The sequence below is a fragment of the Pongo abelii genome, chromosome 16 (genome assembly GCF_028885655.2).
Source record: "Pongo abelii isolate AG06213 chromosome 16, NHGRI_mPonAbe1-v2.0_pri, whole genome shotgun sequence".
Taxonomy (NCBI): domain Eukaryota; kingdom Metazoa; phylum Chordata; class Mammalia; order Primates; family Hominidae; genus Pongo; species Pongo abelii.
This window is the reverse complement of record NC_072001.2, coordinates 11,576,717-11,648,805: the sequence shown is the minus strand read 5'-3', so window position 1 is coordinate 11,648,805 and position 72,089 is coordinate 11,576,717.

The following is a 72,089-nucleotide window of genomic DNA, read 5'->3' as shown; positions in this document are numbered from 1 at the left end:
ACACTTGCAGATTCTACAAACGTAATGTTTCAAAAGTGTTCTATCAAAAGAAACGTTCAAGTCTGTGAGTTGAATGCACTCAAGACAAAGAAGTTTCTGAGAATGCTTCTGTTCAGTTTTTATGTGAAGATATTTCCTTTTCCAGCATAGGCCTCAAAGGGCTCCAAATATCCACTTGCAGATTCTACAAAAAGAGTGTTTCCAAACTTCTCTATCAATTAGTAGGTTCAACTCTGTGAGTTGAATGAACTCATCGCAAAGAAGTATCTGAGAATCCTTCTCTCTAGTTTTTATGTGAAGATATTTCCTTTTCCAACATAGGCCTCAAGGTGCTCCGAATAAACACTTGCAGATTCTACAAACGTAATGTTTCAAAACTGTTCTATCAAAAGAAACCTTCAAGTCTGTCAGTTGAATGCACTCATCACACAGAAGTTTCTGAGAATGCTTCTGTCTAGTTTTTATGGGAAGATATTTCCTTTTCCAGCATAGGCCTCAAAACGCTCCAAATATCCTCTTGCAGATTCTACAAAAAGAGTGTTTCAAAACTGTTCTATCAAAAGGAAGGTTCAACTCTGTGAGTTGAATGAATGCATCGTGAAGAACTTTCTGAGAATGCTTCTCTGTAGTTTTTAGGTGAAGATATTCCATATCCCAGCACAGGCCTCGAAGTGCTCCAAATAACCACTTGCAGATTTTACCAAAAGAGTGTTTCAAAACTGCTCTTTCTACAGGTAAGTTCAAGTCTGTGAGTTGAATGCACTCAACACAAAGAAGTTTCTGAGAATGCTTCTGTTCAGTTTTTATGTGAAGATATTTCCTTTTCCAGCATAGGCCTCAAACGGCTCCAAATATCCACTTGCAGATTCTACAAAAAGAGTGTTTCCAAACTTCTCTATCAATTGGTAGGTTCAACTCTGTGAGTTGAAAGAACTCATCACAAAGAAGTTTCTGAGAATCCTTCTCTCTAGTTTTTATGTGAAGATATTTCCTTTTCCAACATAGGCCTCAAGGTGCTCCGAATAAACACTTGCAGATTCTACAAACGTAATGTTTCAAAACTGTTCTATCAAAAGAAACGTTCAAGTCTGTGAGTTGAATGCACTCATCACACAGAAGTTTCTGAGAATGCTTCTGTCTAGTTTTTAGGTGAAGATATTTCCTTTTCCAGCATAGGCCTCAAAACGCTCCAAATATCCTCTTGCAGATTCTACAAAAAGAGTGTTTCAAAACTGTTCTATCAAAAGGAAGGTTCAACTCTGTGAGTTGAATGAATGCATCGTGAAGAACTTTCTGAGAATGCTTCTCTGTAGTTTTTAGGTGAAGATATTCCATATCCCAGCACAGGCCTCGAAGTGCTCCAAATAACCACTTGCAGATTTTACCAAAAGAGTGTTTCAAAACTGCTCTTTCTACAGGTAAGTTCAAGTCTGTGAGTTGAATGCACTCAACACAAAGAAGTTTCTGAGAATGCTTCTGTTCAGTTTTTATGTGAAGATATTTCCTTTTCCAGCATAGGCCTCAAACGGCTCCAAATATCCACTTGCAGATTCTACAAAAAGAGTGTTTCCAAACTTCTCTATCAATTGGTAGGTTCAACTCTGTGAGTTGAATGAACTCATCACAAAGAAGTTTCTGAGAATCCTTCTCTCTAGTTTTTATGTGAAGATATTTCCTTTTCCAACATAGGCTTCAAGGTGCTCCGAATAAACACTTGCAGATTCTACAAACGTAATGTTTCAAAACTGTTCTATCAAAAGAAACGTTCAAGTCTGTGAGTTGAATGCACTCAACACAAAGAAGTTTCTGAGAATGCTTCTGTTCAGTTTTTATGTGAAGATATTTCCTTTTCCAGCATAGGCCTCAAACGGCTCCAAATATCCACTTGCAGATTCTACAAAAAGAGTGTTTCCAAACTTCTCTATCAATTAGTAGGTTCAACTCTGTGAGTTGAATGAACTCATCACAAAGAAGTATCTGAGAATCCTTCTCTCTAGTTTTTATGTGAAGATATCTCCTTTTCCAACATAGGCCTCAAGGTGCTCCGAATAAACACTTGCAGATTCTACAAACGTAATGTTTCAAAACTGTTCTATCAAAAGAAACGTTCAAGTCTGTCAGTTGAATGCTCTCATCACACAGAAGTTTCTGAGAATGCTTCTGTCTAGTTTTTAGGTGAAGATATTTCCTTTTCCAGCATAGGCCTCAAACCGCTCCAAATATACTCTTGCAGATTCTACAAAAAGAGTGTTTCAAAAGTGTTCTATCAAAAGGAAGGTTCAACTCTGTGAGTTGAATGAATGCATCGTGAAGAACTTTCTGAGAATGCTTCTCTGTAGTTTTTAGGTGAAGATATTCCATATCCCAGCACAGGCCTCGAAGTGCTCCAAATAACCACTTGCAGATTTTACCAAAAGAGTGTTTCAAACCTGCTCTTTCTACAGGTAAGTTCAAGTCTGTGAGTTGAATGCACTCAACACAAAGAAGTTTCTGAGAATGCTTCTGTTCAGTTTTTATGTGAAGATATTTCCTTTTCCAGCATAGGCCTCAAACGGCTCCAAATATCCACTTGCAGATTCTCCAAAAAGAGTGTTTCCAAACTTCTCTATCAATTGGTAGGTTCAACTCTGTGAGTTGAATGAACTCATCACAAAGAAGTTTCTGAGAATCCTTCTCTCTAGTTTTTATGTGAAGATATTTCCTTTTCCAACATAGGCCTCAAGGTGCTCCGAATAAACACTTGCAGATTCTACAAACGTAATGTTTCAAAAGTGTTCTATCAAAAGAAACGTTCAAGTCTGTGAGTTGAATGCACTCAAGACAAAGAAGTTTCTGAGAATGCTTCTGTTCAGTTTTTATGTGAAGATATTTCCTTTTCCAGCATAGGCCTCAAACGGCTCCAAATATCCACTTGCAGATTCTACAAAAAGAGTGTTTCCAAACTTCTCTATCAATTAGTAGGTTCAACTCTGTGAGTTGAATGAACTCATCACAAAGAAGTATCTGAGAATCCTTCTCTCTAGTTTTTATGTGAAGATATTTCCTTTTCCAACATAGGCCTCAAGGTGCTCCGAATAAACACTTGCAGATTCTACAAACGTAATGTTTCAAAACTGTTCTATCAAAAGAAACGTTCAAGTCTGTCAGTTGAATGCACTCATCACACAGAAGTTTCTGAGAATGCTTCTGTCTAGTTTTTAGGGGAAGATATTTCCTTTTCCAGCATAGGCCTCAAAACGCTCCAAATATCCTCTTGCAGATTCTACAAAAAGAGTGTTTCAAAACTGTTCTATCAAAAGGAAGGTTCAACTCTGTGAGTTGAATGAATGCATCGTGAAGAACTTTCTGAGAATGCTTCTCTGTAGTTTTTAGGTGAAGATATCCCATATCCCAGCACAGGCCTCGAAGTGCTCCAAATAACCACTTGCAGATTTTACCAAAAGAGTGTTTCAAAACTGCTCTTTCTACAGGTAAGTTCAAGTCTGTGAGTTGAATGCACTCAACACAAAGAAGTTTCTGAGAATGCTTCTGTTCAGTTTTTATGTGAAGATATTTCCTTTTCCAGCATAGGCCTCAAACGGCTCCAAATATCCACTTGCAGATTCTACAAAAAGAGTGTTTCCAAACTTCTCTATCAATTGGTAGGTTCAACTCTGTGAGTTGAATGAACTCATCACAAAGAAGTTTCTGAGAATCCTTCTCTCTAGTTTGTATGTGAAGATATTTCCTTTTCCAACATAGGCCTCAAGGTGCTCCGAATAAACACTTGCAGATTCTACAAACGTAATGTTTCAAAACTGTTCTATCAAAAGAAACGTTCAAGTCTGTGAGTTGAATGCACTCATCACACAGAAGTTTCTGAGAATACTTCTGTCTAGTTTTTAGGTGAAGATATTTCCTTTTCCAGCATAGGCCTCAAAACGCTCCAAATATCCTCTTGCAGATTCTACAAAAAGAGTGTTTCAAAACTGTTCTATCAAAAGGAAGGTTCAACTCTGTGAGTTGAATGAATGCATCGTGAAGAACTTTCTGAGAATGCTTCTCTGTAGTTTTTAGGTGAAGATATTCCATATCCCAGCACAGGCCTCGAAGTGCTCCAAATAACCACTTGCAGATTTTAACAAAAGAGTGTTTCAAAACTGCTCTTTCTACAGGTAAGTTCAAGTCTGTGAGTTGAATGCACTCAACACAAAGAAGTTTCTGAGAATGCTTCTGTTCAGTTTTTATGTGAAGATATTTCCTTTTCCAGCATAGGCCTCAAACGGCTCCAAATATCCACTTGCAGATTCTACAAAAAGAGTGTTTCCAAACTTCTCTATCAATTGGTAGGTTCAACTCTGTGAGTTGAATGAACTCATCACAAAGAAGTTTCTGAGAATCCTTCTCTCTAGTTTTTATGTGAAGATATTTCCTTTTCCAACATAGGCCTCAAGGTGCTCCGAATAAACACTTGCAGATTCTACAAACGTAATGTTTCAAAACTGTTCTATCAAAAGAAACGTTCAAGTCTGTCAGTTGAATGCACTCATCACACAGAAGTTTCTGAGAATGCTTCTGTCTAGTTTTTAGGTGAAGATATTTCCTTTTCCAGCATAGGCCTCAAAACGCTCCAAATATCCTCTTGCAGATTCTACAAAAAGAGTGTTTCAAAACTGTTCTATCAAAAGGAAGGTTCAACTCTGTGAGTTGAATGAATGCATCGTGAAGAACTTTCTGAGAATGCTTCTCTGTAGTTTTTAGGTGAAGATATTCCATATCCCAGCACAGGCCTCGAAGTGCTCCAAATAACCACTTGCAGATTTTACCAAAAGAGTGTTTCAAACCTGCTCTTTCTACAGGTAAGTTCAAGTCTGTGAGTTGAATGCACTCAACACAAAGAAGTTTCTGAGAATGCTTCTGTTCAGTTTTTAGGTGAAGATATTTCCTTTTCCAGCATAGGCCTCAAACGGCTCCAAATATCCACTTGCAGATTCTACAAAAAGAGTGTTTCCAAACTTCTCTATCAATTGGTAGGTTCAACTCTGTGAGTTGAATGAACTCATCACAAAGAAGTTTCTGAGAATCCTTCTCTCTAGTTTTTATGTGAAGATATTTCCTTTTCCAACATAGGCCTCAAGGTGCTCCGAATAAACACTTGCAGATTCTACAAACGTAATGTTTCAAAAGTGTTCTATCAAAAGAAACGTTCAAGTCTGTGAGTTGAATGCACTCAAGACAAAGAAGTTTCTGAGAATGCTTCTGTTCAGTTTTTATGTGAAGATATTTCCTTTTCCAGCATAGGCCTCAAACGGCTCCAAATATCCACTTGCAGATTCTACAAAAAGAGTGTTTCCAAACTTCTCTATCAATTAGTAGGTTCAACTCTGTGAGTTGAATGAACTCATCACAAAGAAGTATCTGAGAATCCTTCTCTCTAGTTTTTATGTGAAGATATTTCCTTTTCCAACATAGGCCTCAAGGTGCTCCGAATAAACACTTGCAGATTCTACAAACGTAATGTTTCAAAACTGTTCTATCAAAAGAAACCTTCAAGTCTGTCAGTTGAATGCACTCATCACACAGAAGTTTCTGAGAATGCTTCTGTCTAGTTTTTAGGGGAAGATATTTCCTTTTCCAGCATAGGCCTCAAAACGCTCCAAATATCCTCTTGCAGATTCTACAAAAAGAGTGTTTCAAAACTGTTCTATCAAAAGGAAGGTTCAACTCTGTGAGTTGAATGAATGCATCGTGAAGAACTTTCTGAGAATGCTTCTCTGTAGTTTTTAGGTGAAGATATTCCATATCCCAGCACAGGCCTCGAAGTGCTCCAAATAACCACTTGCAGATTTTACCAAAAGAGTGTTTCAAAACTGCTCTTTCTACAGGTAAGTTCAAGTCTGTGAGTTGAATGCACTCAACACAAAGAAGTTTCTGAGAATGCTTCTGTTCAGTTTTTATGTGAAGATATTTCCTTTTCCAGCATAGGCCTCAAACGGCTCCAAATATCCACTTGCAGATTCTACAAAAAGAGTGTTTCCAAACTTCTCTATCAATTGGTAGGTTCAACTCTGTGAGTTGAAAGAACTCATCACAAAGAAGTTTCTGAGAATCCTTCTCTCTAGTTTTTATGTGAAGATATTTCCTTTTCCAACATAGGCCTCAAGGTGCTCCGAATAAACACTTGCAGATTCTACAAACGTAATGTTTCAAAACTGTTCTATCAAAAGAAACGTTCAAGTCTGTGAGTTGAATGCACTCATCACACAGAAGTTTCTGAGAATGCTTCTGTCTAGTTTTTAGGTGAAGATATTTCCTTTTCCAGCATAGGCCTCAAAACGCTCCAAATATCCTCTTGCAGATTCTACAAAAAGTGTTTCAAAACTGTTCTATCAAAAGGAAGGTTCAACTCTGTGAGTTGAAAGAATGCATCGTGAAGAACTTTCTGAGAATGCTTCTCTGTAGTTTTTAGGTGAAGATATTCCATATCCCAGCACAGGCCTCGAAGTGCTCCAAATAACCACTTGCAGATTTTACCAAAAGAGTGTTTCAAAACTGCTCTTTCTACAGGTAAGTTCAAGTCTGTGAGTTGAATGCACTCAACACAAAGAAGTTTCTGAGAATGCTTCTGTTCAGTTTTTATGTGAAGATATTTCCTTTTCCAGCATAGGCCTCAAACGGCTCCAAATATCCACTTGCAGATTCTACAAAAAGAGTGTTTCCAAACTTCTCTATCAATTGGTAGGTTCAACTCTGTGAGTTGAATGAACTCATCACAAAGAAGTTTCTGAGAATCCTTCTCTCTAGTTTTTATGTGAAGATATTTCCTTTTCCAACATAGGCCTCAAGGTGCTCCGAATAAACACTTGCAGATTCTACAAACGTAATGTTTCAAAACTGTTCTATCAAAAGAAACGTTCAAGTCTGTGAGTTGAATGCACTCAACACAAAGAAGTTTCTGAGAATGCTTCTGTTCAGTTTTTATGTGAAGATATTTCCTTTTCCAGCATAGGCCTCAAACGGCTCCAAATATCCACTTGCAGATTCTACAAAAAGAGTGTTTCCAAACTTCTCTATCAATTGGTAGGTTCAACTCTGTGAGTTGAATGAACTCATCACAAAGAAGTTTCTGAGAATCCTTCTCTCTAGTTTTTATGTGAAGATATTTCCTTTTCCAACATAGGCCTCAAGGTGCTCCGAATAAACACTTGCAGATTCTACAAACGTAATGTTTCAAAACTGTTCTATCAAAAGAAACGTTCAAGTCTGTCAGTTGAATGCACTCATCACACAGAAGTTTCTGAGAATGCTTCTGTCTAGTTTTTAGGTGAAGATATTTCCTTTTCCAGCATAGGCCTCAAAACGCTCCAAATATCCTCTTGCAGATTCTACAAAAAGAGTGTTTCAAAACTGTTCTATCAAAAGGAAGGTTCAACTCTGTGAGTTGAATGAATGCATCGTGAAGAACTTTCTGAGAATGCTTCTCTGTAGTTTTTAGGTGAAGATATTCCATATCCCAGCACAGGCCTCGAAGTGCTCCAAATAACCACTTGCAGATTTTACCAAAAGAGTGTTTCAAACCTGCTCTTTCTACAGGTAAGTTCAAGTCTGTGAGTTGAATGCACTCAACACAAAGAAGTTTCTGAGAATGCTTCTGTTCAGTTTTTAAGTGAAGATATTTCCTTTTCCAGCATAGGCCTCAAACGGCTCCAAATATCCACTTGCAGATTCTACAAAAAGAGTGTTTCCAAACTTCTCTATCAATTGGTAGGTTCAACTCTGTGAGTTGAATGAACTCATCACAAAGAAGTTTCTGAGAATCCTTCTCTCTAGTTTTTATGTGAAGATATTTCCTTTTCCAACATAGGCCTCAAGGTGCTCCGAATAAACACTTGCAGATTCTACAAACGTAATGTTTCAAAAGTGTTCTATCAAAAGAAACGTTCAAGTCTGTGAGTTGAATGCACTCAAGACAAAGAAGTTTCTGAGAATGCTTCTGTTCAGTTTTTATGTGAAGATATTTCCTTTTCCAGCATAGGCCTCAAACGGCTCCAAATATCCACTTGCAGATTCTACAAAAAGAGTGTTTCCAAACTTCTCTATCAATTAGTAGGTTCAACTCTGTGAGTTGAATGAACTCATCGCAAAGAAGTATCTGAGAATCCTTCTCTCTAGTTTTTATGTGAAGATATTTCCTTTTCCAACATAGGCCTCAAGGTGCTCCGAATAAACACTTGCAGATTCTACAAACGTAATGTTTCAAAACTGTTCTATCAAAAGAAACCTTCAAGTCTGTCAGTTGAATGCACTCATCACACAGAAGTTTCTGAGAATGCTTCTGTCTAGTTTTTAGGGGAAGATATTTCCTTTTCCAGCATAGGCCTCAAAACGCTCCAAATATCCTCTTGCAGATTCTACAAAAAGAGTGTTTCAAAACTGTTCTATCAAAAGGAAGGTTCAACTCTGTGAGTTGAATGAATGCATCGTGAAGAACTTTCTGAGAATGCTTCTCTGTAGTTTTTAGGTGAAGATATTCCATATCCCAGCACAGGCCTCGAAGTGCTCCAAATAACCACTTGCAGATTTTACCAAAAGAGTGTTTCAAAACTGCTCTTTCTACAGGTAAGTTCAAGTCTGTGAGTTGAATGCACTCAACACAAAGAAGTTTCTGAGAATGCTTCTGTTCAGTTTTTATGTGAAGATATTTCCTTTTCCAGCATAGGCCTCAAACGGCTCCAAATATCCACTTGCAGATTCTACAAAAAGAGTGTTTCCAAACTTCTCTATCAATTGGTAGGTTCAACTCTGTGAGTTGAAAGAACTCATCACAAAGAAGTTTCTGAGAATCCTTCTCTCTAGTTTTTATGTGAAGATATTTCCTTTTCCAACATAGGCCTCAAGGTGCTCCGAATAAACACTTGCAGATTCTACAAACGTAATGTTTCAAAACTGTTCTATCAAAAGAAACGTTCAAGTCTGTGAGTTGAATGCACTCATCACACAGAAGTTTCTGAGAATGCTTCTGTCTAGTTTTTAGGTGAAGATATTTCCTTTTCCAGCATAGGCCTCAAAACGCTCCAAATATCCTCTTGCAGATTCTACAAAAAGTGTTTCAAAACTGTTCTATCAAAAGGAAGGTTCAACTCTGTGAGTTGAAAGAATGCATCGTGAAGAACTTTCTGAGAATGCTTCTCTGTAGTTTTTAGGTGAAGATATTCCATATCCCAGCACAGGCCTCGAAGTGCTCCAAATAACCACTTGCAGATTTTACCAAAAGAGTGTTTCAAAACTGCTCTTTCTACAGGTAAGTTCAAGTCTGTGAGTTGAATGCACTCAACACAAAGAAGTTTCTGAGAATGCTTCTGTTCAGTTTTTATGTGAAGATATTTCCTTTTCCAGCATAGGCCTCAAACGGCTCCAAATATCCACTTGCAGATTCTACAAAAAGAGTGTTTCCAAACTTCTCTATCAATTGGTAGGTTCAACTCTGTGAGTTGAATGAACTCATCACAAAGAAGTTTCTGAGAATCCTTCTCTCTAGTTTTTATGTGAAGATATTTCCTTTTCCAACATAGGCCTCAAGGTGCTCCGAATAAACACTTGCAGATTCTACAAACGTAATGTTTCAAAACTGTTCTATCAAAAGAAACGTTCAAGTCTGTGAGTTGAATGCACTCAACACAAAGAAGTTTCTGAGAATGCTTCTGTTCAGTTTTTATGTGAAGATATTTCCTTTTCCAGCATAGGCCTCAAACGGCTCCAAATATCCACTTGCAGATTCTACAAAAAGAGTGTTTCCAAACTTCTCTATCAATTGGTAGGTTCAACTCTGTGAGTTGAATGAACTCATCACAAAGAAGTTTCTGAGAATCCTTCTCTCTAGTTTTTATGTGAAGATATTTCCTTTTCCAACATAGGCCTCAAGGTGCTCCGAATAAACACTTGCAGATTCTACAAACGTAATGTTTCAAAAGTGTTCTATCAAAAGTAACGTTCAAGTCTGTGAGTTGAATGCACTCAAGACAAAGAAGTTTCTGAGAATGCTTCTGTTCAGTTTTTATGTGAAGATATTTCCTTTTCCAGCATAGGCCTCAAACGGCTCCAAATATCCACTTGCAGATTCTACAAAAAGAGTGTTTCCAAACTTCTCTATCAATTAGTAGGTTCAACTCTGTGAGTTGAATGAACTCATCACAAAGAAGTATCTGAGAATCCTTCTCTCTAGTTTTTATGTGAAGATATTTCCTTTTCCAACATAGGCCTCAAGGTGCTCCGAATAAACACTTGCAGATTCTACAAACGTAATGTTTCAAAACTGTTCTATCAAAAGAAACGTTCAAGTCTGTCAGTTGAATGCACTCATCACACAGAAGTTTCTGAGAATGCTTCTGTCTAGTTTTTAGGGGAAGATATTTCCTTTTCCAGCATAGGCCTCAAAACGCTCCAAATATCCTCTTGCAGATTCTACAAAAAGAGTGTTTCAAAACTGTTCTATCAAAAGGAAGGTTCAACTCTGTGAGTTGAATGAATGCATCGTGAAGAACTTTCTGAGAATGCTTCTCTGTAGTTTTTAGGTGAAGATATCCCATATCCCAGCACAGGCCTCGAAGTGCTCCAAATAACCACTTGCAGATTTTACCAAAAGAGTGTTTCAAAACTGCTCTTTCTACAGGTAAGTTCAAGTCTGTGAGTTGAATGCACTCAACACAAAGAAGTTTCTGAGAATGCTTCTGTTCAGTTTTTATGTGAAGATATTTCCTTTTCCAGCATAGGCCTCAAACGGCTCCAAATATCCACTTGCAGATTCTACAAAAAGAGTGTTTCCAAACTTCTCTATCAATTGGTAGGTTCAACTCTGTGAGTTGAATGAACTCATCACAAAGAAGTTTCTGAGAATCCTTCTCTCTAGTTTTTATGTGAAGATATTTCCTTTTCCAACATAGGCCTCAAGGTGCTCCGAATAAACACTTGCAGATTCTACAAACGTAATGTTTCAAAACTGTTCTATCAAAAGAAACGTTCAAGTCTGTCAGTTGAATGCACTCATCACACAGAAGTTTCTGAGAATGCTTCTGTCTAGTTTTTAGGTGAAGATATTTCCTTTTCCAGCATAGGCCTCAAAACGCTCCAAATATCCTCTTGCAGATTCTACAAAAAGAGTGTTTCAAAACTGTTCTATCAAAAGGAAGGTTCAACTCTGTGAGTTGAATGAATGCATCGTGAAGAACTTTCTGAGAATGCTTCTCTGTAGTTTTTAGGTGAAGATATTCCATATCCCAGCACAGGCCTCGAAGTGCTCCAAATAACCACTTGCAGATTTTACCAAAAGAGTGTTTCAAACCTGCTCTTTCTACAGGTAAGTTCAAGTCTGTGAGTTGAATGCACTCAACACAAAGAAGTTTCTGAGAATGCTTCTGTTCAGTTTTTAAGTGAAGATATTTCCTTTTCCAGCATAGGCCTCAAACGGCTCCAAATATCCACTTGCAGATTCTACAAAAAGAGTGTTTCCAAACTTCTCTATCAATTGGTAGGTTCAACTCTGTGAGTTGAATGAACTCATCACAAAGAAGTTTCTGAGAATCCTTCTCTCTAGTTTTTATGTGAAGATATTTCCTTTTCCAACATAGGCCTCAAGGTGCTCCGAATAAACCCTTGCAGATTCTACAAACGTAATGTTTCAAAACTGTTCTATCAAAAGAAACGTTCAAGTCTGTGAGTTGAATGCACTCATCACACAGAAGTTTCTGAGAATGCTTCTGTCTAGTTTTTAGCTGAAGATATTTCCTTTTCCAGCATAGGCCTCAAAGCGCTCCAAATATCCTCTTGCAGATTCTACAAAAAGAGTGTTTCAAAACTGTTCTATCAAAAGGAAGGTTCAACTCTGTGAGTTGAATGAATGCATCGTGAAGAAATTTCTGAGAATGATTCTCTGTAGTTTTTAGGTGAAGTTATTCCATATCCCAGCACAGGCCTCGAAGTGCTCCAAATAACCACTTGCAGATTTTACCAAAAGAGTGTTTCAAAACTGCTCTTTCTACAGGTAAGTTCAAGTCTGTGAGTTGAATGCACTCAACACAAAGAAGTTTCTGAGAATGCTTCTGTCTAGTTTTTAGGTGAGGATATTTCCTTTTCCAGCATAGGCCTCAAAACGCTCCAAATATCCTCTTGCAGATTCTACAAAAAGATTGTTTCAAAACTGTTCTATCAAAAGGAAGGTTCAACTCTGTGAGTTGAATGAATGCATCGTGAAGAACTTTCTGAGAATGCTTCTGTGTAGTTTTTAGGTGAAGATATTCCATATCCCAGCACAGGCCTCGAAGTGCTCCAAATAACCACTTGCAGATTTTACCAAAAGAGTGTTTCAAAACTGCTCTTTCTACCGGTAAGTTCAAGTCTGTGAATTGAATGCACTCAACACAAAGAAGTTTCTGAGAATGCTTCTGTTCAGTTTTTATGTGAAGATATTTCCTTTTTCAGCATAGGCCTCAAACGGCTCCAAATATCCACTTGCAGATTCTACAAAAAGAGTGTTTCCAAACTTCTCTATCAATTGGTAGGTTCAACTCTGTGAGTTGAATGAACTCATCACAATGAAGTTTCTGAGAATCCTTCTCTCTAGTTTTTATGTGAAGATATTTCCTTTTCCAACATAGGCCTCAAGGTGCTCCGAATAAACACTTGCAGATTCTACAAACGTAATGTTTCAAAACTGTTCTATCAAAAGAAACGTTCAAGTCTGTGAGTTGAATGCACTCATCACACAGAAGTTTCTGAGAATGCTTCTGTCTAGTTTTTAGGTGAAGATATTTCCTTTTCCAGCATAGGCCTCAAAACGCTCCAAATATCCTCTTGCAGATTCTACAAAAAGAGTGTTTCAAAACTGTTCTATCAAAAGGAAGGTTCAACTCTGTGAGTTGAATGAATGCATCGTGAAGAACTTTCTGAGAATGCTTCTCTGTAGTTTTTAGGTGAAGATATTCCATATCCCAGCACAGGCCTCGAAGTGCTCCAAATAACCACTTGCAGATTTTACCAAAAGAGTGTTTCAAAAGTGCTCTTTCTACAGGTAAGTTCAAGTCTGTGAGTTGAATGCACTCAACACAAAGAAGTTTCTGAGAATGCTTCTGTTCAGTTTTTATGTGAAGATATTTCCTTTTCCAGCATAGGCCTCAAACGGCTCCAAATATCCACTTGCAGATTCTACAAAAAGAGTGTTTCCAAACTTCTCTATCAATTGGTAGGTTCAACTCTGTGAGTTGAATGAACTCATCACAAAGAAGTTTCTGAGAATCCTTCTCTCTAGTTTGTATGTGAAGATATTTCCTTTTCCAACATAGGCCTCAAGGTGCTCCGAATAAACACTTGCAGATTCTACCAACGTAATGTTTCAAAACTGTTCTATCAAAAGAAACCTTCAAGTCTGTGAGTTGAATGCACTCATCACACAGAAGTTTCTGAGAATGCTTCTGTATAGTTTTTAGGGGAAGATATTTCCTTTTCCAGCATAGGCCTCAAAACGCTCCAAATATCCTCTTGCAGATTCTACAAAAAGAGTGTTTCAAAACTGTTCTATCAAAAGGAAGGTTCAACTCTGTGAGTTGAATGAATGCATCGTGAAGAACTTTCTGAGAATGCTTCTCTGTAGTTTTTAGGTGAAGATATTCCATATCCCAGCACAGGCCTCGAAGTGCTCCAAATAACCACTTGCAGATTTTACCAAAAGAGTGTTTCAAAACTGCTCTTTCTACAGGTAAGTTCAAGTCTGTGAGTTGAATGCACTCAACACAAAGAAGTTTCTGAGAATGCTTCTGTTCAGTTTTTATGTGAAGATATTTCCTTTTCCAGCATAGGCCTCAAACGGCTCCAAATATCCACTTGCAGATTCTACAAAAAGAGTGTTTCCAAACTTCTCTATCAATTGGTAGGTTCAACTCTGTGAGTTGAATGAACTCATCACAAAGAAGTTTCTGAGAATCCTTCTCTCTAGTTTGTATGTGAAGATATTTCCTTTTCCAACATAGGCCTCAAGGTGCTCCGAATAAACACTTGCAGATTCTACAAACGTAATGTTTCAAAACTGTTCTATCAAAAGAAACCTTCAAGTCTGTGAGTTGAATGCACTCATCACACAGAAGTTTCTGAGAATGCTTCTGTCTAGTTTTTAGGGGAAGATATTTCCTTTTCCAGGATAGGCCTCAAAACGCTCCAAATATCCTCCTGCAGATTCTACAAAAAGAGTGTTTCAAAACTGTTCTATCAAAAGGAAGGTTCAACTCTGTGAGTTGAATGAATGCATCGTGAAGAACTTTCTGAGAATGCTTCTCTGTAGTTTTTAGGTGAAGATATTCCATATCCCAGCACAGGCCTCGAAGTGCTCCAAATAACCACTTGCAGATTTTACCAAAAGAGTGTTTCAAAACTGCTCTTTCTACAGGTAAGTTCAAGTCTGTGAGTTGAATGCACTCAACACAAAGAAGTTTCTGAGAATGCTTCTGTTCAGTTTTTATGTGAAGATATTTCCTTTTCCAGCATAGGCCTCAAACGGCTCCAAATATCCACTTGCAGATTCTACAAAAAGAGTGTTTCCAAACTTCTCTATCAATTGGTAGGTTCAACTCTGTGAGTTGAATGAACTCATCACAAAGAAGTTTCTGAGAATCCTTCTCTCTAGTTTGTATGTGAAGATATTTCCTTTTCCAACATAGGCCTCAAGGTGCTCCGAATAAACACTTGCAGATTCTACAAACGTAATGTTTCAAAACTGTTCAATCAAAAGAAACCTTCAAGTCTGTGAGTTGAATGCACTCATCACACAGAAGTTTCTGAGAATGCTTCTGTCTAGTTTTTAGGGGAAGATATTTCCTTTTCCAGGATAGGCCTCAAAACGCTCCAAATATCCTCTTGCAGATTCTACAAAAAGAGTGTTTCAAAACTGTTCTATCAAAAGGAAGGTTCAACTCTGTGAGTTGAATGAATGCATCGTGAAGAACTTTCTGAGAATGCTTCTCTGTAGTTTTTAGGTGAAGATATTCCATATCCCAGCACAGGCCTCGAAGTGCTCCAAATAACCACTTGCAGATTTTACCAAAAGAGTGTTTCAAAACTGCTCTTTCTACAGGTAAGTTCAAGTCTGTGAGTTGAATGCACTCAACACAAAGAAGTTTCTGAGAATGCTTCTGTTCAGTTTTTATGTGAAGATATTTCCTTTTCCAGCATAGGCCTCAAACGGCTCAAAATATCCTCTTGCAGATTCTACAAAAAGAGTGTTTCCAAACTTCTCTATCAATTGGTAGGTTCAACTCTGTGAGTTGAATGAACTCATCACAAAGAAGTTTCTGAGAATCCTTCTCTCTAGTTTGTATGTGAAGATATTTCCTTTTCCAACATAGGCCTCAAGGTGCTCCGAATAAACACTTGCAGATTCTACAAACGTAATGTTTCAAAACTGTTCTATCAAAAGAAACGTTCAAGTCTGTGAGTTGAATGCACTCAACACAAAGAAGTTTCTGAGAATGCTTCTGTTCAGTTTTTATGTGAAGATATTTCCTTTTCCAGCATAGGCCTCAAACGGCTCCAAATATCCACTTGCAGATTCTACAAAAAGAGTGTTTCCAAACTTCTCTATCAATTAGTAGGTTCAACTCTGTGAGTTGAATGAACTCATCACAAAGAAGTATCTGAGAATCCTTCTCTCTAGTTTTTATGTGAAGATATTTCCTTTTCCAACATAGGCCTCAAGGTGCTCCCAATAAACACTTGCAGATTCTACAAACGTAATGTTTCAAAACTGTTCTATCAAAAGAAACGTTCAAGTCTGTCAGTTGAATGCACTCATCACACAGAAGTTTCTGAGAATGCTTCTGTCTAGTTTTTAGGGGAAGATGTTTCCTTTTCCAGCATAGGCCTCAAAACGCTCCAAATATCCTCTTGCAGATTCTACAAAAAGAGTGTTTCAAAAGTGTTCTATCAAAAGGAAGGTTCAACTCTGTGAGTTGAATGAATGCATCGTGAAGAACTTTCTGAGAATGCTTCTCTGTAGTTTTTAGGTGAAAATATTCCATATCCCAGCACAGGCCTCGAAGTGCTCCAAATAACCACTTGCAGATTTTACCAAAAGAGTGTTTCAAAAGTGCTCTTTCTACAGGTAAGTTCAAGTCTGTGAGTTGAATGCACTCAACACAAAGAAGTTTGTGAGAATGCTTCTGTTCAGTTTTTATGTGAAGATATTTCCTTTTCCAGCATAGGCCTCAAACGGCTCCAAATATCCACTTGCAGATTCTACAAAAAGAGTGTTTCCAAACTTCTCTATCAATTGGTAGGTTCAACTCTGTGAGTTGAATGAACTCATCACAAAGAAGTTTCTGAGAATCCTTCTCTCTAGTTTTTATGTGAAGATATTTCCTTTTCCAACATAGGCCTCAAGGTGCTCCGAATAAACCCTTGCATATTCTACAAACGTAATGTTTCAAAACTGTTCTATCAAAAGAAACGTTCAAGTCTGTGAGTTGAATGCACTCATCACACAGAAGTTTCTGAGAATGCTTCTGTCTAGTTTTTAGCTGAAGATATTTCCTTTTCCAGCATAGGCCTCAAAACGCTCCAAATATCCTCTTGCAGATTCTACAAAAAGAGTGTTTCAAAACTGTTCTATCAAAAGGAAGGTTCAACTCTGTGAGTTGAATGAATGCATCGTGAAGAAATTTCTGAGAATGATTCTCTGTAGTTTTTAGGTGAAGTTATTCCATATCCCAGCACAGGCCTCGAAGTGCTCCAAATAACCACTTGCAGATTTTACCAAAAGAGTGTTTCAAAACTGCTCTTTCTACAGGTAAGTTCAAGTCTGTGAGTTGAATGCACTCAACACAAAGAAGTTTCTGAGAATGCTTCTGTCTAGTTTTTAGGTGAAGATATTTCCTTTTCCAGCATAGGCCTCAAAACGCTCCAAATATCCTCTTGCAGATTCTACAAAAAGAGTGTTTCAAAACTGTTCTATCAAAAGGAAGGTTCAACTCTGTGAGTTGAATGAATGCATCGTGAAGAACTTTCTGAGAATGCTTCTGTGTAGTTTTTAGGTGAAGATATTCCATATCCCAGCACAGGCCTCGAAGTGCTCCAAATAACCACTTGCAGATTTTACCAAAAGAGTGTTTCAAAACTGCTCTTTCTACCGGTAAGTTCAAGTCTGTGAATTGAATGCACTCAACACAAAGAAGTTTCTGAGAATGCTTCTGTTCAGTTTTTATGTGAAGATATTTCCTTTTCCAGCATAGGCCTCAAACGGCTCCAAATATCCACTTGCAGATTCTACAAAAAGAGTGTTTCCAAACTTCTCTATCAATTGGTAGGTTCAACTCTGTGAGTTGAATGAACTCATCACAATGAAGTTTCTGAGAATCCTTCTCTCTAGTTTTTATGTGAAGATATTTCCTTTTCCAACATAGGCCTCAAGGTGCTCCGAATAAACACTTGCAGATTCTACAAACGTAATGTTTCAAAACTGTTCTATCAAAAGAAACGTTCAAGTCTGTGAGTTGAATGCACTCATCACACAGAAGTTTCTGAGAATGCTTCTGTCTAGTTTTTAGGTGAAGATATTTCCTTTTCCAGCATAGGCCTCAAAACGCTCCAAATATCCTCTTGCAGATTCTACAAAAAGAGTGTTTCAAAACTGTTCTATCAAAAGGAAGGTTCAACTCTGTGAGTTGAATGAATGCATCGTGAAGAACTTTCTGAGAATGCTTCTCTGTAGTTTTTAGGTGAAGATATTCCATATCCCAGCACAGGCCTCGAAGTGCTCCAAATAACCACTTGCAGATTTTACCAAAAGAGTGTTTCAAAAGTGCTCTTTCTACAGGTAAGTTCAAGTCTGTGAGTTGAATGCACTCAACACAAAGAAGTTTCTGAGAATGCTTCTGTTCAGTTTTTATGTGAAGATATTTCCTTTTCCAGCATAGGCCTCAAACGGCTCCAAATATCCACTTGCAGATTCTACAAAAAGAGTGTTTCCAAACTTCTCTATCAATTGGTAGGTTCAACTCTGTGAGTTGAATGAACTCATCACAAAGAAGTTTCTGAGAATCCTTCTCTCTAGTTTGTATGTGAAGATATTTCCTTTTCCAACATAGGCCTCAAGGTGCTCCGAATAAACACTTGCAGATTCTACCAACGTAATGTTTCAAAACTGTTCTATCAAAAGAAACCTTCAAGTCTGTGAGTTGAATGCACTCATCACACAGAAGTTTCTGAGAATGCTTCTGTATAGTTTTTAGGGGAAGATATTTCCTTTTCCAGCATAGGCCTCAAAACGCTCCAAATATCCTCTTGCAGATTCTACAAAAAGAGTGTTTCAAAACTGTTCTATCAAAAGGAAGGTTCAACTCTGTGAGTTGAATGAATGCATCGTGAAGAACTTTCTGAGAATGCTTCTCTGTAGTTTTTAGGTGAAGATATTCCATATCCCAGCACAGGCCTCGAAGTGCTCCAAATAACCACTTGCAGATTTTACCAAAAGAGTGTTTCAAAACTGCTCTTTCTACAGGTAAGTTCAAGTCTGTGAGTTGAATGCACTCAACACAAAGAAGTTTCTGAGAATGCTTCTGTTCAGTTTTTATGTGAAGATATTTCCTTTTCCAGCATAGGCCTCAAACGGCTCCAAATATCCACTTGCAGATTCTACAAAAAGAGTGTTTCCAAACTTCTCTATCAATTGGTAGGTTCAACTCTGTGAGTTGAATGAACTCATCACAAAGAAGTTTCTGAGAATCCTTCTCTCTAGTTTGTATGTGAAGATATTTCCTTTTCCAACATAGGCCTCAAGGTGCTCCGAATAAACACTTGCAGATTCTACAAACGTAATGTTTCAAAACTGTTCTATCAAAAGAAACCTTCAAGTCTGTGAGTTGAATGCACTCATCACACAGAAGTTTCTGAGAATGCTTCTGTCTAGTTTTTAGGGGAAGATATTTCCTTTTCCAGGATAGGCCTCAAAACGCTCCAAATATCCTCTTGCAGATTCTACAAAAAGAGTGTTTCAAAACTGTTCTATCAAAAGGAAGGTTCAACTCTGTGAGTTGAATGAATGCATCGTGAAGAACTTTCTGAGAATGCTTCTCTGTAGTTTTTAGGTGAAGATATTCCATATCCCAGCACAGGCCTCGAAGTGCTCCAAATAACCACTTGCAGATTTTACCAAAAGAGTGTTTCAAAACTGCTCTTTCTACAGGTAAGTTCAAGTCTGTGAGTTGAATGCACTCAACACAAAGAAGTTTCTGAGAATGCTTCTGTTCAGTTTTTATGTGAAGATATTTCCTTTTCCAGCATAGGCCTCAAACGGCTCCAAATATCCACTTGCAGATTCTACAAAAAGAGTGTTTCCAAACTTCTCTATCAATTGGTAGGTTCAACTCTGTGAGTTGAATGAACTCATCACAAAGAAGTTTCTGAGAATCCTTCTCTCTAGTTTGTATGTGAAGATATTTCCTTTTCCAACATAGGCCTCAAGGTGCTCCGAATAAACACTTGCAGATTCTACAAACGTAATGTTTCAAAACTGTTCAATCAAAAGAAACGTTCAAGTCTGTGAGTTGAATGCACTCATCACACAGAAGTTTCTGAGAATGCTTCTGTCTAGTTTTTAGGGGAAGATATTTCCTTTTCCAGCATAGGCCTCAAAACGCTCCAAATATCCTCTTGCAGATTCTACAAAAAGTGTGTTTCAAAACTGTTCTATCAAAAGGAAGGTTCAACTCTGTGAGTTGAATGAATGCATCGTGAAGAACTTTCTGAGAATGCTTCTCTGTAGTTTTTAGGTGAAGATATTCCATATCCCAGCACAGGCCTCGAAGTGCTCCAAATAACCACTTGCAGATTTTACCAAAAGAGTGTTTCAAAACTGCTCTTTCTACAGGTAAGTTCAAGTCTGTGAGTTGAATGCACTCAACACAAAGAAGTTTCTGAGAATGCTTCTGTTCAGTTTTTATGTGAAGATATTTCCTTTTCCAGCATAGGCCTCAAACGGCTCCAAATATCCACTTGCAGATTCTACAAAAAGAGTGTTTCCAAACTTCTCTATCAATTGGTAGGTTCAACTCTGTGAGTTGAATGAACTCATCACAAAGAAGTTTCTGAGAATCCTTCTCTCTAGTTTGTATGTGAAGATATTTCCTTTTCCAACATAGGCCTCAAGGTGCTCCGAATAAACACTTGCAGATTCTACAAACGTAATGTTTCAAAACTGTTCTATCAAAAGAAACGTTCAAGTCTGTGAGTTGAATGCACTCATCACACAGAAGTTTCTGAGAATGCTTCTGTCTAGTTTTTAGGGGAAGATATTTCCTTTTCCAGGATAGGCCTCAAAACGCTACAAATATCCTCTTGCAGATTCTACAAAAAGAGTGTTTCAAAACTGTTCTATCAAAAGGAAGGTTCAACTCTGTGAGTTGAATGAATGCATCGTGAAGAACTTTCTGAGAATGCTTCTCTGTAGTTTTTAGGTGAAGATATTCCATATCCCAGCACAGGCCTCGAAGTGCTCCAAATAACCACTTGCAGATTTTACCAAAAGAGTGTTTCAAAACTGCTCTTTCTACAGGTAAGTTCAAGTCTGTGAGTTGAATGCACTCAACACAAAGAAGTTTCTGAGAATGCTTCTGTTCAGTTTTTATGTGAAGATATTTCCTTTTCCAGCATAGGCCTCAAACGGCTCCAAATATCCACTTGCAGATTCTACAAAAAGAGTGTTTCCAAACTTCTCTATCAATTGGTAGGTTCAACTCTGTGAGTTGAATGAACTCATCACAAAGAAGTTTCTGAGAATCCTTCTCTCTAGTTTGTATGTGAAGATATTTCCTTTTCCAACATAGGCCTCAAGGTGCTCCGAATAAACACTTGCAGATTCTACAAACGTAATGTTTCAAAACTGTTCTATCAAAAGAAACGTTCAAGTCTGTGAGTTGAATGCACTCAACACAAAGAAGTTTCTGAGAATGCTTCTGTTCAGTTTTTATGTGAAGATATTTCCTTTTCCAGCATAGGCCTCAAACGGCTCCAAATATCCACTTGCAGATTCTACAAAAAGAGTGTTTCCAAACTTCTCTATCAATTAGTAGGTTCAACTCTGTGAGTTGAATGAACTCATCACAAAGAAGTATCTGAGAATCCTTCTCTCTAGTTTTTATGTGAAGATATTTCCTTTTCCAACATAGGCCTCAAGGTGCTCCGAATAAACACTTGCAGATTCTACAAACGTAATGTTTCAAAACTGTTCTATCAAAAGAAACGTTCAAGTCTGTCAGTTGAATGCACTCATCACACAGAAGTTTCTGAGAATGCTTCTGTCTAGTTTTTAGGGGAAGATATTTCCTTTTCCAGCATAGGCCTCAAAACGCTCCAAATATCCTCTTGCAGATTCTACAAAAAGAGTGTTTCAAAAGTGTTCTATCAAAAGGAAGGTTCAACTCTGTGAGTTGAATGAATGCATCGTGAAGAACTTTCTGAGAATGCTTCTCTGTAGTTTTTAGGTGAAGATATTCCATATCCCAGCACAGGCCTCGAAGTGCTCCAAATAACCACTTGCAGATTTTACCAAAAGAGTGTTTCAAAAGTGCTCTTTCTACAGGTAAGTTCAAGTCTGTGAGTTGAATGCACTCAACACAAAGAAGTTTCTGAGAATGCTTCTGTTCAGTTTTTATGTGAAGATATTTCCTTTTCCAGCATAGGCCTCAAACGGCTCCAAATATCCACTTGCAGATTCTACAAAAAGAGTGTTTCCAAACTTCTCTATCAATTGGTAGGTTCAACTCTGTGAGTTGAATGAACTCATCACAAAGAAGTTTCTGAGAATCCTTCTCTCTAGTTTTTATGTGAAGATATTTCCTTTTCCAACATAGGCCTCAAGGTGCTCCGAATAAACACTTGCAGATTCTACAAACGTAATGTTTCAAAACTGTTCTATCAAAAGAAACGTTCAAGTCTGTGAGTTGAATGCACTCATCACACAGAAGTTTCTGAGAATGCTTCTGTCTAGTTTTTAGCTGAAGATATTTCCTTTTCCAGCATAGGCCTCAAAACGCTCCAAATATCCTCTTGCAGATTCTACAAAAAGAGTGTTTCAAAACTGTTCTATCAAAAGGAAGGTTCAACTCTGTGAGTTGAATGAATGCATCGTGAAGAAATTTCTGAGAATGCTTCTCTGTAGTTTTTAGGTGAAGATATTCCATATCCCAGCACAGGCCTCGAAGTGCTCCAAATAACCACTTGCAGATTTTACCAAAAGAGTGTTTCAAAACTGCTCTTTCTACAGGTAAGTTCAAGTCTGTGAGTTGAATGCACTCAACACAAAGAAGTTTCTGAGAATGCTTCTGTCTAGTTTTTAGGTGAAGATATTTCCTTTTCCAGCATAGGCCTCAAAACGCTCCATATATCCTCTTGCAGATTCTACAAAAAGAGTGTTTCAAAACTGTTCTATCAAAAGGAAGGTTCAACTCTGTGAGTTGAATGAATGCATCGTGAAGAACTTTCTGAGAATGCTTCTGTGTAGTTTTTAGGTGAAGATATTCCATATCCCAGCACAGGCCTCGAAGTGCTCCAAATAACCACTTGCAGATTTTACCAAAAGAGTGTTTCAAAAGTGCTCTTTCTACAGGTAAGTTCAAGTCTGTGAGTTGAATGCACTCAACACAAAGAAGTTTCTGAGAATGCTTCTGTTCAGTTTTTATGTGAAGATATTTCCTTTTCCAGCATAGGCCTCAAACGGCTCCAAATATCCACTTGCAGATTCTACAAAAAGAGTGTTTCCAAACTTCTCTATCAATTGGTAGGTTCAACTCTGTGAGTTGAATGAACTCATCACAAAGAAGTTTCTGAGAATCCTTCTCTCTAGTTTGTATGTGAAGATATTTCCTTTTCCAACATAGGCCTCAAGGTGCTCCGAATAAACACTTGCAGATTCTACAAACGTAATGTTTCAAAACTGTTCTATCAAAAGAAACCTTCAAGTCTGTGAGTTGAATGCACTCATCACACAGAAGTTTCTGAGAATGCTTCTGTCTAGTTTTTAGGGGAAGATATTTCCTTTTCCAGGATAGGCCTCAAAACGCTCCAAATATCCTCTTGCAGATTCTACAAAAAGAGTGTTTCAAAACTGTTCTATCAAAAGGAAGGTTCAACTCTGTGAGTTGAATGAATGCATCGTGAAGAACTTTCTGAGAATGCTTCTCTGTAGTTTTTAGGTGAAGATATTCCATATCCCAGCACAGGCCTCGAAGTGCTCCAAATAACCACTTGCAGATTTTACCAAAAGAGTGTTTCAAAACTGCTCTTTCTGCAGGTAAGTTCAAGTCTGTGAGTTGAATGCACTCAACAAAAAGAAGTTTCTGAGAATGCTTCTGTTCAGTTTTTATGTGAAGATATTTCCTTTTCCAGCATAGGCCTCAAACGGCTCCAAATATCCACTTGCAGATTCTACAAAAAGAGTGTTTCCAAACTTCTCTATCAATTGGTAGGTTCAACTCTGTGAGTTGAATGAACTCATCACAAAGAAGTTTCTGAGAATCCTTCTCTCTAGTTTGTATGTGAAGATATTTCCTTTTCCAACATAGGCCTCAAGGTGCTCCGAATAAACACTTGCAGATTCTACAAACGTAATGTTTCAAAACTGTTCAATCAAAAGAAACGTTCAAGTCTGTGAGTTGAATGCACTCATCACACAGAAGTTTCTGAGAATGCTTCTGTCTAGTTTTTAGGGGAAGATATTTCCTTTTCCAGCATAGGCCTCAAAACGCTCCAAATATCCTCTTGCAGATTCTACAAAAAGAGTGTTTCAAAAGTGTTCTATCAAAAGGAAGGTTCAACTCTGTGAGTTGAATGAATGCATCGTGAAGAACTTTCTGAGAATGCTTCTCTGTAGTTTTTAGGTGAAGATATTCCATATCCCAGCACAGGCCTCGAAGTGCTCCAAATAACCACTTGCAGATTTTACCAAAAGAGTGTTTCAAAAGTGCTCTTTCTACAGGTAAGTTCAGGTCTGTGAGTTGAATGCACTCAACACAAAGAAGTTTCTGAGAATGCTTCTGTTCAGTTTTTATGTGAAGATATTTCCTTTTCCAGCATAGGCCTCAAACGGCTCCAAATATCCACTTGCAGATTCTACAAAAAGAGTGTTTCCAAACTTCTCTATCAATTGGTAGGTTCAACTCTGTGAGTTGAATGAACTCATCACAAAGAAGTTTCTGAGAATCCTTCTCTCTAGTTTTTATGTGAAGATATTTCCTTTTCCAACATAGGCCTCAAGGTGCTCCGAATAAACACTTGCAGATTCTACAAACGTAATGTTTCAAAACTGTTCTATCAAAAGAAACGTTCAAGTCTGTGAGTTGAATGCACTCATCACACAGAAGTTTCTGAGAATGCTTCTGTCTAGTTTTTAGCTGAAGATATTTCCTTTTCCAGCATAGGCCTCAAAACGCTCCAAATATCCTCTTGCAGATTCTACAAAAAGAGTGTTTCAAAACTGTTCTATCAAAAGGAAGGTTCAACTCTGTGAGTTGAATGAATGCATCGTGAAGAAATTTCTGAGAATGCTTCTCTGTAGTTTTTAGGTGAAGATATTCCATATCCCAGCACAGGCCTCGAAGTGCTCCAAATAACCACTTGCAGATTTTACCAAAAGAGTGTTTCAAAACTGCTCTTTCTACAGGTAAGTTCAAGTCTGTGAGTTGAATGCACTCAACACAAAGAAGTTTCTGAGAATGCTTCTGTCTAGTTTTTAGGTGAAGATATTTCCTTTTCCAGCATAGGCCTCAAAACGCTCCATATATCCTCTTGCAGATTCTACAAAAAGAGTGTTTCAAAACTGTTCTATCAAAAGGAAGGTTCAACTCTGTGAGTTGAATGAATGCATCGTGAAGAACTTTCTGAGAATGCTTCTGTGTAGTTTTTAGGTGAAGATATTCCATATCCCAGCACAGGCCTCGAAGTGCTCCAAATAACCACTTGCAGATTTTACCAAAAGAGTGTTTCAAAAGTGCTCTTTCTACAGGTAAGTTCAAGTCTGTGAGTTGAATGCACTCAACACAAAGAAGTTTCTGAGAATGCTTCTGTTCAGTTTTTATGTGAAGATATTTCCTTTTCCAGCATAGGCCTCAAACGGCTCCAAATATCCACTTGCAGATTCTACAAAAAGAGTGTTTCCAAACTTCTCTATCAATTGGTAGGTTCAACTCTGTGAGTTGAATGAACTCATCACAAAGAAGTTTCTGAGAATCCTTCTCTCTAGTTTGTATGTGAAGATATTTCCTTTTCCAACATAGGCCTCAAGGTGCTCCGAATAAACACTTGCAGATTCTACCAACGTAATGTTTCAAAACTGTTCTATCAAAAGAAACCTTCAAGTCTGTGAGTTGAATGCACTCATCACACAGAAGTTTCTGAGAATGCTTCTGTATAGTTTTTAGGGGAAGATATTTCCTTTTCCAGCATAGGCCTCAAAACGCTCCAAATATCCTCTTGCAGATTCTACAAAAAGAGTGTTTCAAAACTGTTCTATCAAAAGGAAGGTTCAACTCTGTGAGTTGAATGAATGCATCGTGAAGAACTTTCTGGGAATGCTTCTCTGTAGTTTTTAGGTGAAGATATTCCATATCCCAGCACAGGCCTCGAAGTGCTCCAAATAACCACTTGCAGATTTTACCAAAAGAGTGTTTCAAAACTGCTCTTTCTACAGGTAAGTTCAAGTCTGTGAGTTGAATGCACTCAACACAAAGAAGTTTCTGAGAATGCTTCTGTTCAGTTTTTATGTGAAGATATTTCCTTTTCCAGCATAGGCCTCAAACGGCTCCAAATATCCACTTGCAGATTCTACAAAAAGAGTGTTTCCAAACTTCTCTATCAATTGGTAGGTTCAACTCTGTGAGTTGAATGAACTCATCACAAAGAAGTTTCTGAGAATCCTTCTCTCTAGTTTGTATGTGAAGATATTTCCTTTTCCAACATAGGCCTCAAGGTGCTCCGAATAAACACTTGCAGATTCTACAAACGTAATGTTTCAAAACTGTTCTATCAAAAGAAACCTTCAAGTCTGTGAGTTGAATGCACTCATCACACAGAAGTTTCTGAGAATGCTTCTGTCTAGTTTTTAGGGGAAGATATTTCCTTTTCCAGGATAGGCCTCAAAACGCTCCAAATATCCTCTTGCAGATTCTACAAAAAGAGTGTTTCAAAACTGTTCTATCAAAAGGAAGGTTCAACTCTGTGAGTTGAATGAATGCATCGTGAAGAACTTTCTGAGAATGCTTCTCTGTAGTTTTTAGGTGAAGATATTCCATATCCCAGCACAGGCCTCGAAGTGCTCCAAATAACCACTTGCAGATTTTACCAAAAGAGTGTTTCAAAACTGCTCTTTCTACAGGTAAGTTCAAGTCTGTGAGTTGAATGCACTCAACAAAAAGAAGTTTCTGAGAATGCTTCTGTTCAGTTTTTATGTGAAGATATTTCCTTTTCCAGCATAGGCCTCAAACGGCTCCAAATATCCACTTGCAGATTCTACAAAAAGAGTGTTTCCAAACTTCTCTATCAATTGGTAGGTTCAACTCTGTGAGTTGAATGAACTCATCACAAAGAAGTTTCTGAGAATCCTTCTCTCTAGTTTGTATGTGAAGATATTTCCTTTTCCAACATAGGCCTCAAGGTGCTCCGAATAAACACTTGCAGATTCTACAAACGTAATGTTTCAAAACTGTTCAATCAAAAGAAACGTTCAAGTCTGTGAGTTGAATGCACTCATCACACAGAAGTTTCTGAGAATGCTTCTGTCTAGTTTTTAGGGGAAGATATTTCCTTTTCCAGCATAGGCCTCAAAACGCTCCAAATATCCTCTTGCAGATTCTACAAAAAGAGTGTTTCAAAAGTGTTCTATCAAAAGGAAGGTTCAACTCTGTGAGTTGAATGAATGCATCGTGAAGAACTTTCTGAGAATGCTTCTCTGTAGTTTTTAGGTGAAGATATTCCATATCCCAGCACAGGCCTCGAAGTGCTCCAAATAACCACTTGCAGATTTTACCAAAAGAGTGTTTCAAAACTGCTCTTTCTACAGGTAAGTTCAAGTCTGTGAGTTGAATGCACTCAACACAAAGAAGTTTCTGAGAATGCTTCTGTTCAGTTTTTATGTGAAGATATTTCCTTTTGCAGCATAGGCCTCAAACGGCTCCAAATATCCACTTGCAGATTCTACAAAAAGAGTGTTTCCAAACTTCTCTATCAATTGGTAGGTTCAACTCTGTGAGTTGAATGAACTCATCACAAAGAAGTTTCTGAGAATCCTTCTCTCTAGTTTGTATGTGAAGATATTTCCTTTTCCAACATAGGCCTCAAGGTGCTCCGAATAAAAACTTGCAGATTCTACCAACGTAATGTTTCAAAACTGTTCTATCAAAAGAAACCTTCAAGTCTGTGAGTTGAATGCACTCATCACACAGAAGTTTCTGAGAATGCTTCTGTCTAGTTTTTAGGTGAAGATATTTCCTTTTCCAGCATAGGCCTCAAAACGCTCCAAATATCCTCTTGCAGATTCTACAAAAAGAGTGTTTCAAAACTGTTCTATCAAAAGGAAGGTTCAACTCTGTGAGTTGAATGAATGCATCGTGAAGAACTTTCTGAGAATGCTTCTCTGTAGTTTTTAGGTGAAGATATTCCATATCCCAGCACAGGCCTCGAAGTGCTCCAAATAACCACTTGCAGATTTTACCAAAAGAGTGTTTCAAAACTGCTCTTTCTACAGGTAAGTTCAAGTCTGTGAGTTGAATGCACTCAACACAAAGAAGTTTCTGAGAATGCTTCTGTTCAGTTTTTATGTGAAGATATTTCCTTTTCCAGCATAGGCCTCAAACGGCTCCAAATATCCACTTGCAGATTCTACAAAAAGAGTGTTTCCAAATTCTCTATCAATTGGTAGGTTCAACTCTGTGAGTTGAATGAACTCATCACAAAGAAGTTTCTGAGAATCCTTCTCTCTAGTTTGTATGTGAAGATATTTCCTTTTCCAACATAGGCCTCAAGGTGCTCCGAATAAACACTTGCAGATTCTACCACCGTAATGTTTCAAAACTGTTCTATCAAAAGAAACGTTCAAGTCTGTGAGTTGAATGCACTCATCACACAGAAGTTTCTGAGAATGCTTCTGTCTAGTTTTTAGGGGAAGATATTTCCTTTTCCAGCATAGGCCTCAAAACGCTCCAAATATCCTCTTGCAGATTCTACAAAAAGTGTGTTTCAAAACTGTTCTATCAAAAGGAAGGTTCAACTCTGTGAGTTGAATGAATGCATCGTGAAGAACTTTCTGAGAATGCTTCTCTGTAGTTTTTGGTGAAGATATTCCATATCCCAGCACAGGCCTCGAAGTGCTCCAAATAACCACTTGCAGATTTTACCAAAAGAGTGTTTCAAAACTGCTCTTTCTACAGGTAAGTTCAAGTCTGTGAGTTGAATGCACTCAACACAAAGAAGTTTCTGAGAATGCTTCTGTTCAGTTTTTATGTGAAGATATTTCCTTTTGCAGCATAGGCCTCAAACGGCTCCAAATATCCACTTGCAGATTCTACAAAAAGAGTGTTTCCAAACATCTCTATCAATTAGTAGGTTCAACTCTGTGAGTTGAATGAACTCATCACAAAGAAGTTTCTGAGAATCCTTCTCTCTAGTTTGTATGTGAAGATATTTCCTTTTCCAACATAGGCCTCAAGGTGCTCCGAATAAACACTTGCAGATTCTACCAACGTAATGTTTCAAAACTGTTCTATCAAAAGAAACCTTCAAGTCTGTGAGTTGAATGCACTCATCACACAGAAGTTTCTGAGAATGCTTCTGTCTAGTTTTTAGGGGAAGATATTTCCTTTTCCAGCATAGGCCTCAAAACGCTCCAAATATCCTCTTGCAGATTCTACAAAAAGAGTGTTTCAAAACTGTTCTATCAAAAGGAAGGTTCAACTCTGTGAGTTGAATGAATGCATCGTGAAGAACTTTCTGAGAATGCTTCTCTGTAGTTTTTAGGTGAAGATATTCCATATCCCAGCACAGGCCTCGAAGTGCTCCAAATAACCACTTGCAGATTTTACCAAAAGAGTGTTTCAAAACTGCTCTTTCTACAAGTAAGTTCAAGCCTGTGAGTTGAATGCACTCAACACAAAGAAGTTTCTGAGAATGCTTCTGTTCAGTTTTTATGTGAAGATATTTCCTTTTCCAGCATAGGCCTCAAACGGCTCCAAATATCCACTTGCAGATTCTACAAAAAGAGTGTTTCCAAACTTCTCTATCAATTGGTAGGTTCAACTCTGTGAGTTGAATGAACTCATCACAAAGAAGTTTCTGAGAATCCTTCTCTCTAGTTTGTATGTGAAGATATTTCCTTTTCCAACATAGGCCTCAAGGTGCTCCGAATAAACACTTGCAGATTCTACCAACGTAATGTTTCAAAACTGTTCTATCAAAAGAAACCTTCAAGTCTGTGAGTTGAATGCACTCATCACACAGAAGTTTCTGAGAATGCTTCTGTCTAGTTTTTAGGGGAAGATATTTCCTTTTCCAGGATAGGCCTCAAAACGCTCCAAATATCCTCTTGCAGATTCTACAAAAAGAGTGTTTCAAAACTGTTCTATCAAAAGGAAGGTTCAACTCTGTGAGTTGAATGAATGCATCGTGAAGAACTTTCTGAGAATGCTTCTCTGTAGTTTTTAGGTGAAGATATTCCATATCCCAGCACAGGCCTCGAAGTGCTCCAAATAACCACTTGCAGATTTTACCAAAAGAGTGTTTCAAAACTGCTCTTTCTACAGGTAAGTTCAAGTCTGTGAGTTGAATGCACTCAACACAAAGAAGTTTCTGAGAATGCTTCTGTTCAGTTTTTATGTGAAGATATTTCCTTTTCCAGCATAGGCCTCAAACGGCTCCAAATATCCACTTGCAGATTCTACAAAAAGAGTGTTTCCAAACTTCTCTATCAATTGGTAGGTTCAACTCTGTGAGTTGAATGAACTCATCACAAAGAAGTTTCTGAGAATCCTTCTCTCTAGTTTGTATGTGAAGATATTTCCTTTTCCAACATAGGCCTCAAGGTGCTCCGAATAAACACTTGCAGATTCTACAAACGTAATGTTTCAAAACTGTTCTATCAAAAGAAACGTTCAAGTCTGTGAGTTGAATGCACTCATCACACAGAAGTTTCTGAGAATGCTTCTGTCTAGTTTTTAGGGGAAGATATTTCCTTTTCCAGCATAGGCCTCAAAACGCTCCAAATATCCTCTTGCAGATTCTACAAAAAGAGTGTTTCAAAACTGTTCTATCAAAAGGAAGGTTCAACTCTGTGAGTTGAATGAATGCATCGTGAAGAACTTTCTGAGAATGCTTCTCTGTAGTTTTTAGGTGAAGATATTCCATATCCCAGCACAGGCCTCGAAGTGCTCCAAATAACCACTTGCAGATTTTACCAAAAGAGTGTTTCAAAACTGCTCTTTCTACAGGTAAGTTCAAGTCTGTGAGTTGAATGCACTCAACACAAAGAAGTTTCTGAGAATGCTTCTGTTCAGTTTTTATGTGAAGATATTTCCTTTTGCAGCATAGGCCTCAAACGGCTCCAAATATCCACTTGCAGATTCTACAAAAAGAGTGTTTCCAAACTTCTCTATCAATTGGTAGGTTCAACTCTGTGAGTTGAATGAACTCATCACAAAGAAGTTTCTGAGAATCCTTCTCTCTAGTTTGTATGTGAAGATATTTCCTTTTCCAACATAGGCCTCAAGGTGCTCCGAATAAAAACTTGCAGATTCTACCAACGTAATGTTTCAAAACTGTTCTATCAAAAGAAACCTTCAAGTCTGTGAGTTGAATGCACTCATCACACAGAAGTTTCTGAGAATGCTTCTGTCTAGTTTTTAGGTGAAGATATTTCCTTTTCCAGCATAGGCCTCAAAACGCTCCAAATATCCTCTTGCAGATTCTACAAAAAGAGTGTTTCAAAACTGTTCTATCAAAAGGAAGGTTCAACTCTGTGAGTTGAATGAATGCATCGTGAAGAACTTTCTGAGAATGCTTCTCTGTAGTTTTTAGGTGAAGATATTCCATATCCCAGCACAGGCCTCGAAGTGCTCCAAATAACCACTTGCAGATTTTACCAAAAGAGTGTTTCAAAACTGCTCTTTCTACAGGTAAGTTCAAGTCTGTGAGTTGAATGCACTCAACACAAAGAAGTTTCTGAGAATGCTTCTGTTCAGTTTTTATGTGAAGATATTTCCTTTTCCAGCATAGGCCTCAAACGGCTCCAAATATCCACTTGCAGATTCTACAAAAAGAGTGTTTCCAAATTCTCTATCAATTGGTAGGTTCAACTCTGTGAGTTGAATGAACTCATCACAAAGAAGTTTCTGAGAATCCTTCTCTCTAGTTTTTATGTGAAGATATTTCCTTTTCCAACATAGGCCTCAAGGTGCTCCGAATAAACACTTGCAGATTCTACCACCGTAATGTTTCAAAACTGTTCTATCAAAAGAAACGTTCAAGTCTGTGAGTTGAATGCACTCATCACACAGAAGTTTCTGAGAATGCTTCTGTCTAGTTTTTAGGGGAAGATATTTCCTTTTCCAGCATAGGCCTCAAAACGCTCCAAATATCCTCTTGCAGATTCTACAAAAAGAGTGTTTCAAAACTGTTCTATCAAAAGGAAGGTTCAACTCTGTGAGTTGAATGAATGCATCGTGAAGAACTTTCTGAGAATGCTTCTCTGTAGTTTTTAGGTGAAGATATTCCATATCCCAGCACAGGCCTCGAAGTGCTCCAAATAACCACTTGCAGATTTTACCAAAAGAGTGTTTCAAAACTGCTCTTTCTACAGGTAAGTTCAAGTCTGTGAGTTGAATGCACTCAACACAAAGAAGTTTCTGAGAATGCTTCTGTTCAGTTTTTATGTGAAGATATTTCCTTTTGCAGCATAGGCCTCAAACGGCTCCAAATATCCACTTGCAGATTCTACAAAAAGAGTGTTTCCAAACTTCTCTATCAATTGGTAGGTTCAACTCTGTGAGTTGAATGAACTCATCACAAAGAAGTTTCTGAGAATCCTTCTCTCTAGTTTGTATGTGAAGATATTTCCTTTTCCAACATAGGCCTCAAGGTGCTCCGAATAAACACTTGCAGATTCTACCAACGTAATGTTTCAAAACTGTTCTATCAAAAGAAACCTTCAAGTCTGTGAGTTGAATGCACTCATCACACAGAAGTTTCTGAGAATGCTTCTGTCTAGTTTTTAGGGGAAGATATTTCCTTTTCCAGCATAGGCCTCAAAACGCTCCAAATATCCTCTTGCAGATTCTACAAAAAGAGTGTTTCAAAACTGTTCTATCAAAAGGAAGGTTCAACTCTGTGAGTTGAATGAATGCATCGTGAAGAACTTTCTGAGAATGCTTCTCTGTAGTTTTTAGGTGAAGATATTCCATATCCCAGCACAGGCCTCGAAGTGCTCCAAATAACCACTTGCAGATTTTACCAAAAGAGTGTTTCAAAACTGCTCTTTCTACAAGTAAGTTCAAGCCTGTGAGTTGAATGCACTCAACACAAAGAAGTTTCTGAGAATGCTTCTGTTCAGTTTTTATGTGAAGATATTTCCTTTTCCAGCATAGGCCTCAAACGGCTCCAAATATCCACTTGCAGATTCTACAAAAAGAGTGTTTCCAAACTTCTCTATCAATTGGTAGGTTCAACTCTGTGAGTTGAATGAACTCATCACAAAGAAGTTTCTGAGAATCCTTCTCTCTAGTTTTTATGTGAAGATATTTCCTTTTCCAACATAGGCCTCAAGGTGCTCCGAATAAACACTTGCAGATTCTACAAACGTAATGTTTCAAAACTGTTCTATCAAAAGAAACGTTCAAGTCTGTGAGTTGAATGCACTCATCACACAGAAGTTTCTGAGAATGCTTCTGTCTAGTTTTTAGGGGAAGATATTTCCTTTTCCAGCATAGGCCTCAAAACGCTCCAAATATCCTCTTGCAGATTCTACAAAAAGAGTGTTTCAAAACTGTTCTATCAAAAGGAAGGTTCAACTCTGTGAGTTGAATGAATGCATCGTGAAGAACTTTCTGAGAATGCTTCTCTGTAGTTTTTAGGTGAAGATATTCCATATCCCAGCACAGGCCTCGAAGTGCTCCAAATAACCACTTGCAGATTTTACCAAAAGAGTGTTTCAAAACTGCTCTTTCTACAGGTATGTTCAAGTCTGTGAGTTGAATGCACTCAACACAAAGAAGTTTCTGAGAATGCTTCTGTTCAGTTTTTATGTGAAGATATTTCCTTTTCCAGCATAGGCCTCAAACGGCTCCAAATATCCACTTGCAGGTTCTACAAAAAGAGTGTTTCCAAAGTTCTCTATCAATTGGTAGGTTCAACTGTGTGAGTTGAATGAACTCATCACAAAGAAGTTTCTGAGAATCCTTCTCTCTAGTTTTTATGTGAAGATATTTCCTTTTCCAACATAGGCCTCAAGGTGCTCCGAATAAACACTTGCAGATTCTACAAACGTAATGTTTCAAAACTGTTCTATCAAAAGAAACGTTCAAGTCTGTGAGTTGAATGCACTCATCACACAGAAGTTTCTGAGAATGCTTCTGTCTAGTTTTTAGGGGAAGATATTTCCTTTTCCAGCATAGGCCTCAAAACGCTCCAAATATCCTCTTGCAGATTCTACAAAAAGAGTGTTTCAAAACTGTTCTATCAAAAGGAAGGTTCAACTCTGTGAGTTGAATGAATGCATCGTGAAGAACTTTCTGAGAATGCTTCTCTGTAGTTTTTAGGTGAAGATATTCCATATCCCAGCACAGGCCTCGAAGTGCTCCAAATAACCACTTGCAGATTTTACCAAAAGAGTGTTTCAAAACTGCTCTTTCTACAGGTAAGTTCAAGTCTGTGAGTTGAATGCACTCAACACAAAGAAGTTTCTGAGAATGCTTCTGTTCAGTTTTTATGTGAAGATATTTCCTTTTGCAGCATAGGCCTCAAACGGCTCCAAATATCCACTTGCAGATTCTACAAAAAGAGTGTTTCCAAACTTCTCTATCAATTGGTAGGTTCAACTCTGTGAGTTGAATGAACTCATCACAAAGAAGTTTCTGAGAATCCTTCTCTCTAGTTTGTATGTGAAGATATTTCCTTTTCCAACATAGGCCTCAAGGTGCTCCGAATAAACACTTGCAGATTCTACCAACGTAATGTTTCAAAACTGTTCTATCAAAAGAAACCTTCAAGTCTGTGAGTTGAATGCACTCATCACACAGAAGTTTCTGAGAATGCTTCTGTCTAGTTTTTAGGTGAAGATATTTCCTTTTCCAGCATAGGCCTCAAAACGCTCCAAATATCCTCTTGCAGATTCTACAAAAACAGTGTTTCAAAACTGTTCTATCAAACGGAAGGTTCAACTCTGTGAGTTGAATGAATGCATCGTGAAGAACTTTCTGAGAATGCTTCTCTGTAGTTTTTAGGTGAAGATATTCCATATCCCAGGACAGGCCTCGAAGTGCTCCAAATAACCACTTGCAGATTTTACCAAAAGAGTGTTTCAAAACTGCTCTTTCTACAGGTAAGTTCAAGTCTGTGAGTTGAATGCACTCAACACAAAGAAGTTTCTGAGAATGCTTCTGTTCAGTTTTTATGTGAAGATATTTCCTTTTCCAGCATAGGCCTCAAACGGCTCCAAATATCCACTTGCAGATTCTACAAAAAGAGTGTCTCCAAACTTCTCTATCAATTGGTAGGTTCAACTCTGTGAGTTGAATGAACTCATCACAAAGAAGTTTCTGAGAATCCTTCTCTCTAGTTTGTATGTGAAGATATTTCCTTTTCCAACATAGGCCTCAAGGGGCTCCGAATAAACACTTGCAGATTCTACAAACGTAATGTTTCAAAACTGTTCTATCAAAAGAAACGTTCAAGTCTGTGAGTTGAATGCACTCATCACACAGAAGTTTCTGAGAATGCTTCTGTCTAGTTTTTAGGGGAAGATATTTCCTTTTCCAGCATAGGCCTCAAAACGCTCCAAATATCCTCTTGCAGATTCTACAAAAAGGGTGTTTCAAAACTGTTCTATCAAAAGGAAGGTTCAACTCTGTGAGTTGAATGAATGCATCGTGAAGAACTTTCTGAGAATGCTTCTCTGTAGTTTTTAGGTGAAGATATTCCATACCCCAGCACAGGCCTCGAAGTGCTCCAAATAACCACTTGCAGATTTTACCAAAAGAGTGTTTCAAAACTGCTCTTTCTACAGGTAAGTTCAACTCTGTGAGGTGAATGCACTCAACACAAAGAAGTTTCTGAGAATGCTTCTGTTCAGTTTTTATGTGAAGATATTTCCTTTTGCAGCATAGGCCTCAAACGGCTCCAAATATCCACTTGCAGATTCTACAAAAAGAGTGTTTCCAAACTTCTCTATCAATTGGTAGGTTCAACTCTGTGAGTTGAATGATCTCATCATGAAGAAGTTTCTGAGAATCCTTCTCTCTAGTTTTTATGTGAAGATATTTCCTTTTCCAACGTAGGCCTCAAGGTGCTCCGAATAAACACTTGCAGATCCTACAAACGTAATGTTTCAAAACTGTTCTATCAAAAGAAACGTTCAAGTCTGTGAGTTGAATGCACTCATCACACAGAAGTTTCTGAGAATGCTTCTGTCTAGTTTTTAGGTGAAGATATTTCCTTTTCCAGCATAGGCCTCAAAACGCTCCAAATATCCTCTTGCAGATTCTACAAAAAGAGTGTTTCAAAACTGTTCTATCAAAAGGAAGGTTCAACTCTGTGAGTTGAATGAATGCATCGTGAAGAACTTTCTGAGAATGCTTCTCTGTAGTTTTTAGGTGAAGATATTCCATATCCCAGCACAGGCCTCGAAGTGCTCCAAATAACCACTTGCAGATTTTACCAAAAGAGTGTTTCAAAACTGCTCTTTCTACAGGTAAGTTCAAGTCTGTGAGTTGAATGCACTCAACACAAAGAAGTTTCTGAGAATGCTTCTGTTCAGTTTTTATGTGAAGATATTTCCTTTTCCAGCATAGGCCTCAAACGGCTCCAAATATCCACTTGCAGATTCTACAAAAAGAGTGTTTCCAAACTTCTCTATCAATTGGTAGGTTCAACTCTGTGAGTTGAATGAACTCATCACAAAGAAGTTTCTGAGAATCCTTCTCTCTAGTTTTTATGTGAAGATATTTCCTTTTCCAACATAGGCCTCAAGGTGCTCCGAATAAACACTTGCAGATTCTATAAACGTAATGTTTCAAAACTGTTCTATCAAAAGAAACGTTCAAGTCTGTGAGTTGAATGCACTCATCACACAGAAGTTTTTGAGAATGCTTCTGTCTAGTTTTTAGGGGAAGATATTTCCTTTTCCAGCATAGGCCTCAAAACGCTCCAAATATCCTCTTGCAGATTCTACAAAAAGAGTGTTTCAAAACTGTTCTATCAAAAGGAAGGTTCAACTCTGTGAGTTGAATGAATGCATCGTGAAGAACTTTCTGAGAATGCTTCTCTGTAGTTTTTAGGTGAAGATATTCCATATCCCAGCACAGGCCTCGAAGTGCTCCAAATAACCACTTGCAGATTTTACCAAAAGAGTGTTTCAAAACTGCTCTTTCTACAGGTAAGTTCAAGTCTGTGAGTTGAATGCACTCAACAAAAAGAAGTTTCTGAGAATGCTTCTGTTCAGTTTTTATGTGAAGATATTTCATTTTCCAGCATAGGCCTCAAACGGCTCCAAATATCCTCTTGCCGATTCTACAAAAAGAGTGTTTCCAAACTTCTCTATCAATTGGTAGGTTCAACTCTGTGAGTTGAATGAACTCATCACAAAGAAGTTTCTGAGAATCCTTCTCTCTAGTTTTAATGTGAAGATATTTCCTTTTCCAACATAGGCCTCAAGGTGCTCCGAATAAACACTTGCAGATTCTACAAACGTAATGTTTCAAAACTGTTCTATCAAAAGAAACGTTCAAGTCTGTGAGTTGAATGCACTCATCACACAGAAGTTTCTGAGAATGCTTCTGTCTAGTTTTTAGGGGAAGATATTTCCTTTTCCAGCATAGGCCTCAAAACGCTCCAAATATCCTCTTGCAGATTCTACAAAAAGAGTGTTTCAAAACTGTTCTATCAAAAGGAAGGTTCAACTCTGTGAGTTGAATGAATGCATCGTGAAGAACTTTCTGAGAATGCTTCTCTGTAGTTTTTAGGTGAAGATATTCCATATCCCAGCACAGGCCTCGAAGTGCTCCAAATAACCACTTGCAGATTTTACCAAAAGAGTGTTTCAAAAGTGCTCTTTCTACAGGTAAGTTCAAGTCTGTGAGTTGAATGCACTCAACACAAAGAAGTTTCTGAGAATGCTTCTGTTCAGTTTTTATGTGAAGATATTTCCTTTTCCAGCATAGGCCTCAAACGGCTCCAAATATCCACTTGCAGATTCTACAAAAAGAGTGTTTCCAAACTTCTCTATCAATTGGTAGGTACAACTCTGTGAGTTGAATGAACTCATCACAAAGAAGTTTCTGAGAATCCTTCTCTCTAGTTTGTATGTGAAGATATTTCCTTTTCCAACATAGGCCTCAAGGTGCTCCGAATAAACACTTGCAGATTCTACCAACGTAATGTTTCAAAACTGTTCTATCAAAAGAAACCTTCAAGTCTGTGAGTTGAATGCACTCATCACACAGAAGTTTCTGAGAATGCTTCTGTCTAGTTTTTAGGTGAAGATATTTCCTTTTCCAGCATAGGCCTCAAAACGCTCCAAATATCCTCTTGCAGATTCTACAAAAAGAGTGTTTCAAAACTGTTCTATCAAACGGAAGGTTCAACTCTGTGAGTTGAATGAATGCATCGTGAAGAACTTTCTGAGAATGCTTCTCTGTAGTTTTTAGGTGAAGATATTCCATATCCCAGGACAGGCCTCGAAGTGCTCCAAATAACCACTTGCAGATTTTACCAAAAGAGTGTTTCAAAACTGCTCTTTCTACAGGTAAGTTCAAGTCTGTGAGTTGAATGCACTCAACACAAAGAAGTTTCTGAGAATGCTTCTGTTCAGTTTTTATGTGAAGATATTTCCTTTTCCAGCATAGGCCTCAAACGGCTCCAAATATCCACTTGCAGATTCTACAAAAAGAGTGTCTCCAAACTTCTCTATCAATTGGTAGGTTCAACTCTGTGAGTTGAATGAACTCATCACAAAGAAGTTTCTGAGAATCCTTCTCTCTACTTTGTATGTGAAGATATTTCCTTTTCCAACATAGGCCTCAAGGTGCTCCGAATAAACACTTGCAGATTCTACAAACGTAATGTTTCAAAACTGTTCTATCAAAAGAAACGTTCAAGTCTGTGAGTTGAATGCACTCATCACACAGAAGTTTCTGAGAATGCTTCTGTCTAGTTTTTAGGGGAAGATATTTCCTTTTCCAGCATAGGCCTCAAAACGCTCCAAATATCCTCTTGCAGATTCTACAAACAGGGTGTTTCAAAACTGTTCTATCAAAAGGAAGGTTCAACTCTGTGAGTTGAATGAATGCATCGTGAAGAACTTTCTGAGAATGCTTCTCTGTAGTTTTTAGGTGAAGATATTCCATATCCCAGCACAGGCCTCGAAGTGCTCCAAATAACCACTTGAAGATTTTACCAAAAGAGTGTTTCAAAACTGCTCTTTCTACAGGTAAGTTCAAGTCTGTGAGTTGAATGCACTCAACACAAAGAAGTTTCTGAGAATGCTTCTGTTCAGTTTTTATGTGAAGATATTTCCTTTTGCAGCATAGGCCTCAAACGGCTCCAAATATCCACTTGCAGATTCTACAAAAAGAGTGTTTCCAAACTTCTCTATCAATTGGTAGGTTCAACTCTGTGAGTTGAATGATCTCATCACGAAGAAGTTTCTGAGAATCCTTCTCTCTAGTTTTTATGTGAAGATATTTCCTTTTCCAACATAGGCCTCAAGGTGCTCCGAATAAACACTTGCAGATTCTACAAACGTAATGTTTCAAAACTGTTCTATCAAAAGAAACGTTCAAGTCTGTGAGTTGAATGCACTCATCACACAGAAGTTTCTGAGAATGCTTCTGTCTAGTTTTTAGGTGAAGATATTTCCTTTTCCAGCATAGGCCTCAAAACGCTCCAAATATCCTCTTGCAGATTCTACAAAAAGAGTGTTTCAAAACTGTTCTATCAAAAGGAAGGTTCAACTCTGTGAGTTGAATGAATGCATCGTGAAGAACTTTCTGAGAATGCTTCTCTGTAGTTTTTAGGTGAAGATATTCCATATCCCAGCACAGGCCTCGAAGTGCTCCAAATAACCACTTGCAGATTTTACCAAAAGAGTGTTTCAAAACTGCTCTTTCTACAGGTAAGTTCAAGTCTGTGAGTTGAATGCACTCAACACAAAGAAGTTTCTGAGAATGCTTCTGTTCAGTTTTTATGTGAAGATATTTCCTTTTCCAGCATAGGCCTCAAACGGCTCCAAATATCCACTTGCAGATTCTACAAAAAGAGTGTTTCCAAATTTCTCTATCAATTGGTAGGTTCAACTCTGTGAGTTGAATGAACTCATCACAAAGAAGTTTCTGAGAATCCTTCTCTCTAGTTTTTATGTGAAGATATTTCCTTTTCCAACATAGGCCTCAAGGTGCTCCGAATAAACACTTGCAGATTCTATAAACGTAATGTTTCAAAACTGTTCTATCAAAAGAAACGTTCAAGTCTGTGAGTTGAATGCACTCATCACACAGAAGTTTCTGAGAATGCTTCTGTCTAGTTTTTAGGGGAAGATATTTCCTTTTCCAGCATAGGCCTCAAAACGCTCCAAATATCCTCTTGCAGATTCTACAAAAAGAGTGTTTCAAAACTGTTCTATCAAAAGGAAGGTTCAACTCTGTGAGTTGAATGAATGCATCGTGAAGAACTTTCTGAGAATGCTTCTCTGTAGTTTTTAGGTGAAGATATTCCATATCCCAGCAAAGGCCTCGAAGTGCTCCAAATAACCACTTGCAGATTTTACCAAAAGAGTGTTTCAAAACTGCTCTTTCTACAGGTAAGTTCAAGTCTGTGAGTTGAATGCACTCAACAAAAAGAAGTTTCTGAGAATGCTTCTGTTCAGTTTTTATGTGAAGATATTTCCTTTTCCAGCATAGGCCTCAAACGGCTCCAAATATCCTCTTGCCGATTCTACAAAAAGAGTGTTTCCAAACTTCTCTATCAATTGGTAGGTTCAACTCTGTGAGTTGAATGAACTCATCACAAAGAAGTTTCTGAGAATCCTTCTCTCTAGTTTTAATGTGAAGATATTTCCTTTTCCAACATAGGCCTCAAGGTGCTCCGAATAAACACTTGCAGATTCTACAAACGTAATGTTTCAAAACTGTTCTATCAAAAGAAACGTTCAAGTCTGTGAGTTGAATGCACTCATCACACAGAAGTTTCTGAGAATGCTTCTGTCTAGTTTTTAGGGGAAGATAATTCCTTTTCCAGCATAGGCCTCAAAACGCTCCAAATATCCTCTTGCAGATTCTACAAAAAGAGTGTTTCAAAACTGTTCTATCAAAAGGAAGGTTCAACTCTGTGAGTTGAATGAATGCATCGTGAAAAACTTTCTGAGAATGCTTCTCTGTAGTTTTTAGGTGAAGATATTCCATATCCCAGCACAGGCCTCGAAGTGCTCCAAATAACCACTTGCAGATTTTACCAAAAGAGTGTTTCAAAACTGCTCTTTCTACAGGTAAGTTCAAGTCTGTGAGTTGAATGCACTCAACACAAAGAAGTTTCTGAGAATGCTTCTGTTCAGTTTTTATGTGAAGATATTTCCTTTTCCAGCATAGGCCTCCAACGGCTCCAAATATCCACTTGCAGATTCTACAAAAAGAGTGTTTCCAAACTTCTCTATCAATTGGTAGGTTCAACTCTGTGAGTTGAATGAACTCATCACAAAGAAGTTTCTGAGAATCCTTCTCTCTAGTTTTTATGTGAAGATATTTCCTTTTCCAACATAGGCCTCAAGGTGCTCCGAATAAACACTTGCAGATTCTACAAACGTAATGTTTCAAAACTGTTCTATCAAAAGAAACGTTCAAGTCTGTGAGTTGAATGCACTCATCACACAGAAGTTTCTGAGAATGCTTCTGTCTAGTTTTTAGGGGAAGATATTTCCTTTTCCAGCATAGGCCTCAAAACGCTCCAAATATCCTCTTGCAGATTCTACAAAAAGAGTGTTTCAAAACTGTTCTATCAAAAGGAAGGTTCAACTCTGTGAGTTGAATGAATGCATCGTGAAGAACTTTCTGAGAATGCTTCTCTGTAGTTTTTAGGTGAAGATATTCCATATCCCAGCACAGGCCTCGAAGTGCTCCAAATAACCACTTGCAGATTTTACCAAAAGAGTGTTTCAAAACTGCTCTTTCTACAGGCAAGTTCAAGCCTGTGAGTTGAATGCACTCAACACAAAGAAGTTTCTGAGAATGCTTCTGGTCAGTTTTTATGTGAAGATATTTCCTTTTCCAGCATAGGCCTCAAACGGCTCCAAATATCCACTTGCAGATTCTACAAAAAGAGTGTTTCCAAACTTCTCTATCAATTGGTAGGTTCAACTCTGTGAGTTGAATGAACTCATCACAAAGAAGTTTCTGAGAATCCTTCTCTCTAGTTTTTATGTGAAGATATTTCCTTTTCCAACATAGGCCTCAAGGTGCTCCGAATAAACACTTGCAGATTCTACAAACGTAATCTTTCAAAACTGTTCTATCAAAAGAAACGTTCAAGTCTGTGAGTTGAATGCACTCATCACACAGAAGTTTCTGAGAATGCTTCTGTCTAGTTTTTAGGGGAAGATATTTCCTTTTCCAGCATAGGCCTCAAAATGCTCCAAATATCCTCTTGCAGATTCTACAAAAAGAGTGTTTCAAAACTGTTCTATCAAAAGGAAGGTTCAACTCTGTGAGTTGAATGAATGCATCGTGAAGAACTTTCTGAGAATGCTTCTCTGTAGTTTTTAGGTGAAGATATTCCATATCCCAGCACAGGCCTCGAAGTGCTCCAAATAACCACTTGCAGATTTTACCAAAAGAGTGTTACAAAAGTGCTCTTTCTACAGGTAAGTTCAAGTCTGTGAGTTGAATGCACTCAACACAAAGAAGTTTCTGAGAATGCTTCTGTTCAGTTTTTATGTGAAGATATTTCCTTTTCCAGCATGGGCCTCAAACGGCTCCAAATATCCACTTGCAGATTCTACAAAAAGAGTGTTTCCAAACTTCTCTATCAATTGGTAGGTTCAACTCTGTGAGTTGAATGAACTCATCACAAAGAAGTTTCTGAGAATCCTTCTCTCTAGTTTTTATGTGAAGATATTTCCTTTTCCAACATAGGCCTCAAGGTGCTCCGAATAAACACTTGCAGATTCTACAAACGTAATGTTTCAAAACTGTTCTATCAAAAGAAACGTTCAAGTCTGTGAGTTGAATGCACTCATCACACAGAAGTTTCTGAGAATGCTTCTGTCTTGTTTTTAGGGGAAGATATTTCCTTTTCCAGCATAGGCCTCAAAACGCTCCAAATATCCTCTTGCAGATTCTACAAAAAGAGTGTTTCAAAACTGTTCTATCAAAAGGAAGGTTCAACTCTGTGAGTTGAATGAATGCATCGTGAAGAACTTTCTGAGAATGCTTCTCTGTAGTTTTTAGGTGAAGATATTCCATATCCCAGCACAGGCCTCGAAGTGCTCCAAATAACCACTTGCAGATTTTACCAAAAGAGTGTTTCAAAACTGCTCTTTCTACAGGTAAGTTCAAGTCTGTGAGTTGAATGCACTCAACACAAAGAAGTTTCTGAGAATGCTTCTGTTCAGTTTTTATGTGAAGATATTTCCTTTTCCAGCATAGGCCTCAAACGGCTCCAAATATCCTCTTGCAGATTCTACAAAAAGAGTGTTTCCAAACTTCTCTGTCAATTGGTAGGTTCAACTCTGTGAGTTGAATGAACTCATCACAAAGAAGTTTCTGAGAATCCTTCTCTCTAGTTTTTATGTGAAGATATTTCCTTTTCCAACATAGGCCTCAAGGTGCTCCGAATAAACACTTGCAGATTCTACAAACGTAATGTTTCAAAACTGTTCTATCAAAAGAAACCTTCAAGTCTGTGAGTTGAATGCACTCATCACACAGAAGTTTCTGAGAATGCTTCTGTCTAGTTTTTAGGGGAAGATATTTCCTTTTCCAGCATAGGCCTCAAAACGCTCCAAATATCCTCTTGCAGATTCTACAAAAAGAGTGTTTCAAAACTGTTCTATCAAAAGGAAGGTTCAACTCTGTGAGTTGAATGAATGCATCGTGAAGAACTTTCTGACAATGCTTCTCTGTAGTTTTTAGGTGAAGATATTCCATATCCCAGCACAGGCCTCGAAGTGCTCCAAATAACCACTTGCAGATTTTACCAAAAGAGTGTTTCAAAACTGCTCTTTCTACAGGTAAGTTCAAGTCTGTGAGTTGAATGCACTCAACACAAAGAAGTTTCTGAGAATGCTTCTGTTCAGTTTTTAGTGAAGATATTTCCTTTTCCAGCATAGGCCTCAAAAGGCTCCAAATATCCTCTTGCAGATTCTACAAAAAGTGTGTTTCCAAATTTCTCTGTCAATTGGTAGGTTCAACTCTGTGAGTTGAATGAACTCATCACAAAGAAGTTTCTGAGAATCCTTCTCTCTAGTTTTTATGTGAAGATATTTCCTTTTCCAACATAGGCCTCAAGGTGCTCCGAATAAACACTTGCAGATTCTACAAACGTAATGTTTCAAAACTGTTCTATCAAAAGAAACGTTCAAGTCTGTGAGTTGAATGCACTCATCACACAGAAGTTTCTGAGAATGCTTCTGTCTAGTTTTTAGGTGAAGATATTTCCTTTTCCAGCATAGGCCTCAAAACGCTCCAAATATCCTCTTGCAGATTCTACAAAAAGAGTGTTTCAAAACTGTTCTATCAAAAGGAAGGTTCAACTCTGTGAGTTGAATGAATGCATCGTGAAGAACTTTCTGAGAATGCTTTTCTGTAGGTTTTAGGTGAAGATATTCCATATCCCAGCACAGGCCTCGAAGTGCTCCAAATAACCACTTGCAGATTTTACCAAAAGAGTGTTTCAAAACTGCTCTTTCTACAGGTAAGTTCAAGTCTGTGAGTTGAATGCACTCAACACAAAGAAGTTTCTGAGAATGCTTCTGTTCAGTTTTTATGTGAAGATATTTCCTTTTCCAGCATAGGCCTCAAACGGCTCCAAATATCCACTTGCAGGTTCTACAAAAAGAGTGTTTCCAAACTTCTCTATCAATTGGTAGGTTCAACTCTGTGAGTTGAATGAACTCATCACAAAGAAGTTTCTGAGAATCCTTCTCTCTAGTTTTTATGTGAAGATATTTCCTTTTCCAACATAGGCCTCAAGGTGCTCCGAATAAACACTTGCAGATTCTACAAACGTAATGTTTCAAAACTGTTCTATCAAAAGAAACCTTCAAGTCTGTGAGTTGAATGCACTCATCACACAGAAGTTTCTGAGAACGCTTCTGTCTAGTTTTTAGGTGAAGATATTTCCTTTTCCAGCATAGGCCTCAAAACGCTCCAAATATCCTCTTGCAGATTCTACAAAAAGAGTGTTTCCAAACTGTTCTATCAAAAGGAAGGTTCAACTCTGTGAGTTAAATGAATGCATCGTGAAGAACTTTCTGAGAATGCTTCTCTGTAGTTTTTAGGTGAAGATATTCCATATCCCAGCACAGGCCTCGAAGTGCTCCAAATAACCACTTGCAGATTTTACCAAAAGAGTGTTTCAAAACTGCTCTTTCTACAGGTAAGTTCAAGTCTGTGAGTTGAATGCACTCAACACAAAGAAGTTTCTGAGAATGCTTCTGTTCAGTTTTTATGTGAAGATATTTCCTTTTCCAGCATAGGCCTCAAACGGCTCCAAATATCCACTTGCAGATTCTACAAAAAGAGTGTTTCCAAACTTCTCTATCAATTGGTAGGTTCAACTCTGTGAGTTGAATGAACTCATCACAAAGAAGTTTCTGAGAATCCTTCTCTCTAGTTTTTATGTGAAGATATTTCCTTTTCCAACATAGGCCTCAAGGTGCTCCGAATAAACACTTGCAGATTCTACAAACGTAATGTTTCAAAACTGTTCTATCAAAAGAAACGTTCAAGTCTGTGAGTTGAATGCACTCATCACACAGAAGTTTCTGAGAATGCTTCTGTCTAGTTTTTAGGGGAAGATATTTCCTTTTCCAGCATAGGCCTCAAAACGCTCCAAATATCCTCTTGCAGATTCTACAAAAAGAGTGTTTCAAAACTGTTCTATCAAAAGGAAGGTTCAACTCTGTGAGTTGAATGAATGCATCGTGAAGAACTTTCTGACAATGCTTCTCTGTAGTTTTTAGGTGAAGATATTCCATATCCCAGCACAGGCCTCGAAGTGCTCCAAATAACCACTTGCAGATTTTACCAAAAGAGTGTTTCAAAACTGCTCTTTCTACAGGTAAGTTCAAGTCTGTCAGTTGAATGCACTCAACACAAAGAAGTTTCAGAGAATGCTTCTGTTCAGTTTTTATGTGAAGATATTTCCTTTTCCAGCATAGGCCTCAAACGGCTCCAAATATCCTCTTGCAGATTCTACAAAAAGAGTGTTTCCAAACTTCTCTATCAATTGGTAGGTTCAACTCTGTGAGTTGAATGAACTCATCACAAAGAAGTTTCTGAGAATCCTTCTCTCTAGTTTTTATGTGAAGATATTTTCTTTTCCAACCTAGGCCTCAAGGTGCTCCGAATAAACACTTGCAGATTCTACAAACGTAATGTTTCAAAACTCTTCTATCAAAAGAAACGTTCAAGTCTGTGAGTTGAATGCACTCATCACACAGAAGTTTCTGAGAATGCTTCTGTCTAGTTTTTAGGTGAAGATATTTCCTTTTCCAGCATAGGCCTCAAAACGCTCCAAATATCCTCTTGCAGATTCTACAAAAAGAGTGTTTCAAAACTGTTCTATCAAAAGGAAGGTTCAACTCTGTGAGTTGAATGAATGCATCCTGAAGAAATTTCTGAGAATGCTTCTCTGTAGTTTTTAGGTGAAGATATTCCATATCCCAGCACAGGCCTCGAAGTGCTCCAAATAACCACTTGCAGATTTTACCAAAAGAGTGTTTCAAACCTGCTCTTTCTACAGGTAAGTTCAAGTCTGTGAGTTGAATGCACTCAACACAAAGAAGTTTCTGAGAATGCTTCTGTTCAGTTTTTATGTGAAGATATTTCCTTTTCCAGCATAGGCCTCAAACGGCTCCAAATATCCACTTGCAGATTCTACAAAAAGAGTGTTTCCAAACTTCTCTATCAATTGGTAGGTTCAACTCTGTGAGTTGAATGAACTCATCACAAAGAAGTTTCTGAGAATCCTTCTCTCCAGTTTTTATGTGAAGATATTTCCTTTTCCAACATAGGCCTCAAAGTGCTCCGAATAAACACTTGCAGATTCTACAAACGTAATGTTTCAAAACTGTTCTATCAAAAGAAACGTTCAAGTCTGTGAGTTGAATGCACTCATCACACAGAAGTTTCTGAGAATACTTCTGTCTAGTTTTTAGGGGAAGATATTTCCTTTTCCAGCATAGGCCTCAAAACGCTCCAAATATCCTCTTGCAGATTCTACAAAAAGAGTGTTTCAAAAGTGTTCTATCAAAAGGAAGGTTCAACTCTGTGAGTTGAATGAATGCATCGTGAAGAACTTTCTGAGAATGCTTCTCTGTAGTTTTTAGGTGAAGATATTCCATATCCCAGCACAGGCCTCGAAGTGCTCCAAATAACCACTTGCAGATTTTACCAAAAGAGTGTTTCAAAACTGCTCTTTCTACAGGTAAGTTCAAGTCTGTGAGTTGAATGCACTCAACACAAAGAAGTTTCTGAGAATGCTTCTGTTCAGTTTTTATGTGAAGATATTTCCTTTTCCAGCATAGGCCTCAAACGGCTCCAAATATCCACTTGCAGATTCTACAAAAAGAGTGTTTCCAAACTTCTCTATCAATTGGTAGGTTCAACTCTGTGAGTTGAATGAACTCATCACAAAGAAGTTTCTGAGAATCCTTCTCTCTAGTTTGTATGTGAAGATATTTCCTTTTCCAACATAGGCCTCAAGGTGCTCCGAATAAACACTTGCAGATTCTACAAACGTAATGTTTCAAAACTGTTCTATCAAAAGAAACGTTCAAGTCTGTGAGTTGAATGCACTCATCACACAGAAGTTTCTGAGAATGCTTCTGTCTAGTTTTTACGGGAAGATATTTCCTTTTCCAGCATAGGCCTCAAAACGCTCCAAATATCCTCTTGCAGATTCTACAAAAAGAGTGTTTCAAAACTGTTCTATCAAAAGGAAGGTTCAACTCTGTGAGTTGAATGAATGCATCGTGAAGAACTTTCTGAGAATGCTTCTCTGTAGTTTTTAGGTGAAGATATTCCATATCCCAGCACAGGCCTCGAAGTGCTCCAAATAACCACTTGCAGATTTTACCAAAAGAGTGTTTCAAAACTGCTCTTTCTACAGGTAAGTTCAAGTCTGTGAGTTGAATGCACTCAACACAAAGAAGTTTCTGAGAATGCTTCTGTTCAGTTTTTATGTGAAGATATTTCCTTTTGCAGCATAGGCCTCAAACGGCTCCAAATATCCACTTGCAGATTCTACAAAAAGAGTGTTTCCAAACTTCTCTATCAATTGGTAGGTTCAACTCTGTGAGTTGAATGAACTCATCACAAAGAAGTTTCTGAGAATCCTTCTCTCTAGTTTGTATGTGAAGATATTTCCTTTTCCAACATAGGCCTCAAGGTGCTCCGAATAAAAACTTGCAGATTCTACCAACGTAATGTTTCAAAACTGTTCTATCAAAAGAAACCTTCAAGTCTGTGAGTTGAATGCACTCATCACACAGAAGTTTCTGAGAATGCTTCTGTCTAGTTTTTAGGTGAAGATATTTCCTTTTCCAGCATAGGCCTCAAAACGCTCCAAATATCCTCTTGCAGATTCTACAAAAAGAGTGTTTCAAAACTGTTCTATCAAAAGGAAGGTTCAACTCTGTGAGTTGAATGAATGCATCGTGAAGAACTTTCTGAGAATGCTTCTCTGTAGTTTTTAGGTGAAGATATTCCATATCCCAGCACAGGCCTCGAAGTGCTCCAAATAACCACTTGCAGATTTTACCAAAAGAGTGTTTCAAAACTGCTCTTTCTACAGGTAAGTTCAAGTCTGTGAGTTGAATGCACTCAACACAAAGAAGTTTCTGAGAATGCTTCTGTTCAGTTTTTATGTGAAGATATTTCCTTTTCCAGCATAGGCCTCAAACGGCTCCAAATATCCACTTGCAGATTCTACAAAAAGAGTGTTTCCAAACTTCTCTATCAATTGGTAGGTTCAACTCTGTGAGTTGAATGAACTCATCACAAAGAAGTTTCTGAGAATCCTTCTCTCTAGTTTTTATGTGAAGATATTTCCTTTTCCAACATAGGCCTCAAGGTGCTCCGAATAAACACTTGCAGATTCTACAAACGTAATGTTTCAAAACTGTTCTATCAAAAGAAACGTTCAAGTCTGTGAGTTGAATGCACTCATCACACAGAAGTTTCTGAGAATGCTTCTGTCTAGTTTTTAGGGGAAGATATTTCCTTTTCCAGCATAGGCCTCAAAACGCTCCAAATATCCTCTTGCAGATTCTACAAAAAGAGTGTTTCAAAACTGTTCTATCAAAAGGAAGGTTCAACTCTGTGAGTTGAATGAATGCATCGTGAAGAACTTTCTGAGAATGCTTCTCTGTAGTTTTTAGGTGAAGATATTCCATATCCCAGCACAGGCCTCGAAGTGCTCCAAATAACCACTTGCAGATTTTACCAAAAGAGTGTTTCAAAACTGCTCTTTCTACAGGTATGTTCAAGTCTGTGAGTTGAATGCACTCAACACAAAGAAGTTTCTGAGAATGCTTCTGTTCAGTTTTTATGTGAAGATATTTCCTTTTGCAGCATAGGCCTCAAACGGCTCCAAATATCCACTTGCAGGTTCTACAAAAAGAGTGTTTCCAAAGTTCTCTATCAATTGGTAGGTTCAACTGTGTGAGTTGAATGAACTCATCACAAAGAAGTTTCTGAGAATCCTTCTCTCTAGTTTTTATGTGAAGATATTTCCTTTTCCAACATAGGCCTCAAGGTGCTCCGAATAAACACTTGCAGATTCTACAAACGTAATGTTTCAAAACTGTTCTATCAAAAGAAACGTTCAAGTCTGTGAGTTGAATGCACTCATCACACAGAAGTTTCTGAGAATGCTTCTGTCTAGTTTTTAGGGGAAGATATTTCCTTTTCCAGCATAGGCCTCAAAACGCTCCAAATATCCTCTTGCAGATTCTACAAAAAGAGTGTTTCAAAACTGTTCTATCAAAAGGAAGGTTCAACTCTGTGAGTTGAATGAATGCATCGTGAAGAACTTTCTGAGAATGCTTCTCTGTAGTTTTTAGGTGAAGATATTCCATATCCCAGCACAGGCCTCGAAGTGCTCCAAATAACCACTTGCAGATTTTACCAAAAGAGTGTTTCAAAACTGCTCTTTCTACAGGTAAGTTCAAGTCTGTGAGTTGAATGCACTCAACACAAAGAAGTTTCTGAGAATGCTTCTGTTCAGCTTTTATGTGAAGATATTTCCTTTTGCAGCATAGGCCTCAAACGGCTCCAAATATCCACTTGCAGATTCTACAAAAAGAGTGTTTCCAAACTTCTCTATCAATTGGTAGGTTCAACTCTGTGAGTTGAATGAACTCATCACAAAGAAGTTTCTGAGAATCCTTCTCTCTAGTTTGTATGTGAAGATATTTCCTTTTCCAACATAGGCCTCAAGGTGCTCCGAATAAAAACTTGCAGATTCTACCAACGTAATGTTTCAAAACTGTTCTATCAAAAGAAACCTTCAAGTCTGTGAGTTGAATGCACTCATCACACAGAAGTTTCTGAGAATGCTTCTGTCTAGTTTTTAGGTCAAGATATTTCCTTTTCCAGCATAGGCCTCAAAACGCTCCAAATATCCTCTTGCAGATTCTACAAAAAGAGTGTTTCAAAACTGTTCTATCAAAAGGAAGGTTCAACTCTGTGAGTTGAATGAATGCATCGTGAAGAACTTTCTGAGAATGCTTCTCTGTAGTTTTTAGGTGAAGATATTCCATATCCCAGCACAGGCCTCGAAGTGCTCCAAATAACCACTTGCAGATTTTACCAAAAGAGTGTTTCAAAACTGCTCTTTCTACAGGTAAGTTCAAGTCTGTGAGTTGAATGCACTCAACACAAAGAAGTTTCTGAGAATGCTTCTGTTCAGTTTTTATGTGAAGATATTTCCTTTTCCAGCATAGGCCTCAAACGGCTCCAAATATCCACTTGCAGATTCTACAAAAAGAGTGTTTCCAAACTTCTCTATCAATTGGTAGGTTCAACTCTGTGAGTTGAATGAACTCATCACAAAGAAGTTTCTGAGAATCCTTCTCTCTAGTTTTTATGTGAAGATATTTCCTTTTCCAACATAGGCCTCAAGGTGCTCCGAATAAACACTTGCAGATTCTACAAACGTAATGTTTCAAAACTGTTCTATCAAAAGAAACGTTCAAGTCTGTGAGTTGAATGCACTCATCACACAGAAGTTTCTGAGAATGCTTCTGTCTAGTTTTTAGGGGAAGATATTTCCTTTTCCAGCATAGGCCTCAAAACGCTCCAAATATCCTCTTGCAGATTCTACAAAAAGAGTGTTTCAAAACTGTTCTATCAAAAGGAAGGTTCAACTCTGTGAGTTGAATGAATGCATCGTGAAGAACTTTCTGAGAATGCTTCTCTGTAGTTTTTAGGTGAAGATATTCCATATCCCAGCACAGGCCTCGAAGTGCTCCAAATAACCACTTGCAGATTTTACCAAAAGAGTGTTTCAAAACTGCTCTTTCTACAGGTATGTTCAAGTCTGTGAGTTGAATGCACTCAACACAAAGAAGTTTCTGAGAATGCTTCTGTTCAGTTTTTATGTGAAGATATTTCCTTTTGCAGCATAGGCCTCAAACGGCTCCAAATATCCACTTGCAGGTTCTACAAAAAGAGTGTTTCCAAAGTTCTCTATCAATTGGTAGGTTCAACTGTGTGAGTTGAATGAACTCATCACAAAGAAGTTTCTGAGAATCCTTCTCTCTAGTTTTTATGTGAAGATATTTCCTTTTCCAACATAGGCCTCAAGGTGCTCCGAATAAACACTTGCAGATTCTACAAACGTAATGTTTCAAAACTGTTCTATCAAAAGAAACGTTCAAGTCTGTGAGTTGAATGCACTCATCACACAGAAGTTTCTGAGAATGCTTCTGTCTAGTTTTTAGGGGAAGATATTTCCTTTTCCAGCATAGGCCTCAAAACGCTCCAAATATCCTCTTGCAGATTCTACAAAAAGAGTGTTTCAAAACTGTTCTATCAAAAGGAAGGTTCAACTCTGTGAGTTGAATGAATGCATCGTGAAGAACTTTCTGAGAATGCTTCTCTGTAGTTTTTAGGTGAAGATATTCCATATCCCAGCACAGGCCTCGAAGTGCTCCAAATAACCACTTGCAGATTTTACCAAAAGAGTGTTTCAAAACTGCTCTTTCTACAGGTAAGTTCAAGTCTGTGAGTTGAATGCACTCAACACAAAGAAGTTTCTGAGAATGCTTCTGTTCAGTTTTTATGTGAAGATATTTCCTTTTGCAGCATAGGCCTCAAACGGCTCCAAATATCCACTTGCAGATTCTACAAAAAGAGTGTTTCCAAACTTCTCTATCAATTGGTAGGTTCAACTCTGTGAGTTGAATGAACTCATCACAAAGAAGTTTCTGAGAATCCTTCTCTCTAGTTTGTATGTGAAGATATTTCCTTTTCCAACATAGGCCTCAAGGTGCTCCGAATAAACACTTGCAGATTCTACCAACGTAATGTTTCAAAACTGTTCTATCAAAAGAAACCTTCAAGTCTGTGAGTTGAATGCACTCATCACACAGAAGTTTCTGAGAATGCTTCTGTCTAGTTTTTAGGTGAAGATAATTCCTTTTCCAGCATAGGCCTCAAAACGCTCCAAATATCCTCTTGCAGATTCTACAAAAAGAGTGTTTCAAAACTGTTCTATCAAACGGAAGGTTCAACTCTGTGAGTTGAATGAATGCATCGTGAAGAACTTTCTGAGAATGCTTCTCTGTAGTTTTTAGGTGAAGATATTCCATATCCCAGGACAGGCCTCGAAGTGCTCCAAATAACCACTTGCAGATTTTACCAAAAGAGTGTTTCAAAACTGCTCTTTCTACAGGTAAGTTCAAGTCTGTGAGTTGAATGCACTCAACACAAAGAAGTTTCTGAGAATGCTTCTGTTCAGTTTTTATGTGAAGATATTTCCTTTTCCAGCATAGGCCTCAAACGGCTCCAAATATCCACTTGCAGATTCTACAAAAAGAGTGTTTCCAAACTTCTCTATCAATTGGTAGGTTCAACTCTGTGAGTTGAATGAACTCATCACAAAGAAGTTTCTGAGAATCCTTCTCTGTAGTTTGTATGTGAAGATATTTCCTTTTCCAACATAGGCCTCAAGGTGCTCCGAATAAACACTTGCAGATTCTACAAACGTAATGTTTCAAAACTGTTCTATCAAAAGAAACGTTCAAGTCTGTGAGTTGAATGCACTCATCACACAGAAGTTTCTGAGAATGCTTCTGTCTAGTTTTTAGGGGAAGATATTTCCTTTTCCAGCATAGGCCTCAAAACGCTCCAAATATCCTCTTGCAGATTCTACAAAAAGGGTGTTTCAAAACTGTTCTATCAAAAGGAAGGTTCAACTCTGTGAGTTGAATGAATGCATCGTGAAGAACTTTCTGAGAATGCTTCTCTGTAGTTATTAGGTGAAGATATTCCATATCCCAGCACAGGCCTCGAAGTGCTCCAAATAACCACTTGCAGATTTTACCAAAAGAGTGTTTCAAAACTGCTATTTCTACAGGTAAGTTCAAGTCTGTGAGTTGAATGCACTCAACACAAAGAAGTTTCTGAGAATGCTTCTGTTCAGTTTTTATGTGAAGATATTTCCTTTTCCAGCATAGGCCTCAAACGGCTCCAAATATCCACTTGCAGATTCTACAAAAAGAGTGTTTCCAAACTTCTCTATCAATTGGTAGGTTCAACTCTGTGAGTTGAATGATCTCATCACGAAGAAGTTTCTGAGAATCCTTCTCTCTAGTTTTTATGTGAAGATATTTCCTTTTCCAACATAGGCCTCAAGGTGCTCCGAATAAACACTTGCAGATTCTACAAACGTAATGTTTCAAAACTGTTCTATCAAAAGAAACCTTCAAGTCTGTGAGTTGAATGCACTCATCACACAGAAGTTTCTGAGAATGCTTCTGTCTAGTTTTTAGGGGAAGATATTTCCTTTTCCAGCATAGGCCTCAAAACGCTCCAAATATCCTCTTGCAGATTCTACAAAAAGAGTGTTTCAAAACTGTTCTATCAAAAGGAAAGTTCAACTCTGTGAGTTGAATGAATGCATCGTGAAGAACTTTCTGAGAATGCTTCTCTGTAGTTTTTAGGTGAAGATATTCCATATCCCAGCACAGGCCTCGAAGTGCTCCAAATAACCACTTGCAGATTTTACCAAAAGAGTGTTTCAAAACTGCTCTTTCTACAGGTAAGTTCAAGTCTGTGAGTTGAATGCACTCAACACAAAGAAGTTTCTGAGAATGCTTCTGTTCAGTTTTTATGTGAAGATATTTCCTTTTCCAGCATAGGCCTCAAACGGCTCCAAATATCCACTTGCAGGTTCTACAAAAAGAGTGTTTCCAAACTTCTCTATCAATTGGTAGGTTCAACTCTGTGAGTTGAATGAACTCATCACAAAGAAGTTTCTGAGAATCCTTCTCTCTAGTTTTTATGTGAAGATATTTCCTTTTCCAACATAGGCCTCAAGGTGCTCCGAATAAACACTTGCAGATTCTACAAACGTAATGTTTCAAAACTGTTCTATCAAAAGAAACCTTCAAGTCTGTGAGTTGAATGCACTCATCACACAGAAGTTTCTGAGAACGCTTCTGTCTAGTTTTTAGGTGAAGATATTTCCTTTTCCAGCATAGGCCTCAAAACGCTCCAAATATCCTCTTGCAGATTCTACAAAAAGAGTGTTTCCAAACTGTTCTATCAAAAGGAAGGTTCAACTCTGTGAGTTAAATGAATGCATCGTGAAGAACTTTCTGAGAATGCTTCTCTGTAGTTTTTAGGTGAAGATATTCCATATCCCAGCACAGGCCTCGAAGTGCTCCAAATAACCACTTGCAGATTTTACCAAAAGAGTGTTTCAAAACTGCTCTTTCTACAGGTAAGTTCAAGTCTGTGAGTTGAATGCACTCAACACAAAGAAGTTTCTGAGAATGCTTCTGTTCAGTTTTTATGTGAAGATATTTCCTTTTCCAGCATAGGCCTCAAACGGCTCCAAATATCCACTTGCAGATTCTACAAAAAGAGTGTTTCCAAACTTCTCTATCAATTGGTAGGTTCAACTCTGTGAGTTGAATGAACTCATCACAAAGAAGTTTCTGAGAATCCTTCTCTCTAGTTTTTATGTGAAGATATTTCCTTTTCCAACATAGGCCTCAAGGTGCTCCGAATAAACACTTGCAGATTCTACAAACGTAATGTTTCAAAACTGTTCTATCAAAAGAAACGTTCAAGTCTGTGAGTTGAATGCACTCATCACACAGAAGTTTCTGAGAATGCTTCTGTCTAGTTTTTAGGGGAAGATATTTCCTTTTCCAGCATAGGCCTCAAAACGCTCCAAATATCCTCTTGCAGATTCTACAAAAAGAGTGTTTCAAAACTGTTCTATCAAAAGGAAGGTTCAACTCTGTGAGTTGAATGAATGCATCGTGAAGAACTTTCTGAGAATGCTTCTCTGTAGTTTTTAGGTGAAGATATTCCATATCCCAGCACAGGCCTCGAAGTGCTCCAAATAACCACTTGCAGATTTTACCAAAAGAGTGTTTCAAAACTGCTCTTTCTACAGGTAAGTTCAAGTCTGTGAGTTGAATGCACTCAACACAAAGAAGTTTCTGAGAATGCTTCTGTTCAGTTTTTATGTGAAGATATTTCCTTTTCCAGCATAGGCCTCAAACGGCTCCAAATATCCACTTGCAGGTTCTACAAAAAGAGTGTTTCCAAACTTCTCTATCAATTGGTAGGTTCAACTCTGTGAGTTGAATGAACTCATCACAAAGAAGTTTCTGAGAATCCTTCTCTCTAGTTTTTATGTGAAGATATTTCCTTTTCCAACATAGGCCTCAAGGTGCTCCGAATAAACACTTGCAGATTCTACAAACGTAATGTTTCAAAACTGTTCTATCAAAAGAAACCTTCAAGTCTGTGAGTTGAATGCACTCATCACACAGAAGTTTCTGAGAACGCTTCTGTCTAGTTTTTAGGTGAAGATATTTCCTTTTCCAGCATAGGCCTCAAAACGCTCCAAATATCCTCTTGCAGATTCTACAAAAAGAGTGTTTCCAAACTGTTCTATCAAAAGGAAGGTTCAACTCTGTGAGTTAAATGAATGCATCGTGAAGAACTTTCTGAGAATGCTTCTCTGTAGTTTTTAGGTGAAGATATTCCATATCCCAGCACAGGCCTCGAAGTGCTCCAAATAACCACTTGCAGATTTTACCAAAAGAGTGTTTCAAAACTGCTCTTTCTACAGGTAAGTTCAAGTCTGTGAGTTGAATGCACTCAACACAAAGAAGTTTCTGAGAATGCTTCTGTTCAGTTTTTATGTGAAGATATTTCCTTTTCCAGCATAGGCCTCAAACGGCTCCAAATATCCACTTGCAGATTCTACAAAAAGAGTGTTTCCAAACTTCTCTATCAATTGGTAGGTTCAACTCTGTGAGTTGAATGAACTCATCACAAAGAAGTTTCTGAGAATCCTTCTCTCTAGTTTTTATGTGAAGATATTTCCTTTTCCAACATAGGCCTCAAGGTGCTCCGAATAAACACTTGCAGATTCTACAAACGTAATGTTTCAAAACTGTTCTATCAAAAGAAACGTTCAAGTCTGTGAGTTGAATGCACTCATCACACAGAAGTTTCTGAGAATGCTTCTGTCTAGTTTTTAGGGGAAGATATTTCCTTTTCCAGCATAGGCCTCAAAACGCTCCAAATATCCTCTTGCAGATTCTACAAAAAGAGTGTTTCAAAACTGTTCTATCAAAAGGAAGGTTCAACTCTGTGAGTTGAATGAATGCATCGTGAAGAACTTTCTGACAATGCTTCTCTGTAGTTTTTAGGTGAAGATATTCCATATCCCAGCACAGGCCTCGAAGTGCTCCAAATAACCACTTGCAGATTTTACCAAAAGAGTGTTTCAAAACTGCTCTTTCTACAGGTAAGTTCAAGTCTGTGAGTTGAATGCACTCAACACAAAGAAGTTTCAGAGAATGCTTCTGTTCAGTTTTTATGTGAAGATATTTCCTTTTCCAGCATAGGCCTCAAACGGCTCCAAATATCCTCTTGCAGATTCTACAAAAAGAGTGTTTCCAAACTTCTCTGTCAATTGGTAGGTTCAACTCTGTGAGTTGAATGAACTCATCACAAAGAAGTTTCTGAGAATCCTTCTCTCTAGTTTTTATGTGAAGATATTTTCTTTTCCAACCTAGGCCTCAAGGTGCTCCGAATAAACACTTGCAGATTCTACAAACGTAATGTTTCAAAACTCTTCTATCAAAAGAAACGTTCAAGTCTGTGAGTTGAATGCACTCATCACACAGAAGTTTCTGAGAATGCTTCTGTCTAGTTTTTAGGTGAAGATATTTCCTTTCCCAGCATAGGCCTCAAAACGCTCCAAATATCCTCTTGCAGATTCTACAAAAAGAGTGTTTCAAAACTGTTCTATCAAAAGGAAGGTTCAACTCTGTGAGTTGAATGAATGCATCCTGAAGAAATTTCTGAGAATGCTTCTCTGTAGTTTTTAGGTGAAGATATTCCATATCCCAGCACAGGCCTCGAAGTGCTCCAAATAACCACTTGCAGATTTTACCAAAAGAGTGTTTCAAACCTGCTCTTTCTACAGGTAAGTTCAAGTCTGTGAGTTGAATGCACTCAACACAAAGAAGTTTCTGAGAATGCTTCTGTTCAGTTTTTATGTGAAGATATTTCCTTTTCCAGCATAGGCCTCAAACGGCTCCAAATATCCACTTGCAGATTCTACAAAAAGAGTGTTTCCAAACTTCTCTATCAATTGGTAGGTTCAACTCTGTGAGTTGAATGAACTCATCACAAAGAAGTTTCTGAGAATCCTTCTCTCCAGTTTTTATGTGAAGATATTTCCTTTTCCAACATAGGCCTCAAAGTGCTCCGAATAAACACTTGCAGATTCTACAAACGTAATGTTTCAAAACTGTTCTATCAAAAGAAACGTTCAAGTCTGTGAGTTGAATGCACTCATCACACAGAAGTTTCTGAGAATACTTCTGTCTAGTTTTTAGGGGAAGATATTTCCTTTTCCAGCATAGGCCTCAAAACGCTCCAAATATCCTCTTGCAGATTCTACAAAAAGAGTGTTTCAAAAGTGTTCTATCAAAAGGAAGGTTCAACTCTGTGAGTTGAATGAATGCATCGTGAAGAACTTTCTGAGAATGCTTCTCTGTAGTTTTTAGGTGAAGATATTCCATATCCCAGCACAGGCCTCGAAGTGCTCCAAATAACCACTTGCAGATTTTACCAAAAGAGTGTTTCAAAACTGCTCTTTCTACAGGTAAGTTCAAGTCTGTGAGTTGAATGCACTCAACACAAAGAAGTTTCTGAGAATGCTTCTGTTCAGTTTTTATGTGAAGATATTTCCTTTTCCAGCATAGGCCTCAAACGGCTCCAAATATCCACTTGCAGATTCTACAAAAAGAGTGTTTCCAAACTTCTCTATCAATTGGTAGGTTCAACTGTGTGAGTTGAATGAACTCATCACAAAAAAGTTTCTGAGAATCCTTCTCTCTAGTTTGTATGTGAAGATATTTCCTTTTCCAACATAGGCCTCAAGGTGCTCCGAATAAACACTTGCAGATTCTACAAACGTAATGTTTCAAAACTGTTCTATCAAAAGAAACCTTCAAGTCTGTGAGTTGAATGCACTCATCACACAGAAGTTTCTGAGAATGCTTCTGTCTAGTTTTTAGGGGAAGATATTTCCTTTTCCAGCATAGGCCTCAAAACGCTCCAAATATCCTCTTGCAGATTCTACAAAAAGAGTGTTTCAAAACTGTTCTATCAAAAGGAAAGTTCAACTCTGCGAGTTGAATGAATGCATCGTGAAGAACTTTCTGAGAATGCTTCTCTGTAGTTTTTAGGTGAAGATATTCCATATCCCAGCACAGGCCTCGAAGTGCTCCAAATAACCACTTGCAGATTTTACCAAAAGAGTGTTTCAAAACTGCTCTTTCTACAGGTAAGTTCAAGTCTGTGAATTGAATGCACTCAACACAAAGAAGTTTCTGAGAATGCTTCTGTTCAGTTTTTATGTGAAGATATTTCCTTTTCCAGCATAGGCCTCAAACGGCTCCAAATATCCACTTGCAGATTCTACAAAAAGAGTGTTTCCAAACTTCTCTATCAATTGGTAGGTTCAACTCTGTGAGTTGAATGAACTCATCACAAAGAAGTTTCTGAGAATCCTTCTCTCTAGTTTGTATGTGAAGATATTTCCTTTTCCAACATAGGCCACAAGGTGCTCCGAATAAACACTTGCAGATTCTACAAACGTAATGTTTCAAAACTGTTCTATCAAAAGAAACGTTGAAGTCTGTGAGTTGAATGCACTCATCACACAGAAGTTTCTGAGAATGCTTCTGTCTAGTTTTTAGGGGAAGATATTTCCTTTTCCAGCATAGGCCTCAAAACGCTCCAAATATCCTCTTGCAGATTCTACAAAAAGAGTGTTTCAAAACTGTTCTATCAAAAGGAAGGTTCAACTCTGTGAGTTGAATGAATGCATCGTGAAGAACTTTCTGAGAATGCTTCTCTGTAGTTTTTAGGTGAAGATATTCCATATCCCAGCACAGGCCTCGAAGTGCTCCAAATAACCACTTGCAGATTTTACCAAAAGAGTGTTTCAAAACTGCTCTTTCTACAGGTAAGTTCAAGTCTGTGAGTTGAATGCACTCAACACAAAGAAGTTTCTGAGAATGCTTCTGTTCAGTTTTTATGTGAAGATATTTCCTTTTGCAGCATAGGCCTCAAACGGCTCCAAATATCCACTTGCAGATTCTACAAAAAGAGTGTTTCCAAACTTCTCTATCAATTGGTAGGTTCAACTCTGTGAGTTGAATGAACTCATCACAAAGAAGTTTCTGAGAATCCTTCTCTCTAGTTTGTATGTGAAGATATTTCCTTTTCCAACATAGGCCTCAAGGTGCTCCGAATAAAAACTTGCAGATTCTACCAACGTAATGTTTCAAAACTGTTCTATCAAAAGAAACCTTCAAGTCTGTGAGTTGAATGCACTCATCACACAGAAGTTTCTGAGAATGCTTCTGTCTAGTTTTTAGGTGAAGATATTTCCTTTTCCAGCATAGGCCTCAAAACGCTCCAAATATCCTCTTGCAGATTCTACAAAAAGAGTGTTTCAAAACTGTTCTATCAAAAGGAAGGTTCAACTCTGTGAGTTGAATGAATGCATCGTGAAGAACTTTCTGAGAATGCTTCTCTGTAGTTTTTAGGTGAAGATATTCCATATCCCAGCACAGGCCTCGAAGTGCTCCAAATAACCACTTGCAGATTTTACCAAAAGAGTGTTTCAAAACTGCTCTTTCTACAGGTAAGTTCAAGTCTGTGAGTTGAATGCACTCAACACAAAGAAGTTTCTGAGAATGCTTCTGTTCAGTTTTTATGTGAAGATATTTCCTTTTGCAGCATAGGCCTCAAACGGCTCCAAATATCCACTTGCAGATTCTACAAAAAGAGTGTTTCCAAACTTCTCTATCAATTGGTAGGTTCAACTCTGTGAGTTGAATGAACTCATCACAAAGAAGTTTCTGAGAATCCTTCTCTCTAGTTTTTATGTGAAGATATTTCCTTTTCCAACATAGGCCTCAAGGTGCTCCGAATAAACACTTGCAGATTCTACAAACGTAATGTTTCAAAACTGTTCTATCAAAAGAAACGTTCAAGTCTGTGAGTTGAATGCACTCATCACACAGAAGTTTCTGAGAATGCTTCTGTCTAGTTTTTAGGGGAAGATATTTCCTTTTCCAGCATAGGCCTCAAAACGCTCCAAATATCCTCTTGCAGATTCTACAAAAAGAGTGTTTCAAAACTGTTCTATCAAAAGGAAGGTTCAACTCTGTGAGTTGAATGAATGCATCGTGAAGAACTTTCTGACAATGCTTCTCTGTAGTTTTTAGGTGAAGATATTCCATATCCCAGCACAGGCCTCGAAGTGCTCCAAATAACCACTTGCAGATTTTACCAAAAGAGTGTTTCAAAACTGCTCTTTCTACAGGTAAGTTCAAGTCTGTGAGTTGAATGCACTCAACACAAAGAAGTTTCAGAGAATGCTTCTGTTCAGTTTTTATGTGAAGATATTTCCTTTTCCAGCATAGGCCTCAAACGGCTCCAAATATCCTCTTGCAGATTCTACAAAAAGAGTGTTTCCAAACTTCTCTGTCAATTGGTAGGTTCAACTCTGTGAGTTGAATGAACTCATCACAAAGAAGTTTCTGAGAATCCTTCTCTCTAGTTTTTATGTGAAGATATTTTCTTTTCCAACCTAGGCCTCAAGGTGCTCCGAATAAACACTTGCAGATTCTACAAACGTAATGTTTCAAAACTCTTCTATCAAAAGAAACGTTCAAGTCTGTGAGTTGAATGCACTCATCACACAGAAGTTTCTGAGAATGCTTCTGTCTAGTTTTTAGGTGAAGATATTTCCTTTTCCAGCATAGGCCTCAAAACGCTCCAAATATCCTCTTGCAGATTCTACAAAAAGAGTGTTTCAAAACTGTTCTATCAAAAGGAAGGTTCAACTCTGTGAGTTGAATGAATGCATCCTGAAGAAATTTCTGAGAATGCTTCTCTGTAGTTTTTAGGTGAAGATATTCCATATCCCAGCACAGGCCTCGAAGTGCTCCAAATAACCACTTGCAGATTTTACCAAAAGAGTGTTTCAAACCTGCTCTTTCTACAGGTAAGTTCAAGTCTGTGAGTTGAATGCACTCAACACAAAGAAGTTTCTGAGAATGCTTCTGTTCAGTTTTTATGTGAAGATATTTCCTTTTCCAGCATAGGCCTCAAACGGCTCCAAATATCCACTTGCAGATTCTACAAAAAGAGTGTTTCCAAACTTCTCTATCAATTGGTAGGTTCAACTCTGTGAGTTGAATGAACTCATCACAAAGAAGTTTCTGAGAATCCTTCTCTCCAGTTTTTATGTGAAGATATTTCCTTTTCCAACATAGGCCTCAAAGTGCTCCGAATAAACACTTGCAGATTCTACAAACGTAATGTTTCAAAACTGTTCTATCAAAAGAAACGTTCAAGTCTGTGAGTTGAATGCACTCATCACACAGAAGTTTCTGAGAATACTTCTGTCTAGTTTTTAGGGGAAGATATTTCCTTTTCCAGCATAGGCCTCAAAACGCTCCAAATATCCTCTTGCAGATTCTACAAAAAGAGTGTTTCAAAAGTGTTCTATCAAAAGGAAGGTTCAACTCAGTGAGTTGAATGAATGCATCGTGAAGAACTTTCTGAGAATGCTTCTCTGTAGTTTTTAGGTGAAGATATTCCATATCCCAGCACAGGCCTCGAAGTGCTCCAAATAACCACTTGCAGATTTTACCAAAAGAGTGTTTCAAAACTGCTCTTTCTACAGGTAAGTTCAAGTCTGTGAGTTGAATGCACTCAACACAAAGAAGTTTCTGAGAATGCTTCTGTTCAGTTTTTATGTGAAGATATTTCCTTTTCCAGCATAGGCCTCAGACGGCTCCAAATATCCACTTGCAGATTCTACAAAAAGAGTGTTTCCAAACTTCTCTATCAATTGGTAGGTTCAACTGTGTGAGTTGAATGAACTCATCACAAAAAAGTTTCTGAGAATCCTTCTCTCTAGTTTGTATGTGAAGATATTTCCTTTTCCAACATAGGCCTCAAGGTGCTCCGAATAAACACTTGCAGATTCTACAAACGTAATGTTTCAAAACTGTTCTATCAAAAGAAACCTTCAAGTCTGTGAGTTGAATGCACTCATCACACAGAAGTTTCTGAGAATGCTTCTGTCTAGTTTTTAGGGGAAGATATTTCCTTTTCCAGCATAGGCCTCAAAACGCTCCAAATATCCTCTTGCAGATTCTACAAAAAGAGTGTTTCAAAACTGTTCTATCAAAAGGAAAGTTCAACTCTGCGAGTTGAATGAATGCATCGTGAAGAACTTTCTGAGAATGCTTCTCTGTAGTTTTTAGGTGAAGATATTCCATATCCCAGCACAGGCCTCGAAGTGCTCCAAATAACCACTTGCAGATTTTACCAAAAGAGTGTTTCAAAACTGCTCTTTCTACAGGTAAGTTCAAGTCTGTGAGTTGAATGCACTCAACACAAAGAAGTTTCTGAGAATGCTTCTGTTCAGTTTTTATGTGAAGATATTTCCTTTTCCAGCATAGGCCTCAAACGGCTCCAAATATCCACTTGCAGATTCTACAAAAAGAGTGTTTCCAAACTTCTCTATCAATTGGTAGGTTCAACTCTGTGAGTTGAATGAACTCATCACAAAGAAGTTTCTGAGAATCCTTCTCTCTAGTTTGTATGTGAAGATATTTCCTTTTCCAACATAGGCCTCAAGGTGCTCCGAATAAACACTTGCAGATTCTACAAACGTAATGTTTCAAAACTGTTCTATCAAAAGAAACGTTGAAGTCTGTGAGTTGAATGCACTCATCACACAGAAGTTTCTGAGAATGCTTCTGTCTAGTTTTTAGGGGAAGATATTTCCTTTTCCAGCATAGGCCTCAAAACGCTCCAAATATCCTCTTGCAGATTCTACAAAAAGAGTGTTTCAAAACTGTTCTATCAAAAGGAAGGTTCAACTCTGTGAGTTGAATGAATGCATCGTGAAGAACTTTCTGAGAATGCTTCTCTGTAGTTTTTAGGTGAAGATATTCCGTATCCCAGCACAGGCCTCGAAGTGCTCCAAATAACCACTTGCAGATTTTACCAAAAGAGTGTTTCAAAACTGCTCTTTCTACAGGTAAGTTCAAGTCTGTGAGTTGAATGCACTCAACACAAAGAAGTTTCTGAGAATGCTTCTGTTCAGTTTTTATGTGAAGATATTTCCTTTTGCAGCATAGGCCTCAAACGGCTCCAAATATCCACTTGCAGATTCTACAAAAAGAGTGTTTCCAAACTTCTCTATCAATTGGTAGGGTCAACTCTGTGAGTTGAATGAACTCATCACAAAGAAGTTTCTGAGAATCCTTCTCTCTAGTTTGTATGTGAAGATATTTCCTTTTCCAACATAGGCCTCAAGGTGCTCCGAATAAACACTTGCAGATTCTACAAACGTAATGTTTCAAAACTGTTCTATCAAAAGAAACGTTCAAGTCTGTGAGTTGAATGCACTCATCACACAGAAGTTTCTGAGAATGCTTCTGTCTAGTTTTTAGGGGAAGATATTTCCTTTTCCAGCATAGGCCTCAAAACGCTCCAAATATCCTCTTGCAGATTCTACAAAAAGAGTGTTTCAAAACTGTTCTATCAAAAGGAAGGTTCAACTCTGTGAGTTGAATGAATGCATCGTGAAGAACTTTCTGAGAATGCTTCTCTGTAGTTTTTAGGTGAAGATATTCCATATCCCAGCACAGGCCTCGAAGTGCTCCAAATAACCACTTGCAGATTTTACCAAAAGAGTGTTTCAAAACTGCTCTTTCTACAGGTAAGTTCAAGTCTGTGAGTTGAATGCACTCAACACAAAGAAGTTTCTGAGAATGCTTCTGTTCAGTTTTTATGTGAAGATATTTCCTTTTGCAGCATAGGCCTCAAACGGCTCCAAATATCCACTTGCAGATTCTACAAAAAGAGTGTTTCCAAACTTCTCTATCAATTGGTAGGTTCAACTCTGTGAGTTGAATGAACTCATCACAAAGAAGTTTCTGAGAATCCTTCTCTCTAGTTTGTATGTGAAGATATTTCCTTTTCCAACATAGGCCTCAAGGTGCTCCGAATAAAAACTTGCAGATTCTAGCAACGTAATGTTTCAAAACTGTTCTATCAAAAGAAACCTTCAAGTCTGTGAGTTGAATGCACTCATCACACAGAAGTTTCTGAGAATGCTTCTGTCTAGTTTTTAGGGGAAGATATTTCCTTTTCCAGCATAGGCCTCAAAACGCTCCAAATATCCTCTTGCAGATTCTACAAAAAGAGTGTTTCAAAACTGTTCTATCAAAAGGAAGGTTCAACTCTGTGAGTTGAATGAATGCATCGTGAAGAACTTTCTGAGAATGCTTCTCTGTAGTTTTTAGGTGAAGATATTCCATATCCCAGCACAGGCCTCGAAGTGCTCCAAATAACCACTTGCAGATTTTACCAAAAGAGTGTTTCAAAACTGCTCTTTCTACAGGTAAGTTCAAGTCTGTGAGTTGAATGCACTCAACACAAAGAAGTTTCTGAGAATGCTTCTGTTCAGTTTTTATGTGAAGATATTTCCTTTTCCAGCATAGGCCTCAAACGGCTCCAAATATCCACTTGCAGATTCTACAAAAAGAGTGTTTCCAAACTTCTCTATCAATTGGTAGGTTCAACTCTGTGAGTTGAATGAACTCATCACAAAGAAGTTTCTGAGAATCCTTCTCTCTAGTTTTTATGTGAAGATATTTCCTTTTCCAACATAGGCCTCAAGGTGCTCCGAATAAACACTTGCAGATTCTACAAACGTAATGTTTCAAAACTGTTCTATCAAAAGAAACGTTGAAGTCTGTGAGTTGAATGCACTCATCACACAGAAGTTTCTGAGAATGCTTCTGTCTAGTTTTTAGGGGAAGATATTTCCTTTTCCAGCATAGGCCTCAAAACGCTCCAAATATCCTCTTGCAGATTCTACAAAAAGAGTGTTTCAAAACTGTTCTATCAAAAGGAAGGTTCAACTCTGTGAGTTGAATGAATGCATCGTGAAGAACTTTCTGAGAATGCTTCTCTGTAGTTTTTAGGTGAAGATATTCCATATCCCAGCACAGGCCTCGAAGTGCTCCAAATAACCACTTGCAGATTTTACCAAAAGAGTGTTTCAAAACTGCTCTTTCTACAGGTATGTTCAAGTCTGTGAGTTGAATGCACTCAACACAAAGAAGTTTCTGAGAATGCTTCTGTTCAGTTTTTATGTGAAGATATTTCCTTTTGCAGCATAGGCCTCAAACGGCTCCAAATATCCACTTGCAGGTTCTACAAAAAGAGTGTTTCCAAAGTTCTCTATCAATTGGTAGGTTCAACTGTGTGAGTTGAATGAACTCATCACAAAGAAGTTTCTGAGAATCCTTCTCTCTAGTTTTTATGTGACGATATTTCCTTTTCCAACATAGGCCTCAAGGTGCTCCGAATAAACACTTGCAGATTCTACAAACGTAATGTTTCAAAACTGTTCTATCAAAAGAAACGTTCAAGTCTGTGAGTTGAATGCACTCATCACACAGAAGTTTCTGAGAATGCTTCTGTCTAGTTTTTAGGGGAAGATATTTCCTTTTCCAGCATAGGCCTCAAAACGCTCCAAATATCCTCTTGCAGATTCTACAGAAAGAGTGTTTCAAAACTGTTCTATCAAAAGGAAGGTTCAACTCTGTGAGTTGAATGAATGCATCGTGAAGAACTTTCTGAGAATGCTTCTCTGTAGTTTTTAGGTGAAGATATTCCATATCCCAGCACAGGCCTCGAAGTGCTCCAAATAACCACTTGCAGATTTTACCAAAAGAGTGTTTCAAAACTGCTCTTTCTACAGGTAAGTTCAAGTCTGTGAGTTGAATGCACTCAACACAAAGAAGTTTCTGAGAATGCTTCTGTTCAGTTTTTATGTGAAGATATTTCCTTTTGCAGCATAGGCCTCAAACGGCTCCAAATATCCACTTGCAGATTCTACAAAAAGAGTGTTTCCAAACTTCTCTATCAATTGGTAGGTTCAACTCTGTGAGTTGAATGAACTCATCACAAAGAAGTTTCTGAGAATCCTTCTCTCTAGTTTGTATGTGAAGATATTTCCTTTTCCAACATAGGCCTCAAGGTGCTCCGAATAAACACTTGCAGATTCTACCAACGTAATGTTTCAAAACTGTTCTATCAAAAGAAACCTTCAAGTCTGTGAGTTGAATGCACTCATCACACAGAAGTTTCTGAGAATGCTTCTGTCTAGTTTTTAGGTGAAGATAATTCCTTTTCCAGCATAGGCCTCAAAACGCTCCAAATATCCTCTTGCAGATTCTACAAAAAGAGTGTTTCAAAACTGTTCTATCAAACGGAAGGTTCAACTCTGTGAGTTGAATGAATGCATCGTGAAGAACTTTCTGAGAATGCTTCTCTGTAGTTTTTAGGTGAAGATATTCCATATCCCAGGACAGGCCTCGAAGTGCTCCAAATAACCACTTGCAGATTTTAACAAAAGAGTGTTTCAAAACTGCTCTTTCTACAGGTAAGTTCAAGTCTGTGAGTTGAATGCACTCAACACAAAGAAGTTTCTGAGAATGCTTCTGTTCAGTTTTTATGTGAAGATATTTCCTTTTCCAGCATAGGCCTCAAACGGCTCCAAATATCCACTTGCAGATTCTACAAAAAGAGTGTTTCCAAACTTCTCTATCAATTGGTAGGTTCAACTCTGTGAGTTGAATGAACTCATCACAAAGAAGTTTCTGAGAATCCTTCTCTGTAGTTTGTATGTGAAGATATTTCCTTTTCCAACATAGGCCTCAAGGTGCTCCGAATAAACACTTGCAGATTCTACAAACGTAATGTTTCAAAACTGTTCTATCAAAAGAAACGTTCAAGTCTGTGAGTTGAATGCACTCATCACACAGAAGTTTCTGAGAATGCTTCTGTCTAGTTTTTAGGGGAAGATATTTCCTTTTCCAGCATAGGCCTCAAAACGCTCCAAATATCCTCTTGCAGATTCTACAAAAAGGGTGTTTCAAAACTGTTCTATCAAAAGGAAGGTTCAACTCTGTGAGTTGAATGAATGCATCGTGAAGAACTTTCTGAGAATGCTTCTCTGTAGTTATTAGGTGAAGATATTCCATATCCCAGCACAGGCCTCGAAGTGCTCCAAATAACCACTTGCAGATTTTACCAAAAGAGTGTTTCAAAACTGCTATTTCTACAGGTAAGTTCAAGTCTGTGAGTTGAATGCACTCAACACAAAGAAGTTTCAGAGAATGCTTCTGTTCAGTTTTTATGTGAAGATATTTCCTTTTGCAGCATAGGCCTCAAACGGCTCCAAATATCCACTTGCAGATTCTACAAAAAGATTGTCTCCAAACTTCTCTATCATTTGGTAGGTTCAACTCTGTGAGTTGAATGATCTCATCACGAAGAAGTTTCTGAGAATCCTTCTCTCTAGTTTTTATGTGAAGATATTTCCTTTTCCAACATAGGCCTCAAGGTGCTCCGAATAAACACTTGCAGATTCTACAAACGTAATGTTTCAAAACTGTTCTATCAAAAGAAACGTTCAAGTCTGTGAGTTGAATGCACTCATCACACAGAAGTTTCTGAGAATGCTTCTGTCTAGTTTTTAGGTGAAGATATTTCCTTTTCCAGCATAGGCCTCAAAACGCTCCAAATATCCTCTTGCAGATTCTACAAAAAGAGTGTTTCAAAACTGTTCTATCAAAAGGAAGGTTCAACTCTGTGAGTTGAATGAATGCATCGTGAAGAACTTTCTGAGAATGCTTCTCTGTAGTTTTTAGGTGAAGATATTCCATATCCCAGCACAGGCCTCGAAGTGCTCCAAATAACCACTTGCAGATTTTACCAAAAGAGTGTTTCAAAACTGCTCTTTCTACAGGTAAGTTCAAGTCTGTGAGTTGAATGCACTCAACACAAAGAAGTTTCTGAGAATGCTTCTGTTCAGTTTTTATGTGAAGATATTTCCTTTTCCAGCATAGGCCTCAAACGGCTCCAAATATCCACTTGCAGATTCTACAAAAAGAGTGTTTCCAAACTTCTCTATCAATTGGTAGGTTCAACTCTGTGAGTTGAATGAACTCATCACAAAGAAGTTTCTGAGAATCCTTCTCTCTAGTTTTTATGTGAAGATATTTCCTTTTCCAACATAGGCCTCAAGGTGCTCCGAATAAACACTTGCAGATTCTACAAACGTAATGTTTCAAAACTGTTCTATCAAAAGAAACGTTCAAGTCTGTGAGTTGAATGCACTCATCACACAGAAGTTTCTGAGAATGCTTCTGTCTAGTTTTTAGGGGAAGATATTTCCTTTTCCAGCATAGGCCTCAAAACGCTCCAAATATCCTCTTGCAGATTCTACAAAAAGAGTGTTTCAAAACTGTTCTATCAAAAGGAAGGTTCAACTCTGTGAGTTGAATGAATGCATCGTGAAGAACTTTCTGAGAATGCTTCTCTGTAGTTTTTAGGTGAAGATATTCCATATCCCAGCACAGGCCTCGAAGTGCTCCAAATAACCACTTGCAAATTTTACCAAAAGAGTGTTTCAAAACTGCTCTTTCTACAGGTATGTTCAAGTCTGTGAGTTGAATGCACTCAACACAAAGAAGTTTCTGAGAATGCTTCTGTTCAGTTTTTATGTGAAGATATTTCCTTTTGCAGCATAGGCCTCAAACGGCTCCAAATATCCACTTGCAGGTTCTACAAAAAGAGTGTTTCCAAAGTTCTCTATCAATTGGTAGGTTCAACTGTGTGAGTTGAATGAACTCATCACAAAGAAGTTTCTGAGAATCCTTCTCTCTAGTTTTTATGTGAAGATATTTCCTTTTCCAACATAGGCCTCAAGGTGCTCCGAATAAACACTTGCAGATTCTACAAACGTAATGTTTCAAAACTGTTCTATCAAAAGAAACGTTCAAGTCTGTGAGTTGAATGCACTCATCACACAGAAGTTTCTGAGAATGCTTCTGTCTAGTTTTTAGGGGAAGATATTTCCTTTTCCAGCATAGGCCTCAAAACGCTCCAAATATCCTCTTGCAGATTCTACAAAAAGAGTGTTTCAAAACTGTTCTATCAAAAGGAAGGTTCAACTCTGTGAGTTGAATGAATGCATCGTGAAGAACTTTCTGAGAATGCTTCTCTGTAGTTTTTAGGTGAAGATATTCCATATCCCAGCACAGGCCTCGAAGTGCTCCAAATAACCACTTGCAGATTTTACCAAAAGAGTGTTTCAAAACTGCTCTTTCTACAGGTAAGTTCAAGTCTGTGAGTTGAATGCACTCAACACAAAGAAGTTTCTGAGAATGCTTCTGTTCAGTTTTTATGTGAAGATATTTCCTTTTGCAGCATAGGCCTCAAACGGCTCCAAATATCCACTTGCAGATTCTACAAAAAGAGTGTTTCCAAACTTCTCTATCAATTGGTAGGTTCAACTCTGTGAGTTGAATGAACTCATCACAAAGAAGTTTCTGAGAATCCTTCTCTCTAGTTTGTATGTGAAGATATTTCCTTTTCCAACATAGGCCTCAAGGTGCTCCGAATAAACACTTGCAGATTCTACCAACGTAATGTTTCAAAACTGTTCTATCAAAAGAAACCTTCAAGTCTGTGAGTTGAATGCACTCATCACACAGAAGTTTCTGAGAATGCTTCTGTCTAGTTTTTAGGTGAAGATAATTCCTTTTCCAGCATAGGCCTCAAAACGCTCCAAATATCCTCTTGCAGATTCTACAAAAAGAGTGTTTCAAAACTGTTCTATCAAACGGAAGGTTCAACTCTGTGAGTTGAATGAATGCATCGTGAAGAACTTTCTGAGAATGCTTCTCTGTAGTTTTTAGGTGAAGATATTCCATATCCCAGGACAGGCCTCGAAGTGCTCCAAATAACCACTTGCAGATTTTACCAAAAGAGTGTTTCAAAACTGCTCTTTCTACAGGTAAGTTCAAGTCTGTGAGTTGAATGCACTCAACACAAAGAAGTTTCTGAGAATGCTTCTGTTCAGTTTTTATGTGAAGATATTTCCTTTTCCAGCATAGGCCTCAAACGGCTCCAAATATCCACTTGCAGATTCTACAAAAAGAGTGTTTCCAAACTTCTCTATCAATTGGTAGGTTCAACTCTGTGAGTTGAAAGAACTCATCACAAAGAAGTTTCTGAGAATCCTTCTCTGTAGTTTGTATGTGAAGATATTTCCTTTTCCAACATAGGCCTCAAGGTGCTCCGAATAAACACTTGCAGATTCTACAAACGTAATGTTTCAAAACTGTTCTATCAAAAGAAACGTTCAAGTCTGTGAGTTGAATGCACTCATCACACAGAAGTTTCTGAGAATGCTTCTGTCTAGTTTTTAGGGGAAGATATTTCCTTTTCCAGCATAGGCCTCAAAACGCTCCAAATATCCTCTTGCAGATTCTACAAAAAGGGTGTTTCAAAACTGTTCTATCAAAAGGAAGGTTCAACTCTGTGAGTTGAATGAATGCATCGTGAAGAACTTTCTGAGAATGCTTCTCTGTAGTTATTAGGTGAAGATATTCCATATCCCAGCACAGGCCTCGAAGTGCTCCAAATAACCACTTGCAGATTTTACCAAAAGAGTGTTTCAAAACTGCTATTTCTACAGGTAAGTTCAAGTCTGTGAGTTGAATGCACTCAACACAAAGAAGTTTCTGAGAATGCTTCTGTTCAGTTTTTATGTGAAGATATTTCCTTTTCCAGCATAGGCCTCAAACGGCTCCAAATATCCACTTGCAGATTCTACAAAAAGAGTGTTTCCAAACTTCTCTATCAATTGGTAGGTTCAACTCTGTGAGTTGAATGATCTCATCACGAAGAAGTTTCTGAGAATCCTTCTCTCTAGTTTTTATGTGAAGATATTTCCTTTTCCAACATAGGCCTCAAGGTGCTCCGAATAAACACTTGCAGATTCTACAAACGTAATGTTTCAAAACTGTTCTATCAAAAGAAACCTTCAAGTCTGTGAGTTGAATGCACTCATCACACAGAAGTTTCTGAGAATGCTTCTGTCTAGTTTTTAGGGGAAGATATTTCCTTTTCCAGCATAGGCCTCAAAACGCTCCAAATATCCTCTTGCAGATTCTACAAAAAGAGTGTTTCAAAACTGTTCTATCAAAAGGAAAGTTCAACTCTGTGAGTTGAATGAATGCATCGTGAAGAACTTTCTGAGAATGCTTCTCTGTAGTTTTTAGGTGAAGATATTCCATATCCCAGCACAGGCCTCGAAGTGCTCCAAATAACCACTTGCAGATTTTACCAAAAGAGTGTTTCAAAACTGCTCTTTCTACAGGTAAGTTCAAGTCTGTGAGTTGAATGCACTCAACACAAAGAAGTTTCTGAGAATGCTTCTGTTCAGTTTTTATGTGAAGATATTTCCTTTTCCAGCATAGGCCTCAAACGGCTCCAAATATCCACTTGCAGGTTCTACAAAAAGAGTGTTTCCAAACTTCTCTATCAATTGGTAGGTTCAACTCTGTGAGTTGAATGAACTCATCACAAAGAAGTTTCTGAGAATCCTTCTCTCTAGTTTTTATGTGAAGATATTTCCTTTTCCAACATAGGCCTCAAGGTGCTCCGAATAAACACTTGCAGATTCTACAAACGTAATGTTTCAAAACTGTTCTATCAAAAGAAACCTTCAAGTCTGTGAGTTGAATGCACTCATCACACAGAAGTTTCTGAGAACGCTTCTGTCTAGTTTTTAGGTGAAGATATTTCCTTTTCCAGCATAGGCCTCAAAACGCTCCAAATATCCTCTTGCAGATTCTACAAAAAGAGTGTTTCCAAACTGTTCTATCAAAAGGAAGGTTCAACTCTGTGAGTTAAATGAATGCATCGTGAAGAACTTTCTGAGAATGC